The 71655-nt window shown below is 40.5% G+C and overlaps 4 protein-coding genes, 1 long non-coding RNA gene and 1 pseudogene across 18 annotated transcripts; 2 read left to right on the top strand and 4 right to left on the bottom strand.

Moving 5' to 3' along the window:
- Positions 1-4327: 4327 nt before the first annotated feature.
- LOC133252413 (disintegrin and metalloproteinase domain-containing protein 20-like) lies at positions 4328-12062 on the bottom strand. The gene is made up of 2 exons (XM_061424988.1): positions 11726-12062; positions 4328-7031 (listed from the first exon to the last, which is right to left on the bottom strand). Exon 2 carries the CDS (start codon positions 6935-6937, stop codon positions 4619-4621), a length of 2319 nt encoding a protein of 772 aa, XP_061280972.1. The 5' UTR covers positions 6938-7031; positions 11726-12062; the 3' UTR covers positions 4328-4618.
- A 10511-nt stretch (positions 12063-22573) lies between these two features.
- LOC133252412 (uncharacterized) lies at positions 22574-42957 on the top strand. The gene is made up of 3 exons (XR_009737918.1): positions 22574-23007; positions 38622-38787; positions 41944-42957. It is a non-coding gene; the product is annotated as an uncharacterized LOC133252412 (long non-coding RNA).
- Positions 28321-35839, bottom strand: LOC133252411 (disintegrin and metalloproteinase domain-containing protein 20-like). Its single transcript, XM_061424987.1, has 2 exons — positions 35665-35839; positions 28321-30985 (listed from the first exon to the last, which is right to left on the bottom strand). Exon 2 carries the CDS (start codon positions 30889-30891, stop codon positions 28603-28605), a length of 2289 nt encoding a protein of 762 aa, XP_061280971.1. The 5' UTR covers positions 30892-30985; positions 35665-35839; the 3' UTR covers positions 28321-28602.
- Positions 42958-43147: 190 nt separating the features above from the next.
- LOC133253566 (U2 spliceosomal RNA) lies at positions 43148-43270 on the top strand (annotated as a pseudogene).
- A 2097-nt stretch (positions 43271-45367) lies between these two features.
- On the bottom strand, positions 45368-52096 carry LOC133252409 (disintegrin and metalloproteinase domain-containing protein 20-like). 7 transcript variants are annotated; one of them, XM_061424976.1, is made up of 3 exons: positions 51924-52096; positions 49308-49377; positions 45368-48042 (listed from the first exon to the last, which is right to left on the bottom strand). In XM_061424976.1, the coding sequence occupies exon 3, from the start codon at positions 47915-47917 to the stop codon at positions 45650-45652; it is 2268 nt and encodes a 755-aa protein (XP_061280960.1). In that variant the 5' UTR covers positions 47918-48042; positions 49308-49377; positions 51924-52096; the 3' UTR covers positions 45368-45649. The 7 variants fall into 7 exon arrangements, with proteins under 7 accessions (XP_061280960.1, XP_061280963.1, XP_061280962.1 ...); XM_061424979.1 differs by having other exon boundaries at positions 45368-48011; XM_061424978.1 differs by lacking the exon at positions 51924-52096 and adding an exon at positions 50615-50863.
- Positions 52097-60417: 8321 nt separating this feature from the next.
- On the bottom strand, positions 60418-67129 carry LOC133252408 (disintegrin and metalloproteinase domain-containing protein 20-like). 8 transcript variants are annotated; one of them, XM_061424972.1, is made up of 3 exons: positions 66969-67129; positions 64357-64426; positions 60418-63092 (listed from the first exon to the last, which is right to left on the bottom strand). In XM_061424972.1, the coding sequence occupies exon 3, from the start codon at positions 62965-62967 to the stop codon at positions 60700-60702; it is 2268 nt and encodes a 755-aa protein (XP_061280956.1). In that variant the 5' UTR covers positions 62968-63092; positions 64357-64426; positions 66969-67129; the 3' UTR covers positions 60418-60699. The 8 variants fall into 8 exon arrangements, with proteins under 8 accessions (XP_061280956.1, XP_061280951.1, XP_061280953.1 ...); XM_061424967.1 differs by having other exon boundaries at positions 60418-63061; XM_061424969.1 differs by lacking the exon at positions 66969-67129 and adding an exon at positions 65664-65942 and having other exon boundaries at positions 60418-63061.
- Between the last annotated feature and the right edge of the window lie 4526 nt (positions 67130-71655).

Raw genomic sequence — 71655 nt, 5'->3', positions numbered from 1 at the left:
TCATTTTGGAGCCCCCCAAAATAAACCTGACACAGTCTCCACTGTTTCCCCATCTATTTGCCATGAAGTGATGGGACCAGATGCCGTGGTCTTGGTTTTCTGAATGTTGAGCATTGTGCCCACATTTTCCCTCTCCACTTTCACTTTCACAAGAGGCTTTTTAGTGCCTCTTCACTTTCTGCCATAAAGGTGGTTTCATCTGCATATCTGAGGTTATTGATATTTCTCCTGACAATCTTGATTCCAGCTTGTGCTTCCTCCAGCCCAGCGTTTCTCATGATGTTCTCTGCATAGAAGTTAAATAAGCAGGATGACAATATACAGCCTTGATGTACTCCTTTTCCTATTTGGAACCAGTCTGCTATTCCATGTCCAGTTCTAACTGTTGCTTCATGACCTGCGTATAGGTTTCTCAAGAGGCAGGTCAGGTGGTCTGGTATTCCCATCTCTTGAAGAATTTTCCACAGTTTATTGTGATCCACACAGTAAAAGGCTTTGGCATAGTCAAGAAAGCAGAAATCAATGTTTTTCTGGAACTCTCTTGCTTTTTTGATGATCCAGTGGATGTTGGCAATTTGGTCTCTGGTTCCTATGCCTTTTCTAAAACATCTGGAACATGAACATCTGGAAGTTCACGGTTCAAGTAGTGCTGAAGCCTGGCTTGGAGAATTTTGAGCATTACTTTACTAGCGTGTGAGATGAGTGCTATTATGCGATAGTTTGAGCATTCTTTGGCATTTCCTTTCTTTGGGACTGGAATGAAAACTGACCTCTTCCAGTCCTGTTGCCACTGCTGCATTTTCCAAATTTGCTGGCATATTGTGTGCAACACTTTCACAGCATCATCTTTCAGGATTTGAAATAGCTCAACTGGAATGCCATCACCTCCACTAGCTTTGTTCCTAATGATGCTTTCTAAGGCCCACTTGACTTCACATTCCAGGATGTCTGGCTCTAGGTGAGTGATCACACCACCTTGGTTATCTGCATCTTAAAGTCTTTTTTGTACAGTTCTTCTGTGTATTCTTGTCACCTCTTCTTAATATCTTCTGCTTCTGTTAGGTCCATAGCGCTTCTGTCCTTTATCGAGCCCATCTTTGCATGAAATGTTCCCTTGGTATCTCGAATTTCCTTGAAGAGCTCTCTAGTCTTTCCCATTCTGTTGTTTTCCTCTGTTTCTTTGCATTGATCACTGAGGAAGGCTTTCTTATGTCTCCTTGCTATTCTTTGGAACTCTGCATTCAGATGCTTATATCTTTCCTTTGCTCCTTTGCTTTTCACTTCTCTTCTTTTCACAGCTATTTGTAAGGCGTCCTCAGACAGTCATTTTGCCTTTTTGCATTTCTTTTCCATGGGGATGGTCTAGATCTCTGTCTCCCGTACAATCACGAACCTCCATCCATCATTCATCAGGCACTCTGTCTATCAGATCTAGTCCCTTAAAACTATTTCTCACTTCCACTGTATAATCATAAGGGATTTGATTTAGGTCATACCTCAATGGTCTAGTGGCTTTCCCTACTTTCTTGAATTTAAGTCTGAATTTGGCAATAAGGAGCTCATGATCTGAACCACAGTCAGCTCCCAGTCTTGTTTTTGCTGACTGTATAGAGCTTCTGCATCTTTGGCTGCAAAGAATATAGTCAATGTGATTTCGGTGTTGATCATCTGGTGATGTCCATGTGTAGAGTCTTCTCTTGTGTTGTTGGAAGAGTGTGTTTGCTATGACCAGTGCAGTCTCTTGGCAAAACTCTATGAGCCTTTTCCCTGCTTCATTCCGTACTCCAGGGCCAAATTTGCCTGGTACTCCCGGTGTTTCTTGACTTCCTACTTTTGCATTCCAGTCCCGTATAATGAAAAGGACATCTTTTTTGGGTGTTAGTTATAAAAGGTCTTGTAGGTCTTCATAGATTCGTTCAACTCAGTAGGAATAATTCCTTTAAAAATGATGAAATTATTTCAACTTATCAGAAAATGTATACATCTCCTATGTTTCCAGTAAAGGTTTACATTTTACCACATTGTTTGTTTCTCTACTCACTGATTTTTAATATATATGACAATTGTTATTTGTATTGACTTGTAAGAATCCTTTACTTATTGTTTAAAATATTTTGTACTTTGTAAACTTTCTTCTTAGCTTTTAGAATTTTTATAGTAGGATTTTATATGTAGAAATTCCTGTAAGCTACATTTAATGGCAGTTTTTATGTTTATTTTTCAGTTCCATAGTTTTTGATTCTCAATCTAATTGTTCTGGGTCCTGAGATAAAAAGTTAATATAAATAGTGACGTTCACTTTGCTGTGCAGCTGAAACTAATAGATTGTAAATCACCTGTACTCAATAAGAATGTAAAAGTTAATGTAAGTGGTGACAAAGAAGAACACTAATTTATTCCCAGTTTCACTGGGAACTTCATTTTAAAGAATGTTCAATGATTAATTTTCAATGATATTTATTATTAGGTTAGGAAAGCTTGCCTTTATTCCTACCTGGCTATGAAGTACTTTTCACTGTCAATAGAGTTTAAATGTTATTTAAGGCTTTTTCTGTATGTGCTGCGATGAGCATATGTTTTATGTTTTTAATATCCAGTAAGAAATTATATAAACTATGCTTGCCTTTAAATAAATAAATCCTACTTTGTGAAAATGTTATTTTCTTCCTTCTGCTGAACATGTTATTTCCTCATTTTTGCTGAATTTGATATACTTGTTATTTGTGATTTTTGTTCAATCTCTGTACATGAAGTCAGTATTTCTTTCTTGTATTGTTTTTGTGCAGAGTTTTACTGGATGCATAATATTAGTTAAATACTTTATCCTTTAGTTTTATCCTGTAAAGTAATTTCTGCCTGTGAATAACTGAGGTCTGTTCCTTAAGGTTTAACACTCAGCAGCTTACCTTTGAGGACTGCTGTCTGTGGGTAAAATGTAGGGAAAACAATCCATTTGTTATTAATTTCATCGTGTTAATCAGATGTTTACTTTTTATAAACTGATACTATTCATTTATAGTTTTACTTAAAATGACACATCCCACGTAAGTTTCTTAGTAATCTTTTCATATGTTTACATATCTGCTATGGTGGCTCAGAGGGTAAAGAATCTGCCTGCAATGCAGGAAATCCAGGTTCGATCCCTGGGTCAGGAAGATCCCCTGAAGTAAATGGCTACCCACTCCAGTATTCTTGCCTGGGAAACCCCATGGACAGAGTAGTGTGGCAGGCTACAGTCCATGGGGTCCCAAAGAGTCGGACATGACTGAGCAACTGACACTGGCAGCTTTCTTTCATTGTTTCAAATAGTGGAGGTTTTGGTGTCCAGCATTTGCAAGTGGACTGCCAGCTTTATGAATCTAATAGCAACAAACATAATGGCAGTTCCCCAGCAGTGTAACAACGGGACCAAAGAAGGGCACAGCTAAGAAAATTCCTCCTGGGACCCGAGTCGTCAGCGTGTGTCTAGAAGGCTATGCACATGTGCTAAGGAGTAACTACCCACTTAGAACAAGGAGAGTATGGTATGGGCAGACTTGAAACACTTCCAGGCCACAGGGAAATTTATTACAAAAGGGCAAAACTCTCATTGGCTACTGGGAGTCAAGCACATTTTGACCAATACTAGCTGGAGAAAAGGCCACTCTGAATATCAGTGAAGGCATAGAATAAAAATGAGTATTTCAGACCAAATGGAGAATCTTAAACTGAAGTAGAATAGCCAAAATGAAACATAAAATTAAATGCCCCTTTAAAATCAAAGGGAAGAGGTAGTGTTCTTGGAATCATTGCAGTAGGTCCTGTGGCTCTAGTATGTGATCCCCGAGGAAAGGGTTAGCCCACCTGGTATGGGAAACTCAGGGATTTGGTGAACATTTAGACCTGGGACTCAAAACTGGGAGGCTACAATGCTTGGTAGCAGTGCCAGTATGGCTGAGACTTATAGTCTTGTTGGTTCTGAGTGTAACCAAATATGTATATAGCAGAAATTATGGTTGCTGCTAAGGCGAAAGCTGTTAATGAGACAATTCTGACATGAACACAAATCAAATTTTCCCCGGGTTTCAACTCTTTCTCTAGTTCCTGCCATTGGCAGAAAGGAACAGGAGAGGATTGGCATATAAGACATGTAATCTGTAGGTTACCAGTCCTTGTGTGACAAGGCCAGAGTACAAGGAGGAAGGGCATGTGGGATAGAGGAACAGTAAATCAGACACACACACGAACACCATCCACAGACTGTCTCTGCTCCAGACACACACAGAGAATAATTCCATAAAAATTGACCACTTAAAATCGCTTAAAATAATGGAAAGTAGAAATAGGCTAGGGATTAGTAAATTTTGTTTACTGGTTGTTTATGGTCCCAAATGATTAGGAAAAGTTGGAATTTTCTGCCAATGATCTAGGACAAATGATATAACATTGTTACTTCCAGGAGATTACAGTCTAATCCTTGGGAAAGATCACTAGGCTTTGGCAGTCTCTTGAAATAGGAGCTATTGGTTTTTCCTTGTTTGTTGTTTTTTCAGTAGGCACATTCTGTGTTTCTTCCTTAGGTAAAGTTAGAATATTCTGTGCTTACATCCTAAGTGAAGCTGTAACATATGTCTAGTTTTTAGCCAGAGTTTGATGAAACAGACACCTCTTCTGTATCATCTTTCTTTTTTGGTCTCATGAACAGCAAAAACAAAAGCAACAGACATAGTATTAGAAACAAAAGAAGAATCAGGAAATATGGTAGCAGGTTCCTCTTTCCCACCCTTTCTTCTGTTTGGGGCCCAGGGGTTTCTTCTGTTTCGGGCCCAGGGGTTTCTTCTGTTTCGGGCTCAAAGGTGTCTTCTGTTGGGGACTCAGGAGGTGGGCCACTGTCCACACTGCCTCCTCGGCCTCTTTTCTTGCAAATGGGAGGATTCCACCCGGACCTGCAGTGGCAGTGCTGTCTGTTGTTGCAGACTCCCCTCAAAGAGCAGAGCTGAGGTGAGCAGTTAGGTGCTACAGTGGACAAAGAGACACACCTCCTTCTGATGCACATGTTTTCGGGACCACACTTTGTACCATCTTTCACTGCACCAATATCAGCTATTCTTATCCCGAGGTGGTAGTCTGTACCCCAGCAAGTGTTATTATCGAATTTAGTCCAATGCAGAGTAGTATGACTGCTCATTAGAGGAATTTCTTGGATGTTCTCACACTGAACCCTCCCACACAGGCTGTCTGCCATGCTGCATCTTATGTATGAGGTTTCTGTGATACCACAGTTACCAAAACGGTCACCTCGGGTATTCACTGCCCTGTAGCAACTCACATTTGCATTCTTGGCCCTTATGCCAAAGATTTGCCTACACTGTTCATGGGGGCGATTGCATCTCTTTTTATAGCAGTACCCACCACCTGTGCAGAAGGTCCCATCCTGCTTGTACACATCTTCTGGACACTGATTGGTTGTCCCATTGCACCACTCTGGAAGATCACATTCATTTGCTACTTGCCTACACACGGTGCCTGATTGGCTGAACGTGCAGTTATGGCAACAAAGCCCAAAAGCACAGTTGACACCAGCTGTCATAGTGCAGTTTAACTGACAACAGGGATCAGTGTTACACGTCTTTAAGGATCCACAGTCACACTCTTCTCCTGCTTCAACCACACTGTTTCCACAGCGTGTCTCCCTCATGACTGTCTGTGACATTGGTGTATTGTACAAACAGGATTTTCTACGACCAATGTTCCAATAATCAGCATAGCTGCAGTTGCTGAATTTAGTTGTTAATGCTACAACTGGATACAATATGCAACTTGATGCTCCACATTTACATGTTTTGGGTTCATCATGTTTCATACCCAAAAGATGACCCATCTCATGAGTCACAATATATGATAAAGTAAAAATTGGTTGATTGAGGAAACTCTCAATTCCACAGTTAAATTGACGTTGACACACTGTCCCAACAAAGGCTAAGCCACGAGTTTTACCAAAATCCTTTTTTATAAAAAGTTGTACCACATCGTGGGGCACACGTTTATCGAAGCCCTTTTGCTTCCATTTGCAAAAGTTGTCCAAGGAATGTCCAATTTTTCCTATTGTAATAAGGGTTTTTTCAGTCCATATCTCCATTCCCTTGAAAAATACCTCAAGACCCAGTGCTTTCATAAGGCCATTTATTCCATTTAAAACAAGGAACACTTCTTTCTCCACAAGCGAAGCATTACTTTGATGATGAAGATATCGACTGTAATCTATGACCACTGCCACTTCAAGAAAATAGTGGTGGGTCCACCAGCCTGTATAGGCACTTTGCATCAAAGTGGAATTAATGCTTTCTTGAATCTTCAATTGTCCTGCTATTTTCTCATCTGTTAACCCACATTGAAAGTATGAAAAATTTGTGTCCTTATTGTCTAGCTTATATATTAGATGCTCAAATGCAGTAGAAAACCTTTTGGGTTCAATTTCATAAACAATGTCATTTGTCTGTAACATTCCTTGAAAGCCCCCGAAGCAGTTACTGAGGGAAACCAGAGACTCTGGGTCCCCCTCCACGTAACCACTGTAATAACAGTCATCCTGGACAAAAGGTTGGTCTTGCAGGAGAACACCCTTGTCTGCGTAGGTGAACACCGGGAAGTTTTTGGACAAAAAATTCTTCTTGACCTTTATATGAACAACATGTCTCTGGCCCCCAAAATGCAGTTTGTAAGAGAACCAGCCTTGAAGCTTCATGCCTCTGCCAGTGGGTGTTACCCTCCGGGGAATCACCACTTCTGGGGGGCCAAGTCTTTGGGAGTGTCCAAGCTGGGGCCATCCAGGAAGGAAGAGGAATACTTTCAGCCAGACAAGCAGGAGAGTAACCTTCATACACACCAGGAACTCACCAACACCTATCGCGGAGACATCATATCTAGCCATTGGTGGAAAAAGAGGGCAGGACAGCATACATCAGTGTTCAGTCTCCTCCGTTTGAGTTGATGTATTCAATGTTAACCTTTAGTTTGTTGTCTGGCAAAGTCATGCAGTCAAAGCAGCAGCACTAAAAGAAAAACAAATAAGTAGAACAGGAACTGGGTGGGAGTGATGAGCAAACCAAGATAGAGGAAAAAGGAAGGGTACAGGTTAGGATGAATGAGAGTTTGGCTTAAGACATGTCTGACGGGCTCTTAAGTAATGGTGAGGCAGAGTGAGACTGTATGAGTACACACGGATGGTGACTGGCCTACGATGACACTTGTTGAATCTAGAGGAAGGGCACATAGTGATTCGTGATACAGTTCTTTATGTCTATTAATATGTGCAAACATTTCCACAATATATAACACAAAAGAGTCTTACTGGAAAGGTGAATGAATATCATCTTCTGATAAAGGAGTCTTGTGTTACACATTTGGATGTTATGATCATAAACTATAGGTCCTCCTTTTACTTACAAGTGAGAATTCTTTAATCATAATATTCAGGAGAGATATAAGTATTATTCGCAGATATTATATTTTCTCATTGTCCATATAATGTATTTCCATGTAACAAGTCATTATTTGTCCTACGTCCTCTGCGTTTCTCTTTATCTAAATCTATGAAATTGCAGGCGTCCAGCACTGCTAGCTTTCACAGCTTTGAGGATCTACTGTAATGCTACCTAATGCAATGACTGGTAGACCCAGGTGGCCGTGGGAGGGGGAATATGTTGGGTTGTTGATGGATGTTACTCAAATGTATTTACATTCTATCATACTGTTAAGAAGAACAGCATTTAAAAACCTGTACCCTTATAAAATGGAAGGAAATCAGGGTAGCTGGGAGGGTAGCAATTGAAAATTGTAATGTACTGAGTGCAAAATAACCTTCAGAAGTAAAAAGGAAATCAGTGGCTCCTTGAAGGAGGAAAGCTTGGAGTAAGGAAATATTGTCTTAGAGTGGCAAAGACATCAAAGTCTCCACATTATCGGACTTTAAGGTAATCAGTTCCCGAGTGCAACCTCACAATGTATTACTTCATAATAAAAACAGATAATACATATGCCATATGAAAATACCGTCTACAGTTATCTCCATCATACAAATGTGTTATCATATATTTGTTAGCATGAAATCTGACAACATGCCTGGCTGGCAATACTGATGTTCTGCCTTCTTCTTTGACCAAAGCATTTAAAAAACATGTAATGTTCATACATGATGGTATACACTTAGAAAACATAAATGAACACACAGATCAAGATTATTAACCGGTCTAGAGCTCTAATTTGAACAGAGGTTTTAGGGGAAACAGCACATTTGGAACTTTTAAAAGTGCTTTCAATACTTTATATTTGAAATGCTTGCTTTATTCCTCTGGAATCATTCTCATGTCATTTATGTAATTTTCATTTCATAAAAAGATGAAACAATGTGCTGTGAGCTCACACTTCTTCACAGAAAGCCTCTTATTCCTAGTTAATTCTGCTAACCCTTTAAATCAAAAGGATAAGGTGACAATGTGTAGCCCAGCAGAGAAGATTTCCATTCTCAGAAATGGAAATACATGTGCCATACAGACTAGACATTTGTTAGTAATGTCCTTTGATGATCAAACATACTTCCAGACCTCTAAACAGCTAGCCATCTCACTAAGCTGTGCTGTGCTTGGTCGTTTAGTTGTGTCTGACTCTTTGTGACCCCATGGACTGTAGCCCACCTGGCCCTCTGTCCATGGAATTCTCCAGACAAGAATACTGGAGTCGGTTGCCAGGCTCTCCCTTCAGGGGATCTTTCGAACCCAGGGATTGAACCCAGGTCTCCCGCATTGCAGGCAAATTCTTTACTGTCTGAACCACCAGGAAAGCCCCTCATTAAGCTACCATTTACAATACATTCTTACTCTTAAACCAGTTCTCAAATCAGTCCTACATAAGCCTCAAAGAACTGGGCATCTGATTTACTAATGTATTATCCACCAATATTTTGATTTATCTTCTTGGTACCAAGTGAGTGCATGTCTAGCTTAATTTCATAGCTCATTTTCAAAAATGATTAGACATTGACTTAAGGACATGGTCTGTATCTTAATATCACCTTGACTGCTCTAACTTCTACACATTATGAAACTGTTAACCACAACCTTACTCCTAATAAAAATTCACCCCTCAGATTTATAAATGATGAAGATAACTTTTCATCATATCTCCCCTTTTCAGTGCCCTTTATTTTACGTTTTACTACTGTAGTCTCTGATATTCAATATGCTATCTAGGTTGGTCATAACTTTTCTTCCAAGGAGTAAGCGTCTTTTAATTTCATGGCTGCAGTCACCATCTGCAGTGATTTTGGAGCCCCCAAAAATAAAGTCTGACACTGTTTCCACTGTTTCCTTATCTATTTCCCATGAATTGAAGGGACCAGATGCCATGAACTTCGTTTTCTGAATGTTGAGCTTTAAGCCCACTTTTTCACTCTCCTCTTTCACTTTCATCAAGAGGATTTATAGTTCCTCTTCACTTTCTACAATAAGGGTGATGCCATCTGCATATCTGAGGTTATTGATATTTCTCCTGGCAATCCTGATTCCAGCTTGTGTTTCTTCTAGTCCAGCATTTCTCATGATGTACTCTGCATATAAGTTAAATAAGCATGGTGACAATATACAGTCTTGACGTACACCTTTCAGACTTGATTTTTTTGGGCTCCAAAATCACTGCAGAAGGTGACTGCAGCCATGAAATTAAAAGACACATACTCTTTGAAAGAAAAGTTATGACCAACCTAGATAGCATATTGAAAAGCAGAGACATTACTTTGCCAACAAAGGTCCATCTAGTCAAGGCTCTGGTTTTTCCAGTGGTCAGGTATGGTTGAGATAGTTGGAATATGAAGAAAGCTGAGTGCCAAAGAATTGATGCTTTTGAACTGTGGTGTTGGAGAAGACTCTTGAGAGTCCCTTGGACTGCAAGGAGATCCAACCAGTCCATTCTAAAGGAGAGTAGCCCTGAGAGTTCTTTGGAAGGAATGATGCTAAAGCTGAAACTCCAGTACTTTGGCCACCTCATGTGAAGAGTTGACTCATTGGAAAAGACTCTGATGCTGGGAGGGATAGGGGGCATGAGGAGAAGGGGACGACAGAGGATGAGATGGCTGGATGGCATCACCGACTCAATGGACATGAGTTTGAGTGAACTCTGGGAGATGGTGATGAACAGGGAGGCCTGGCGTGCTGGGATTCATGGGGTCGCAAGGAGTTGGACATGACTGAGCGACTGAGCTGAACTGAATTGTAGTCTTGTTTTAGATCCTGTCAATTCAACCACTGTGGACTAAAATCCTCAACCCAAACTAGTGCAGATTTTTTCACTTGCTTTCACACTCTTAACAAAAACTGCAGAACTGCTCAGGAAGGAAATTACAGAGTATGTTTGTGGTAATTAATGAGTAAAAGGCAGGCTAAAATTGGCACGAGGTACCTGGTGCGTGTGCTGAGTCATGTCCAGCTCTTTGCCATTCTGTGGACTATAGCCCACCAGGCTTCTCTGTCCATGGGATTTCCCAGGCAAGAATACTGGAGTGGGTTGCCATTGTCTAGTCCAGGGCATCTTCCTGAACAGGGATTGAACCTGTATCCTCTTTCATCTCCTGCATTAGTAGGTGGATTCTTTACCCCTGAGCCACCTGGGAAGCCTGAGATGCCTGATACTTCGGTCAAAATGATGAAATAATGAACTGATACTTTCTTCAACACTTTGTTTTTAATACATTGAGCTTTTTTGCCTGCATATAGTAATATTGTTTAACTTGCTAGTTTTCTAAATTTTCTTTTCTGCCTGGATATAGTAATGTTGTTTCTTAACATGCTAGTTTTCTAAATTTTCTCTTCAGCACCTAGGACCCTCAGCTTAGCGATCTACTGTCTTTATCTCCACAAGTAGTTATTATTGAATTGAAAGGATGGTACTTTAAACCATAAAGCCACAAAATTTTTGTTTTGTGTATGTTTAATGCAGAATTTGATACCTCTGTCCTTTATTGTTGCAGCGAGTTGGTGGGGGACTTAACTTTTTAGATTGAGTATTTTTTTTTTTTTTCACCATTTAAGTAACCTGAGATCCTGGGGTATTAGGGTACTTTTCTTGTAGAAAGAGGAGCATATTTAACAAAATATCAAGGCTCCATAATGAAGGAAGATCCTTAAATGGAATCCTTAAATGGGATCTATTTTAGGACACCAACCTCTAAATTGTGAGTAGAATCCTTGCAATTTTCACCTCTACATTCTACGTATGGGAATACGTGGGATAAGAATGATGATAGTCATTATATAGTCCTGGTCAGGGACTCTAGGGACACTGTTCACGAGGGAATATAACACTTTCACTAGTAATGTGGTACAGTACCATATACTAGCACACACACTTCAACCTAGACTGCTACATGTTATCTCGTAGATTCCTTTTTTCATCTTTTCCACAGCTTCATCAAATTCAGTCATCTCGGTATCATAATTATCACAGCCTCCTCCCTTTCATTTACAGCCCAATTCAGTATTTTCCAAATTGCAAAAATGCATTTTTATACTATTTTTAAACTCTTAATCAAGTGGAATAGAGCAGAATGGGACATAATATAGGTCATAGATACCCCTCTAGTTTTGAAAAATTCACAAGGAATCATGTTGTGTTTGTAAGGATATGTGTTTCTGAATTCACATGTGCACAAATTCTAGCACTTTTCCCTTCACAGTTAAATTCTTGAAACACTTACCACAGGTAGAATTAACGGTTACCATGGTATTTTCTAGTTATGACTTTGTGATACTTTGTGCCACCAAGGTCTGTGAACAAATATTTAAATGGAAACATCACATGACAAAGAACAATAAAAATCTCTCCTCTTTCATCTCTTCCTTCTTTATGTTCCAGATTGAAGTGCTTAGCAACAAGGCTCCTTGAGTTCTAAAGACCATGGCAATTGGATAAAGGTCTTCCACATTCTGGCTTTGCCTTCTCCATCATACTCTAATTACTCCTCAATATGAATAAACCTGAGTATAGTCCTTATTCCCATCCCATGTATTCTCTCCCTTAGTATAAGTGTTTAGTGTTTTTTATTCATACTTTAGTGCTTTATTCATACTGTGTCCCGCATCTCAGATTATTTTCTCAGCACAAAACCTTATAATGAAACAGTTGAATTGCTTCAAGTTCCAGAAATAAGTTTGATCTGGTTTAAACCATTGTTCAAGGATTGAGGCTTCAGTAACCATCTATGACTTTCACTCTAAGGTCAAGGATAACTTAGAGACATTTCGCATGTGTAAATAAGTGTGCCTCATCCATTACAAGAACTGTTGTCAGTAAAGAAGTGGCACAAAGAGATTACAAAGAAGAGCGAGATGAAGAAAGTAGAGTGTGGGTGGTGATGCTAGCATCGTAGTGGCATAAGTTGTTCCTATTTTCTCTCCGCTTCATTTTACAGTTAATTTACCACCCTTGTATTAGCAAGACTGTTGATGCCAGGAGGGAGTTTGGGAAACAGTCATCATTTGTGCATCAGAAAATAAACAAGAGCTTGTTAAGGCCTTGAATTCCTTGGAATTGGATTAATAGTACCCACGGGGCTTCCCAGGAAGCTCAGTGGTAAAGAACCCGTCTGCCAATGCAGGAGATTTGGGTTCGATCCCAGGGTCAGAAGATACACTGGAGGGGGAAATGGCAACCCATGCCAGTATTCTTGCTGGAAAATCCTGTGGACAGAGGACAGTGGCGGGCTACTGTACATGGGCTCACAAAGAGTCAGACATGACTAAACAACTGAGCACACACACATGGTCTTTTCTAGCTGTAGCCCTGCCATTGGAGAAGGCACTGGCGACCCACTCCAGTGCTCTTGCCTGGACAATCCCATGGACGGGGGAGCCTGGAAGGCTGCAGTCCATGGGGTCGCTAAGAGTTGGACACGACTGAGCGACTTGACTTTCACTTTTCACTTTCATGCATTGGAGAAGGAAATGGCAACCGACTCCAGTGTTGTTGCCTGGAGAATCCCAGGGATGGGGGAGCCTGGTGGGCTGCTGTCTATGGGGTCAGACACGACTGAAGTGACTTAGCATAGCATAGCATGTATGTGAACGCTAAGTTGCTTTAGGGTCTGACTCTCTGTGACCCTATGGACTGTAGCCGGCCATCGAGTCCCTCTGTCCATGGATTCTTCAGGCAAGAATATTGGAGTGGTTGCCATACCCTCCTCCAGAGGATCTTCCCCTGTCTCTTATGTCTCCTGAATTGGTAGGTGGGTTCTTTACTGCTAGCACCACCTGGGTAGACCAAAGCTAGAGGTAGTAACAGAATTCCAGCAGAGTTATTTACAATCATGAAAGATGATGCTATTAAAGTGCTGCACTCAATATGTCAGCAACTTAGGAAAACTCAGCAGTGGCCACAGGACGGGAAATGGTCAGTTTTCAGTCCAGTCTTAAAGAAGGGCAATGCCAAAGAATGTTCAAACTACGGTACAGTTGCCCTCATTTCACATCTGAGGCAAGGTAGTTCTCACATCCTGCTGTGTCCTGCAGGGCTTCAGAGCCCTCACCAAAGTCACCCACTAGCCTCAGCCCAGGCCTTGGGGCAGCAGTGAACCTCTCTCCCATTCTGCTCTCTGCAACCTAATAGCAGTGGCAGTGTGCTGGGTCGCAGTCTGTAGGACCTAGTGTCCCACTTTGGGTGGCCTGAGGAGCCTGAGAGCCAGCTGGGTTGGGCGCCTGGCTTCTTTAGAGATGACAGCTGGGTGGAGCCTGGGGACCCGGCCCTGAGGGAGCTGCCAACTGAGCTCTGTCTCCTCTTAGCCAGGACCAGGACCTTGGAGGGTGAAAGTTGTACCTTGGCACCTTGCCCTTTCTTGTCAAGTCAGAGAACATCATTCATTTGGTAGAGATTTACAGAAACATCGTCACCTGACCATGACCTGACCTCAAGAACAAAGGATCTAAACCAGGAGATTTGCAACAACTAACCTCATCCCTCCCTCACCTTTTTTGCTTTTCAAAGGGCTTTGATGAGAGCTTTCAGTAATTTGGGGGTTCTTAGAGCGTGAGCCACTCATCTGTTTACATGGCCCTGCAATAAACCTTTCTGTCTTCCAAACTGCAGTGTTTTAGCATAGTTTGGCCTCACTGTGTGTCGGACACTTGACTTGCGTTGTTCAGTAACACAGGGAGAAGTATGCAATGAAGTTAATTCTACTGTTTCATCCGGCAGAAAGTGGCTTTTTAAAAAGTTCTGAGCGAGTCACCCCATCATGTAGAGGTCCTGGCCAAAAGAGACATCAGCTGAGGGCAAAGAGAACAAGAAATGGAAACAAGGAATTTCTGTCATCCAAATACACATACATAACATCTATTTTATATATCCTTGTATATATTATAAATTAAGCAGCATTATCATTTTTTCCTCCTTGCTTTTCTCTCTTACCTTGAGATATGGCAAATGGGTGTTGGTGAACTTTATAATTTGGTACTTAGAAAACAGACTATCAAGGTGAGATTATTAGTGACTTAGAAAAGGAATGGAGGGAGGAGCCAAGTTGGAGGAGGAGTAGGATGGGGAGAACACTTCCTCCCCCACAAATTCATCAAAAGAGCATTTAAAAGCCGAGTAAATTCCACAAAACAACTTCTGAATGCCGGCAGAGGACATCAGGCACCCAGAAAAGCAACCCAAGTCTTCGAATGGAGGTAGGAAAAAATATAAAAGACAAAAAAAGAGACAAAATAGGGAGGGATGGAGTTCCATCCTGGGAAGGGAGTCTTAAAAAGAGAGAAGTTTCCAAACAACAGGAAACCTTCTCACTGCCGAATCTGTGCCAAGCTTTGGAAGCACAGAGGGCAACATAACAGGGAGAAAAAATAAATAAACAATTAAAACTCTCAGATTGCGAGCCCTACGGTAACTCCCCCAGTGGAGAAGCAGCGCAGACGCCTGCACACGCCATTAGCAAGCGGGGCCTGGGCAGGGAGGCGCAGTGCGGGCTGCATCACTTAGAGTAAGGACCTGGCCTGAATACCCTGAGCGCTATCTGAGCGAAATAATCTGGGCTAGCAAACCAGACTGTGGGATATCTATCACGGGAAAAGCCAGCCCTAACCTAAGACACCACCAGGCCCGTGCACGGAACAAAGGAATGACCAGAGAGAGCCAGCTGCAGACCTTCCCCCTCCGGTGACACGCAGCCAGAGCCGGAAGGGGGCAATCGCAGCCCCAGAGAAACATTATCTATAAAACTGTAAGCAGGCTTCTTTGCTAACTAAAACTTCCTGGGGGTCTGGATGGTCAACATCTCCTTGAGAAGGTGCGCCAGTTGTACACCTAGATAACCGAGCGGCGGGGAGGCGATAAGTTGCAGCAATCCCGATCGCTAAACACCTCATCACCTGAGCTGCTCAGACCTGGGAAGGGCACAAAATGCAGGCCCAACCAAGTCTGCGTCTCTGAAGACTACCCGAGTGCCTGAACCTGAGCAGCTTAGACCTGGGAGGTGCAGGCAGCCCAGGGCCGGCCACGGATGGTTCTCGGCAGAACAACCTAGAGCCTGAGCAGTGTGGGCGGGGAAGCTACATGCGCTGTGAGCGGGGGCAGACCCAGTGTGGCTGAGGCACTGCGAGCACATGCCAGTGTTACTTGTTTGCAGCATCCCCCCCTCCCTCCTCACAGCGTGACTGAACAAGTGAGCCTAAAAAGAAAAAAAAAAAAAAAAAAAGTGTCCTCCACCATCCCCTTTGTGTCAGGGTGGAAACCAGACACTGAAGAGTCCAGCAAACAGAAGAAGCTATAACAGAGAACCGCCTTGGAAGCTACAGGCAATAGATTAAAACCCTGTGGTTACTACCGACTACATAGGAAGGGGCCTATAGATCTTGAGAAATAAAAGTCGGACCAAGGAACTAGGCAAAAATGAGCTGAACCCACAATACTCACAACAAAACCAGAGAAAGTCCTCGATATATTTTTACTATTTTTACAATCATTCTTTCTCTTTTTTTTAATTAAAAAAATTAAGTCCTCTATTATTCCTTTAATTTTCACTTTTATAACCTATTACTTTGCAAAAAAAAAAGACCCTATTTTTTTTCTTCAGCAAACTTCATATATATATATTTTTTATAATTTTTTGACCTTTTTTTTTTTCTTCTTTTCTTTAACATTGTATTTTTGAAATTCCAAACTCTACTCTAGATTTTTAATTTATGCTTTTTGGTATTTGATATCAATTTTGTACCTGTATTTTCTTTATAATTTTTGCAACATTGTTTGTTTTTGTTTGTTCGTTTTTTTTTCTTTCTTTTTCTTCTTTTTTTTTTAACACTGTATTTTTGAAATTCCAAACTATACTCTAGATTTTTAACTTTTGCTTTTTGGTATTCGTTCTCAATTTTGTACCTATATTTTCTTTATAATTTTCGCTACCTTGTTTGTTTTTGTTTGTTCGTTTTTTCTCTCTTTCTTTTCTTTAACATCGTATTTTTAAAATTCCAAACTCTACTCTAGATTTTTAATTTTTGCTTTTATGTATTTGTTACCAATTTTGTACCTTTAAGAACCCAATCTTCAGTACCCATTTTTCACTAGGGAACGAGATTACTGGCTTAACTGCTCTCTCTCCCTTTGGACTCTCCTTTTTCTCCACCAAGTCGCCTGTGTCTCCTCCCTAACCCCTCTCTACTCTACCCAACTCTGTGAATTTCTGTGTGTTCCAGATGGTGGAGAACACTTAGGGAACTGATTACTGGCTGGATCTGTCTCCCTCCTTTTCATTCCCCCCTTTTATCCCTCTGGCCACTTCTGTCTCCTTCCTCCGTCTTCTCTTCTCTGTATAACTCCATGAACATCTCTGAGTGGTCCAGTTGTGGAGTGCACATAAGGAAGTGATTATTGGCTAGCCCACTCTCTCCACTATTGATTCCACCTCATCTCATTCGGGTCACCTCTAACTCCCTCCTCCCTCTTCTCTTCTCCATGTAACGCTGTGAACCTCTCTGGGTGACCCTCACGGTAGAGAAAATTTTCATCTTTAATGTAGATGTTTTATCAATGGTGCTGTATAGAAGGAGAAGTTTTGAAACTACTGTAAAAATAAGACCAATAACTGGAAGCAGGAGGCTTAAATCCAAACCCTGACTCCAGGAACTCCTGACTCCAAGGAACATTAATTGACAGGAGCTCATCAAACGCCTCCATACCAACAATGAAACCAAGCACCACACAAGGGCCAACAAGTTCCAGGGCAAGACATACCAAGCAAATTCTCCAGCAACAAAGGAACACAGCCCTGAGCTTCAAGATACAGGCTGCCCAAAGTCACCCCAAAACCATAGACATCTCATAACTCATTACTGGACGTTTCATTGCACTCCAGAGAGAAGAAATACAGCTCCACCCACCAGAACACCAACACAAGCTTCCCTAAACAGGAAACCTTGACAAGCCACCTGTACAAACCCACACACAGCGAGGAAATGCCACAATAAAGAGAACTCCACAAACTGCCAGAATACAGAAAGGACACCCCAAAATCAGCAATTTAAACAAGATGAAGAGACAGAGGAATACCCAGCAGATAAAGGAACAAGATAAATGCCCACCAAACCAAACAAAAGAGGAAGAGATAGGGAATCTACCTGATAAAGAATTCCGAATAATGATAGTGAAATTGATCCAAAATCTTGAAATCAAAATGGAATCACAGATAAATAGCCTGGAGACAAGGATTGAGAAGATGCAAGAAAGGTTTAAAAAGGACCTAGAAGAAATAAAAAAGAGTCAGTATAATAAATAATGCAATAAATGGAATTAAAAACACTCTGGAGGCAACAAATAGTAGAATAACAGAGGCAGAAGATAGGATTAGTGAATTAGAAGATAGAATGGCAGAAATAAACGAATCAGAGAGGATAAAAGAAAAACGAATTAAAAGAAATGAGGACAATCTCAGAGACCTCCAGGACAATATTAAACGCTACAACATTCGAATCATAGGGGTCCCAGAAGAAGAAGACAAAAAGAAAGACCATGAGAAAATACTTGAGGAGATAATAGTTGAAAACTTCCCTAAAATGGGGAAGGAAATAATCACCCAAGTCCAAGAAACCCAGAGAGTCCCAAACAGGATAAACCCAAGGCGAAACACCCCAAGACACATATTAATCAAATTAACAAAGATCAAACCCAAAGAACAAATATTAAAAGCAGCAAGGGAAAAACAACAAATAACACACAAGGGAATTCCCGTAAGGATAACAGCTGATCTTTCAATAGAAACTCTTCAAGCCAGGAGGGAATGGCAAGACATACTTAAAATGATGAAAGAAAATAACCTACAGCCCAGATTATTGTACCCAGCAAGGATTTCATTCAAGTATGAAGGAGAAATCAAAAGCTTTTCAGACAAGCAAAAGCTGAGAGAATTCAGCACCACCAAACCAGCTCTCCAACAAATACTAAAGGATATTCTCTAGACAGGAAACACAAAAACGGTGTATAAATTCAAACCCAAAACAATAAAGTAAATGGCAACGGGATCATACTTATCAGTAATTACCTTAAACGTAAATGGGTTGAATGCCCCAACCAAAAGACAAAGACTGGCTGAATGGATACAAAAACAAGACCCCTACATATGTTGTCTACAAGAGACCCACCTCAAAACAGGGAACACATACAGACTGAAAGTGAAGGGCTGGAAAAAGATTTTCCGTGCAAATAGGGACCAAAAGAAAGCAGGAGTAGCAATACTCATATCAGATAAAATAGACTTTAAAACAAAGGCTGTGAAAAGAGACAAAGATGGTCACTACATAATGATCAAAGGATCAATCCAAGAAGAAGATATAACAATTATAAATATATATACACCCAACACGGGAGCACCACAGTATGTAAGACAAATGCTAACAAGTATGAAAGAAGAAATTAACAATAACACAATAATAGTGGGAGACTTTAATACCCCACTCACACCTATGGGTAGATCAACCAAACAGAAAATTAACAAGGAAACACAAACTTTAAATGATACAATAGACTAGTTAGACCTAATTGATATCTATAGGACATTTCATCCCAAAACAATGAATTTCACCTTTTTCTCAGGCGCACATGGAACCTTCTCCAGAATAGATCACATCCTGGGCCATAAATCTAGCCTTGGTAAATTAAAAAAAATAGAAATTATTCCAAGCATCTTTTCTGACCACAATGCAGTAAGATTAGATCTCAATTACAGGAGAAAAACGATTATAAATTCCAACATATGGAGGCTGAACAACATGCTGCTGAATAACCAACAAATCACAGAAGAAATCAAAAAAGAAATAAAAATTTGCATAGAAATGAATGAAAATGAAAACACAACAACCCAAAACCTGTGGGACACTGTAAAAGCAGTCCTAAGGGGAAAGTTCATAGCAATACAGGCATACCTCAAGAAACAAGAAAAAAGTTAAATAAATAACCTAACTCTACACCTAAAGCAACTAGAAAAGGAAGAAATGAAGAACCCCAGGGTTAGTAGAAGGAAAGAAATCTTAAAAATTAGGGCAGAAATAAATGCAAAAGAAACAAAAGAGACCATAGCAAAAATCAACAAAGCCAAAAGCTGGTTCTTTGAAAGGATAAATAAAATTGACAAACCATTAGCCAGACTTATCAAGAAACAAAGGGAGAAAAATCAAATCAATAAAATTAGAAACGAAAATGGAGAGATCACAACAGACAACACAGAAATACAAAGGATCATAAGAGACTACTATCAGAAATTATATGCCAATAAAATGGACAACGTGGAAGAAATGGACAAATTCTTAGAAAAGTACGACTTTCCAAAACTGGACCAGGAAGAAATAGAAAATCTTAACAGACCCATCACAAGCATGGAAATTGAAACTGTAATCAAAAATCTTCCAGCAAACAAAAGCCCAGGTCCAGACGGCTTCACAGCTGAATTCTACCAAAAATTTAGAGAAGAGCTAACACCTATCCTACTCAAACTCTTCCAGAAAATTGCAGAGGAAGGTAAACTTCCAAACTCATTCTATGAGGCCACCATCACCCTAATACCAAAACCTGACAAAGATGCCACAAAAAAAAGAAAACTACAGGCCAATATCACTGATGAACATAGATACAAAAATCCTTAACAAAATTCTAGCAATCAGAATCCAACAACACATTAAAAAGATCATACACCATGACCAAGTGGGCTTTATCCCAGGGATGCAAGGATTCTTCAATATCCGCAAATCAATCAATGTAATACACCACATTAACAAATTGAAAAATAAAAACCATATGATTATCTCAATAGATGCAGAGAAAGCCTTTGACAAAATTCAACATCCATTTTTGATCAAAACTCTCCAGAAAGCAGGAATAGAAGGAACATACCTCAACATAATAAAAGCTATATATGACAAACCCACAGCAAACATTATCCTCAATGGTGAAAAATTGAAAGCATTCCCTCTAAAGTCAGGAACAAGACAAGGGTGCCCACTTTCACCATTACTATTCAACATAGTTTTGGAAGTTTTGGCCACAGCAATCAGAGCAGAAAAAGAAATAAAAGGAATCCAAATTGGAAAAGAAGAAGTAAAACTCTCACTATTTGCAGATGACATGATCCTCTACATAGAAAACCCGAAAGACTCCACCAGAAAATTACTGGAACTAATTAATGATTATAGTACAGTTGCAGGATATAAAATCAACACATAGAAATCCCTTGCATTCCTATACACTAATAATGAGAAAACAGAAAGAGAAATTAAGGAAACAATTCCATTCACCATTGCAATGGAAAGAATAAAATACTTAGGAATATATCTACCTAGAGAAACTAAAGACCTATATATAGAAAACTATAAAACACTGGTGAAAGAAATCAAAGAGGACACTAATAGATGGAGAAATATACCGTGTTCATGGATTGGAAGAATCAATATAGTGAAAATGAGTATACTACCCAAAGCAATTTATAGATTCAATGCAATCCCTATCAAGCTACCAACGGTATTCTTCACAGAGCTAGAACAAATAATTTCACAATTTGTATGGAAATACAAAAAACCTCGAATAGCCAAAGCTATCTTGAGAAAGAAGAACGGAACTGGAGGAATCAACCTACCTGACTTCAGGCTCTACTACAAAGCCACAGTTATCAAGACAGTATGGTACTGGCACAAAGACAGAAATATAGATCAATGGAACAAAATAGAAAGCCCAGAGATAAATCCATGCACATATGGACACCTTATTTTTGACAAAGGAGGCAAGAATATACAATGAATTAAAGACAATCTCTTTAACAAGTGGTGCTGGGAAATCTGGTCAACCACTCGTAGAAGAATGAAACTAGAACATTTTCTAACACCATACACAAAAATAAACTCAAAATGGATTAAAGATCTCAAAGTAAGACCAGAAACTATAAAACTCCTAGAGGAGAACATAGGCAAAACACTCTCTGACATACATCACAGCAGGATCCTCTATGACCCACCTCCCAGAATATTGGAAATAAAAGCAAAAATAAACAAATGGGACCTAATTAAATTTAAAAGCTTCTGCACATCAAAGGAAACTATTAGCAAGGTGAAAAGACAGCCTTCAGAATGGGAGAAAATAATAGCAAATGAAGCAACTGACAAACAACTAATCTCAAAAATATACAAGCAACTGCTACAGCTCAACTCCAGAAAAATAAATGACCCAATCAAAAAATGGGCCAAAGAACTAAATAGACATTTCTCCAAAGAAGACATACAGATGGCTAACAAACACATGAAAAGATGCTCAACATCACTCATTATCAGAGAAATGCAAATCAAAACCACTGTGAGGTACCATTTCACGCCAGTCAGAATGGCTGCGATCCAAAAGTCTACAAGCAATAAATGCTGGAGAAGGTGTGGAGAAAAGGGAACCCTCTTACACTGTTGGTGGGAATGCAAACTAGTACAGCCAGTATGGAGAACAGTGTGGAGATTCCTTAAAAAACTGGAAATAGAACTGCCTTATGATCCAGCAATCCCACTGCTGTGCATACACACTGAGGAAACCAGAGGGAAAGAGACACGTGTACCCCAATGTTCATCGCAGCACTGTTTATAATAGCCAGGACATGGAAGCAACCTAGATGTCCATCAGCAGATGAATGGATAAAGAAAGCTGTGGTACATATACACAATGGAGTATTACTCAGCCATTAAAAAGAATTCATTTGAATCAGTTCTAATGAGGTGGATGAAACTGGAGCCTATTATACAGAGGGAAGTAAGCCAGAAAGAAAAACACCAATACAGTATACTAACGCATATATATGGAATTTAGAAAGATGCTAACAATAACCCTGTGTACGAGACAGCAAAAGAGACACTGATGTATAGAACAGTCTTATGGACTCTGTTGCAGAGGAAGAGGGTGGGAAGATTTGGGAGAATGGCATTGAAACATGTATAATATCATGTAAGAAACGAGTTGCCAGTCCAGGTTCGAAGCATAATACTGGATGCTTGGGGCTAGTGCACTGGGACGACTCAGAGGGATGGTATGGGGAGGGAGGAGGGAGGAGGGTTCAGGATGGGGAACACCTGTATACCTGTGGCGGATTCATTTTGATATTTGGCAAAACTAATACAATTTGTAAAGTTTAAAAATAAAATAAAATAAAAAAAAGGAATGAACAGTACTCAAAGATAGAGCCAACAGGCAGATGGGATATTTGATATTTCTTTTTGAAGCCACCTTCCTTCCTCTTGGAACTGCCAGGTGGGTTCCCAACTGGAAGTGACCCCTGTCTACAGCTCTTCCACTTACTTTTTGGTTTTCCAGTTTGCTGACTACAGATTTTGGGGCCTCTCATCTCCATACTCTGGTGACCAATTCTGAGCTCTGTCATCAAGGAACGCGAGAAATGGAGAGCAGGAAGTGTAACTACCTGAGGGAAACCGGTGGGCCAAGTTCTGAGGAGAGCTGCTGTTTCACTTCACTCTGAAGGTAGGCCTAGCTCAAAAATAAAAAAAAGTTCAGGTATTCCAGTATTTGTCTCTGTCTCAAGAGTACCATTCATTTCTTTTCTGGTTCACTCATATTTGTATCACCTCTTGGTTCTGTGTCTCAGGAGGACCCAGCTTTATGATTATGGTCTAGAGTCCTTTCAGACTCAAGCTTAGAGTTTCTTTCTCTACCCTTAGTATGAACTTTGTACTCAACCAATTCCCGGTGTTAAATCTTCCTTTTTAATGTAGTGGAGGAGTTTTCCTAGTTTGCAGTGGAAGCCAGGCTGATGCAAATAAATTATTTTAATATCACTCCAAATTATAATTACTTCTTTGTGATTGTTTCCAGGAAACATAATTTTATGTTTTTTATTACCCTGCTCAAATAATTACTGGAAATCTCAGTAGGAATGAGTTCAGTTCAGTTCCGTTGCTCAGTCATGTCTGACTCTTTGTGACCCCATGAATCATAGCAGGCCAGGACTTTCAGCCATGACCAACTCCCAGAGTTGACTCAAACTCATGTCCATCGAGTCGGTGATGCCATCCAGCCATCTCATCCTCTGTTGTCCCCTTCTCCTCCTGCCTCCAATCCCTCTGAGCATCAGGGTCTTTTTCAATGAGTCAACACTTCGCATGAGGTGGCCAAAGTATTGGAGGTTCAGCTTCAGCATCAGTCCTTCCAAAGAACACCCAGGACTGATCTCCTTCAGATCGGACTGGTTGGATCTCCTTGCAGTCCAAGGGACTCTCAAGAGTCTTCTCCAACGCCACAGTTCAAAAGCATCAACTCTTCGTCGCTTAGCATTCTTCACAGTCCAACTCTCACATCCATACATGACCATTGGAAAAACCATAGCCTTGACTAGATGGACCATTGTTGGCAAAGTAATGTCTCTGCTTTTCAATATGCTATCTAGGTTGGTCATAACTTTCCTTCCAAGGAGTAAGCGTCTTTTAATTTCATGGCTGCAGTCAACATCCGCAGTGGTTTGGAGCCCCCCAAAATAAAGCCTGACACTGTCTCCACTGTTTCCCCATCTATTTGCCATGAAGTGATGGGACCAGATGCCATGATCTTCGTTTTCTGAATGTTGAGCTTTGAGCCCACTTTTTCACTCTCCTCTTTCACTTTCATCAAGAGGCTTTTTAGTGCCTCTTCACTTTCTGCCATAAGGGTGGTGTCATCTGCATATCTGAGGTTATTGATATTTCTCAAGCAATCTTGATTCCAGCTTGTGCTTCTTCCAGCCCAGCGATTCTCATGATGTTCTCTGCATAGAAGTTAAATAAGCAGGTGACAGTATACAGCCTTGACGTACTCCTTTTCCTATTTGGAACCAGTTTGTTGTTTCATGTCCAGTCCTAACTGTTGCTTCCTGACCTGCATATAGGTTTCTCAAGAGGCAGGTCAGGTGGTCTGGTATTCCCATCTCTTGAAGAATTTTCCACAGTTTATTGTGGTCCACACCATCAAAGGCTTTGAAATAGTCAAAAAAGCAGAAATCGATGTTTTTCTGGAACTCTTTTGCTTTTTCCATGATCCAGCAGATGTTGGCAATTTGATCTCTGGTTCCTCTGCCTTTTCTAAAACATCTGCAACATGAACATCTGGAAGTTCATGGTTCAAGTATTGCTGAAGCCTGGCTTGGAGAATTTTGAGCATTACTTTACTAGCGTGTGAGATGAGTGCTATTGTGCGGTGGTTTGAGCATTCTTTGGCATTTCCTTTCTTTGGGACTGGAATGAAAACTGACCTTTCCCCGTCCTGTTGGCACTGCTGCATTTTCCAAATTTTCTGGCATATTGTGTGCAACACTTTCACAGCATCATTTTTCAGGATTTGAAATAGCTCAACTGGAATGCCATCACCTCCACTAGCTTTGTTCCTAGTGATGCTTTCCAAGGCCCACTTGACTTCACATTCCAGAATGTCTGGCTCTAGGTGAGTGATCACACCATCTTGATTATCTGCATCTTAAAGTCTTTTTTGTACAGTTCTTCTGTGTATTCTTGCCACCTGTTCTTAATATCTTCTGCTTCTGTTAGGTCCATAGCGCTTCTGTCCTTTATCGAGCCCATCTTTGCATAAAATGTTCCCTTGGTATCTCGAATTTCCTTGAAGAGCTCTCTAGTCTTTTCCATTCTGTTGCTTTCCTCTGTTTCTTTGCATTGATCACTGAGGAAGGCTTTCTTATGTCTCCTTGCTATTCTTTGGAACTCTGCATTCAGATGCTTATGTCTTTCCTTTGCTCCTTTGCTTTTCACTTCTCTTCTTTTCACAGCTATTTGTAAGGCGTCCTCAGACAGTCATTTTGCTTTTTTGCATTTCTTTTCCATGGGGATTGTCTTGATCTCTCTCCCGTACAATCACGAACCTCCATCCGTCGTTCATTAGGCACTCTGTCTATCAGATCTAGTCCCTTAAAACTATTTCTCACTTCCACTGTATAATCATAAGGGATTTGATTTAGGTCATACCTCAATGGTCTAGTGGCTTTCCCTACTTTCTTGAATTTAAGTCTGAATTTGGCAATAAGGAGTTCATGATCTGAGCCACAGGCAGTTCCCGGTCTTGTTTTTGCTGACTGTATAGAGATTCGGCATCTTTCGCTGCAAAGAATATAGTCAATGTGATTTCGGTGTTGATCATCTGGTGATGCCCATGTGTAGAGTCTTCTCCTGTGTTGTTGGAAGAGTGTGTTTGCTATGACCAGTGCATTCTCTTGGCAAAACTCTATGAGCCTTTGCCTTGCTTCATTCCGTACTCCAGGGCCAAATTTGCCTGGTACTCCCGGTGTTTCTTGACTTCCTACTTTTGCATTCCAGTCCCGTATAATGAAAAGGACATCTTTTTTGGGTGTTAGTTCTAAAAGGTCTTGTAGGTCTTCATAGATTCGTTCAACTCAGTAGGAGTAATTCCTTTAAAAATGATGAAATTATTTCAACTTATCAGAAAATGTATACATCTCCTATGTTTCCAGTAAAGGTTTACATTTTACCACATTGTTCGTTTCTCTACTCACTGATTTTTAATATATATGACAATTGTTATTTGTATTGACTTGTAAGAATCCTTTACTTATTGTTTAAAATATTTTGTACTTTGTAAACTTTCTTCTTAGCTTTTAGAATTTTTATAGTAGGATTTTATATGTAGAAATTCCTGTAAGCTACATTTAATGGCAGTTTTTATGTTTATTTTTCAGTTCCATAGTTTTTGATTCTCAATCTAATTGTTCTGGGTCCTGAGATAAAAAGTTAATATAAATAGTGAGATTCACTTTGCTGTGCAGCTGAAACTAATAGATTGTAAATCAACTATACTCAATAAGAATGTAAAAGTTAATGTAAGTGGTGACAAAGAAGAACACTGATTTATTCCCAGTTTCACTGGGAACTTCATTTTAAAGAATGTTCAATGATTAATTTTCAATGATATTTATTATTAGGTTAGGAAAGCTTGCTTTTATTCCTACCTGGCTATGAAGTACTTTTCATTGTCAAAAGAGTTTAAATGTTATTTAAGGCTTTTTCTGTATGTGCTGCGATGAGCATATGTTTTATGTTTTTAATATCCAGTAGGAGTTATATAAACTATGCTTGCCTTTAAATAAATAAATCCTACTTTGTGAAAATGTTATTTTCTTCCTTCTGCTGAAGATGTTATTTCCTCATTTTTGCTGAATTTGATATACTTGTTATTTGTGATTTTTGTTCGATCTCTGTACATGAAGTCGGTATTTCTTTCTTGTATTGTTTTTGTCCAGAGTTTTACTGGATGCATAATATTAGTTAAATACTTTATCCTTTAGTTTTATCCTGTAAAGTAATTTCTGCTTGTGAATAACTGAGGTCTGTTCCTTAAGGTTTAATACTCAGCAGCTTACCTTTGAGGACTGCTGTCTGTGGGTAAAATGTAGGGAAAACAATCCATTTGTTATGAATTTCATCATGTTAATCAGATGTTTACTTTTTATAAATTGATACTATTCATTTATAGTTTTACTTAAAATGACACATCCCACGTAAGTTTCTTAATAATTTTTTCATATGTTTAAATATCTGCTATGGTGGCTCAGAGGGTAAAGAATCTGCCTGCAATGCAGGAAATCCAGGTTTGATTCCTGGGTCAGGAAGATCCCCTGAGGTAAATGGCTACCCACTCCAGTATTCTTGCCTGGGAAACCCCATGGACAGAGTAGTGTGGCAGGCTACAGTCCATGGAGTCCCAAAGAGTCAGACATGACTGAGCAACTGACACTGGCAGCTTTCTTTCATTGTTTCAAATAGTGAAGGTTTTGGTGTCCAGCATTTGCAAGTGGACTGCCAGCTTTATGAATCTAATAGCAACAAACATAATGGCAGTTCCCCAGCAGTGTAACAACGGGACCAAAGAAGGGCACAGCTAAGAAAATTCCTCCTGGGACCCGAGTCGTCAGCGTGTGTCTAGAAGGCTATGCACATGTGCTAAGGAGTAACTACCCACTTAGAACAAGGAGAGTATGGTATGGGCAGACTTGAAACACTTCCAGGCCACAGGGAAATTTATTACAAAAGGGCAAAACTCTCATTGGCTACTGGGAGTCAAGCACATTTTGACCAATACTAGCTGGAGAAAAGGCCACCCTGAATATCAGTGAAGGCATAGAATAAAACTGAGTATTTCAGACCAAATGGAGAATCTTAAACTGAAGTAGAATAGCCAAAATGAAACATAAAATTAAATGCCCCCTTAAAATCAAAGGGAAGAGGTAGGGTTCTTGGAATCTTTGCAGTAGGTCCTGTGGGTCTAGTATGTGATCCCCGAGGAAAGGGTTAGCCCACCTGGTATGGGAAACTCAGGGATTTGGAGAACATTTAGACCTGGGACTCAAAACTGGGAGGCTACAATGCTTGGTAGCAGTGCCAGTATGGCTGAGACTTATAGTCTTGTTGGTTCTGAGTGTAACCAAATATGTATATAGCAGAAATTATGGTTGCTGCTAAGGCGAAAGCTGTTAATGAGACAATTCTGACATGAACACAAATCAAATTTTCCCCGGGTTTCAACTCTTTCTCTAGTTCCTGCCATTGGCAGAAAGGAACAGGAGAGGATTGGCATATAAGACATGTAATCTGTAGGTTACCAGTCCTTGTGTGACAAGGCCAGAGTACAAGGAGGAAGGGCATGTGGGATAGAGGAACAGTAAATCAGACACACACACGAACACCATCCACAGACTGTCTCTGCTCCAGACACACACAGAGAATAATTCCATAAAAATTGACCACTTAAAATCGCTTAAAATAATGGAAAGTAGAAATAGGCTAGGGATTAGTAAATTTTGTTTACTGGTTGTTTATGGTCCCAAATGATTAGAAAAAGTTGGAATTTTCTGCCAATGATCTAGGACACATGTTATAACATTGTTACTTCCAGGAGATTACAATCTAATCCTTGGGAAAGATCACTAGGCTTTGGCAGTCTCTGGAAATAGGAGCTATTGGTTTTTCCTTGTTTGTTGTTTTTTCAGTAGGCACATTCTGTGTTTCTTCCTTAGGTAAAGTTAGAATATTCTGTGCTTACATCCTAAGTGAAGCCGTAACATGTCTAGTTTTTAGGTAGGTTTTGGGTAGTTTTCTCAGATTTTGGTGGAACAGAGGCTGTTGGTGGAACAGCCTCTTCTTTTTCATTTTTCTTTTTTGGTCTCATGAACAGCAAAAGCAAAAGCAACAGACATGGTATTAGAAACAAAAGAGGAATCAGGAAATATGTTAGCAGGTTCCTCTTTTCCACCCTTTCTTCTGTTTGGGGCTCAGGGGCTGGGCCACTGTCCACACTGCCTCCTCTGCCTTTTTCCTGGCAGACGGGAGGGTCCCACCCGTAGTTGCAGTGGCAGTGCTGTCTGTTGTTGCAGACTCCCCTCAAAGAGCAGAGCTGAGGTGAGCAGTTACGTGGAACAGTGGAATAAGAGACACACCTCCTTCTGATGCAGATGTTTTCGGGACCACACTTTGTACCATCGTTCACTGCACCAATATCAACTATTCTTATCCCGAGGTGGTAGTCTGTACCCCAGCAAGTGTTATCATTGAATTTAGTCCAATGCAGAGTAGTATGATCACTCATTAGAGGAATTTCTTTGACGTTCTCACACTGAATCCTCCCACACAGGCTGTCTGCCATGTTGCATCTTATGTATGAGGTTTCTGTGATACCACAGTTACCAAAACGGTCACCTCGGGTATTCACTGCCGTGTAGCAACTCATGTCTGCATTTTTGGCCTCTTTGCCAAAGATTTGCCTACACTGTTCATCACGCTGATTGCATCTCCTTCCATAGCAGTAACCACCGCCTGTGCAGGAGGCCCCATTCTGCACGTACACATCATCTGGACACTGATTGGATGTCCCATTGCACCACTCTGGAAGATCACATTCATTTGCTACTTTCCTACACACGGTGCCTGATTGGCTGAACATGCAGTTATGGCAACAAAGCCCAAAAGCACAGTTGACACCAGCTGTCATAGTGCAGTTTAACTGACAACAGGGATCAGTGTTACACATCTCTAAGGATCCACAGTCACACTCTTCTCCTTCTTCAACCACCCTGTTTCCACAGCGTGTCTCCCTGATAACTGTATGTGGATTTGGTGAAGTGTACAAACAGCGTCTTCTATGACCAAGGTTGCAATAATCAGCATAGCTGCAGTTGCTGAATTTAGTTGTTAATGCTACAGATGGAAACAATATGCACTCTGATGCTCCACATTTACATATTTTGGGATTATCATGATCCATACCCAAATTATGACCCATCTCATGAGTCACAATATATGATAAAATAAAAATTCGTTGATCGTGGAAAGTCTCAATTCCACAACTAAATTGACGTTGACACACTGTCCCAACAAAGGCTAAGCCAAGAGTTTCACCATAATTCTTTTTTACAAAAATATGTACCACATCGTGGGGCACACGTTTATCGAAGCCCTTTTGCTTCCATTTGCAAAAGTTGTCCAAGGTCTTTCCAGCACCTCCTATTGCAATAAGGCTTTTTTGAGTCCATATCTCCATTCCCTTGAAAAATACCTCAAGATCCAGTGGTTTCATAAGGTCACTTACTCCATTTAAAACAAGGAACACTTCTTTCTGCACAAGCGAAGCATTACTTTGATGATGAAGATATCGACTGTAATCTATGACCACTGCCACTTCAAGAAAATAGTGGTGGGTCCACCAGCCTGTATAGGCACTTTGCATCAAAGTGGAATTAATGCTTTCTTGAATCTTCAATTGTCCTGCTATTTTCTCATCTGTTAACCCACATCGAAAGTATGAAAAATTTGTGTCCTTATTGTCTAGCTTATATATTAGATGCTCAAATGCAGTAGAAAACCTTTTGGGTTCAATTTCATAAACAATGTCATTTGTCTGTAACATTCCTTGAAAGCCCCCGAAGCAGTTACTGAGGGAAACCAGAGAGTCTGGGTCCCCCTCCACATAACCACGGTAATAACAGTCATCCTGGACAAACGGTTGGTCTTGCAGGAGAACACCCTTGTCTGCGTAGGTGAACACTGGGAAGTTTTTGGACAAAAAATTCTTCTTGACCTTTATATGAACAACATGTCTCTGGCCCCCAAAATGCAGTTTGTAAGAGAACCAGCCTTGAAGCTTCATGCCTCTGCCAGTGGGTGTTACTCTCCAGGGAATCACCACTTCTGGGGGGCCAAGTCTTTGGGCGTGCCCAAGCTGGGGCCATCCAGGAAGGAAGAGGAATACTTTCAGCCAGACAAGCAGGAGAGTAACCTTCATATACACCAGGAACTCACCAACACCTATCGCGGAGACATCATATCTAGCCATTGGTGGAAAAAGAGGGCAGGACAGCATACATCAGTGTTCAGTCTCCTCCGTCTGAGCTGATGTATTCAATGTTAACCTTTAGTTTGTTGTCTGGCAAAGTCATGCAGTCAAAGCAGCAGCACTAAAAGAAAAACAAATAAGAGGAACAGGAACTGGGTGGGAGTGATGAGCAAACCAAGATAGAGGAAAAAGGAAGGGTACAGGTTAGGATGAATGAGAGTTTGGCTTAAGACATGTCTGACGGGCTCTTAAGTAATGGTGAGGCAGAGTGAGACTGTGTGAGTACACACGAATGGTGACTGGCCTACGATGACACTTGTTGAATCTAGAGGAAGGGCACATAGTGATTCGTGATACAGTTCTTTATGTCTATTAATATGTGCAAACATTTCCACAATATATAACACAAAAGAGTCTTACTGGAAAGGTGAATGAATATCATCTTCTGATAAAGGAGTCTTGTGTTACACATTTGGATGTTATGATAATAAACTATAGGTCCTCCTTTTACTTACAAGTGAGAATTCTTTAATCATAATACTCAGGAGAGATATAAATATTCGCAGATATTATATTTTCTCATTGTCCATATGATGTATTTCCATGTAACAAGTCATTATTTGTCCTACGTCCTCTGCATTTCTCTTCATCTAAATCTATGAAATTGCAGGCGTCCAGCACTGCTAGCTTTCACAGCTTTGAGGATCTACTGTAATGCTACCTAATGCAATGACTGGTAGACCCAGGTGGCTGTGGGAGGGGGAATATGTTGGGTTGTTGATGGATGTTACTCAAATGTATTTACATTCTATCATACTGTTAAGAAGAACAGCATTTAAAAACCTGTACCCTTATAAAATGGAAGGAAATCAGGGTAGCTGGGAGGGTAGCAATTGAAAATTGTTATGTACTGAATGCAAAATAACCTTCAGAAGTAAAAAGGAAATCAGTGGCTCCTTGAAGGAGGAAAGCTTGGAGTAAGGAAATATTGTCTTAGAGTGGCAAAGACATCAAAGTCTCCACATTATAGGACTTTAAGGTAATCAGTTCCCGAGTGCAACCTCACAATGTATTACTTCATAATAAAAACAGATAATACATATGCCATATGAAAATACCATCTACAGTTATCTCCATCATACAAATGTGTTATCATATATTTGTTAGCATGAAATCTGACAACATGCCTGGCTGGCAATACTGATGTTCTGCCTTCTTCTTTGACCAAAGCATTTAAAAAACATGTAACGTTCATACATGATGGTATACACTTAGAAAACATAAATGAACACACAGATCAAGATTATTAACCAGTCTAGAGCTCTAATTTGAACAGAGGTTTTAGGGGAAACAGCACATTTGGGATTTTTAAAAGTGCTTTCAATACTGTATATTTAAAATGCTTGCTTTATTCCTCTTGAATCATTCTCATGTCATTTATGGAATTTTCATTTCATAAAAAGAAGAAACAACATCCTGTGAGCTCACACTTCTTCACAGAAAGCCTCTTATTCCTAGTTAATTCTGCTAACCCTTTAAATCAAAAGGATAAGGTGACAATGTGTAGCCCAGCAGAGAAGATTTCCATTCTCAGAAATGGAAATACATGTGCCATACAGACTAGACATTTGTTAGTAATGTCCTTTGATGATCAAACATACTTCCAGACCTCTAAACAGCTAGCCATCTCACTAAGCTGTGCTGTGCTTGGTCGTTTAGTTGTGTCTGACTCTTTGTGACCCCATGGACTGTAGCCCACCTGGCCCTCTGTCCATGGAATTCTCCAGACAAGAATACTAGAGTGGGTTGCCAGGTTCTCCCTTCAGGGGATCTTTCGAACCCAGGGATTGAACCCAGGTCTCCCGCATTGCAGGCAAATTCTTTACTGTCTGAACCACCAGGAAAGCCCCTCATTAAGCTACCATTTACAATACATTCTTACTCTTAAACCAGTTCTCAAATCAGTCCTACATAAGCCTCAAAGAACTGGGCATCTGATTTACTAATGTATTATCCACCAATATTTTGATTTATCTTCTTGGTACCAAGTGAGTGCATGTCTAGCTTAATTTCATAGCTCATTTTCAAAAATGATTAGACATTGACTTAAGGACATGGTCTGTATCTTAATATCACCTTGACTGCTCTAACTTCTACACATTATGAAACTGTTAACCACAACCTTACTCCTAATAAAAATTCACCCCTCAGATTTATAAATGATGAAGATAACTTTTCATCATATCTCCCCTTTTCAGTGCCCTTTATTTTACGTTTTACTACTGTAGTCTCTGATATTCAATATGCTATCTAGGTTGGTCATAACTTTTCTTCCAAGGAGTAAGCGTCTTTTAATTTCATGGCTGCAGTCACCATCTGCAGTGATTTTGGAGCCCCCAAAAATAAAGTCTGACACTGTTTCCACTGTTTCCTTATCTATTTCCCATGAATTGAAGGGACCAGATGCCATGAACTTCGTTTTCTGAATGTTGAGCTTTAAGCCCACTTTTTCACTCTCCTCTTTCACTTTCATCAAGAGGATTTATAGTTCCTCTTCACTTTCTACAATAAGGGTGATGCCATCTGCATATCTGAGGTTATTGATATTTCTCCTGGCAATCCTGATTCCAGCTTGTGTTTCTTCTAGTCCAGCATTTCTCATGATGTACTCTGCATATAAGTTAAATAAGCATGGTGACAATATACAGTCTTGACGTACACCTTTCAGACTTGATTTTTTTGGGCTCCAAAATCACTGCAGAAGGTGACTGCAGCCATGAAATTAAAAGACACATACTCTTTGAAAGAAAAGTTATGACCAACCTAGATATCATATTGAAAAGCAGAGATATTACTTTGCCAACAAAGGTCCATCTAGTCAAGGCTCTGGTTTTTCCAGTGGTCAGGTATGGTTGAGATAGTTGGAATATGAAGAAAGCTGAGTGCCAAAGAATTGATGCTTTTGAACTGTGGTGTTGGAGAAGACTCTTGAGAGTCCCTTGGACTGCAAGGAGATCCAACCAGTCCATTCTAAAGGAGAGTAGCCCTGAGAGTTCTTTGGAAGGAATGATGCTAAAGCTGAAACTCCAGTACTTTGGCCACCTCATGTGAAGAGTTGACTCATTGGAAAAGACTCTGATGCTGGGAGGGATAGGGGGCATGAGGAGAAGGGGACGACAGAGGATGAGATGGCTGGATGGCATCACCGACTCAATGGACATGAGTTTGAGTGAACTCTGGGAGATGGTGATGAACAGGGAGGCCTGGCGTGCTGGGATTCATGGGGTCGCAAGGAGTTGGACACGACTGAGCGACTGAGCTGAACTGAATTGTAGTCTTGTTTTAGATCCTGTCAATTCAACCACTGTTGACTAAAATCCTCAACCCAAACTAGTGCAGATTTTTTCACTTGCTTTCACACTCTTAACAAAAACTGTAGAACTGCTCAGGAAGGAAATTACAGAGTATGTTTGTGGTAATTAATGAGTAAAAGGCAGGCTAAAATTGGCACGAGGTACCTGGTGTGTGTGCTGTATGCTGAGTCATGTCCAGCTCTTTGCCATTCTGTGGACTGTAGCCCACCAGGCTTCTCTGTCCATGGGATTTCCCAGGCAAGAATACTGGAGTGGGTTGCCATTGTCTAGTCCAGGGCATCTTCCTGAACAGGGATTGAACCTGTATCCTCTTTCATCTCCTGCATTAGTAGGTGGATTCTTTACCCCTGAGCCACCTGGGAAGCCTGAGATGCCTGATACTTCGGTCAAAATGATGAAATAATGAACTGATACTTTCTTCAACACTTTGTTTTTAATACATTGAGCTTTTTTGCCTGCATATAGTAATATTGTTTAACTTGCTAGTTTTCTAAATTTTCTTTTCTGCCTGGATATAGTAATGTTGTTTCTTAACATGCTAGTTTTCTAAATTTTCTCTTCAGCACCTAGGACCCTCAGCTTAGCGATCTACTGTCTTTATCTCCACAAGTAGTTATTATTGAATTGAAAGGATGGTACTTTAAACCATAAAGCCACAAAATTTTTGTTTTGTGTATGTTTAATGCAGAATTTGATACCTCTGTCCTTTATTGTTGCAGCGAGTTGGTGGGGGACTTAACTTTTTAGATTGAGTATTTTTTTTTTTTTTTCACCATTTAAGTAACCTGAGATCCTGGGGTATTAGGGTACTTTTCTTGTAGAAAGAGGAGCATATTTAACAAAATATCAAGGCTCCATAATGAAGGAAGATCCTTAAATGGAATCCTTAAATGGGATCTATTGTGAGGAGAATCCTTGTAATTTTCATCTCTACATTCTATGTATGGGAATACATGGGATGAGAAAAGGACGATAGTCATTATATAGTCCTGGTCAGGGACTCTAGGGACACTGCTCATGAGGGAATATAACACTTTCACTAGTAATGTGGTACAGTACCATATACTAGCACACACACTTCAACCTAGACTGCTACATGTTATCTCGTAGATTCCTTTTTTCATCTTTTCCACAGCTTCATCAAATTCAGTCATCTCAGTATCATAATTATCACAGCCTCCTTCCTTTCATTTACAGCCCAATTCAGTATTTTCCAAATTGCAAAAATGCATTTTTATACTATTTTTAAACTCTTAATCAAGTGGAATAGAGCAGAATGGGACATAATATAGGTCATAGATACCCCTCTAGTTTTGAAAAATTCACAAGGAATCATGTTGTGGTTGTAAGGATGTGTGTTTCTGAATTCACGTGTGCACAAATTCTAGCACTTTTCCCTTCACAGTTAAATTCTTGAAACACTTACCACAGGTAGAATTAATGGTACCATGGTATTTTCTAGTTATGACTTTGTGATACTTTGTGCCACCAAGGTCTGTGAACAAATATTTAAATGGAAACATCACATGACAAAGAACAATGAAAATCTCTCCCCTTTCATCTCTTCCTTATGTTCCAGATTGAAGTGCTTAGCAACAAGTCTCCTCAAGTTCTAAAGACCATCGCAATTGGATAAAGGTCTTCCACATTCTGGCTTTGCCTTGTCCATCATACTGTAATTACTCCTCAATATGAATAAACCTGAGTATAGTCCTTATTCCCATCCCATGTATTCCCTGCCCGTAGTATAAGTGTTTAGTGTTTTTTATTCATACTTTAGTGCTTTATTCATACTGTGTCCCGCATCTCAGATTATTTCCTAAGCACAAAACCTCATAATGAAACAGTTGAATTGCTTCAAGTTCCAGAAATAAGTTTGATCTGGTTTAAACCATTGTTCAAGGATTGAGGCTTCAGTAACCATCTATGACTTTCACTCTAAGGTCAAGGATAACTTAGAGACATTTCGCATGTGTAAATAAGTGTGCCTCATCCATTACAAGAACTGTTGTCAGTAAAGAAGTGGCACAAAGAGATTACAAAGAAGAGCGAGATGAAGAAAGTAGAGTGTGGGTGGTGATGCTAGCATCGTAGTGGCATAAGTTGTTCCTATTTTCTCTCCGCTTCATTTTACAGTTAATTTACCACCCTTGTATTAGCAAGACTGTTGATGCCAGGAGGGAGTTTGGGAAACAGTCATCATTTGTGCATCAGAAAATAAACAAGAGCTTGTTAAGGCCTTGAATTCCTTGGAATTGGATTAATAGTACCCACGGGGCTTCCCAGGAAGCTCAGTGGTAAAGAACCCGTCTGCCAATGCAGGAGATTTGGGTTCGATCCCAGGGTCAGAAGATACACTGGAGGGGGAAATGGCAACCCATGCCAGTATTCTTGCTGGAAAATCCTGTGGACAGAGGACAGTGGCGGGCTACTGTACATGGGCTCACAAAGAGTCAGACATGACTAAACAACTGAGCACACACACATGGTCTTTTCTAGCTGTAGCCCTGCCATTGGAGAAGGCACTGGCGACCCACTCTAGTGCTCTTGCCTGGACAATCCCATGGACGGAGGAGCCTGGAAGGCTGCAGTCCATGGGGTCACTAAGAGTTGGACACGACTGAGCGACTTGACTTTCACTTTTCACTTTCATGCATTGGAGAAGGAAATGGCAACCGACTCCAGTGTTGTTGCCTGGAGAATCCCAGGGATGGGGGAGCCTGGTGGGCTGCCGTCTATGGGGTCACACAGAGTCGGACACAACTGAAGTGACTAGGCATAGCATAGCATGTATGTGAACGCTAAGTTGCTTTAGGGTCTGACTCTCTGTGACCCTATGGACTGTAGCCAGCCATCAAGTCCCTCTGTCCATGGATTCTTCAGGCAAGAATATTGGAGTGGTTGCCATACCCTCCTCCAGAGGATCTTCCCCTGTCTCTTATGTCTCCTGAATTGGTAGGTGGGTTCTTTACTGCTAGCACCACCTGGGTAGACCAAAGCTAGAGGTAGTAACAGAATTCCAGCAGAGTTATTTACAATCATGAAAGATGATGCTATTAAAGTGCTGCACTCAATATGTCAGCAACTTAGGAAAACTCAGCAGTGGCCACAGGATGGGAAAAGGTCAGTTTTCAGCTCAGTCTTAAAGAAGGGCAATGCCAAAGAATGTTCAAACTACAGTACAGTTGCCCTCATTTCACATCCGAGGCAAGGTAATTCTCAAATCCTGCTGTGTCCTGCAGGGCTTCAGAGCCCTCACCAAAGTCACCCACTAGCCTCAGCCCAGGCCTTGGGGCAGCAGTGAACCTCTCTCCCATTCTGCTCTCTGCAACCTAATAGCAGTGGCAGTGTGCTGGGTCGCAGTGTGTGGGACCTAGTGTCCCACTTTGGGTGGCCTGAGGAGCCTGAGAGCCAGCTGGGTTGGGCGCCTGGCTTCTTTAGAGATGACAGCTGGGTGGAGCCTGGGGACCCGGCCCTGAGGGAGCTGCCAACTGAGTTCTGTCTCCTCTTAGCCAGGACCAGGACTTTGGAGGGTAAAAGTTGTACCTTGGCACCTTGCCCTTTCTTGTCAAGTCGGAGAACAACATTCATTTAGTAGAGATTTACAGAAACATCGTCACCTGACCATGACCTGACCTCAAGAACAAAGGATCTAAACCAGGAGATTTGCAACAACTAACCTCATCCCTCCCTCACCTTTTTTGCTTTTCAAAGGGCTTTGATGAGAGCTTTCAGTAATTTGGGGGTTCTTAGAGCGTGAGCCACTCATCTGTTTACATGGCCCTGCAATAAACCTTTCTGTCTTCCAAACTGCAGTGTTTTAGCATAGTTTGGCCTCACTGTGTGTTGACACTTGGACTTGCATTGTTCAGTAACACAGGGAGAAGCATGCAATGAAGTTAATTCTACTGTTTCATCCGGCAGAAAGTGGCTTTTTAAAAAGTTCTGAGCGAATCACCCCATCATGTAGAGGTCCTGGCCAAAAGAGACATCGGCTGAGGGCAAAGAGAACAAGAAATGGAAACAAGGAATTTCTGTCATCTGAATACACATACACAGGATCTAATTTATATATCCTTGTATATATTATAAATTAAGCAGCATTATCATTTTTTCCTCCTTGCTTTTCTCTCTTACCTTGAGATATGGCAAATGGGTGTTGGTGACCTTTATGATTTGATACTACGAAACAGACTATCAAAGTGAGATTATAAGTGACTTAGAAAAGGAATGAACAGTACTCAAAGATAGAGCCAACAGGCAGATGGGATATTTGATATTTCTTTTTGAAGCCACCTTCCTTCCTCTTGGAACTGCCAGGTGGGTTCCCAACTGGAAGTGACCCCTGTCTACAGCTCTTCCACTTACTTTTTGGTTTTCCAGTTTGCTGACTACAGATTTTGGGGCCTCTCAGCCTCCATATTCCGGTGACCAATTCTGAGCTCTATCATCAAGGAACGTATGAAATGGAGAGCAGGGAGTGTAACTTCCTGTGGGAAACCGGTGGGCCAAGTTCTGAGGAGAGCTGCTGTTTCACTTCACTCTGAAGGTAGGCCTACCTCAAAAATAAAAGAAAGTTCAGGTATTCCGTTACTGTCTTTGTCTCAAGAGTACCAATTATTTCTTTTCTGGTTCACTCATATTTGTATCACCTCTTGGTTCTGTGTCTCAGGAGGACCCAGCTTCATGATTATGGTCTAGAGTCCTTTCAGACTCAAGCTTAGAGTCTCTTTCTCTAGCCCTTAGTGTGAACTTTGTACTCAACCAATTCCCGGTGTTAAATCTTCCTTTTTAATGTAGTGGAGGAGTTTTCCTAGTTTGCAGTGGAAGCCAGGCTGATGCAAATAAATTATTTTAACATCACTCCAAATTATAATTACTTCTTTGTGATTGTTTCCAGGAAACATGATTTTATATTGTTTATTACCCTGGTCAAATAATTACTGGAAATCTCAGTAGAAATGAGTTCAGTTCAGTTCTGTCGCTCAGTCGTGTCTGACTCTTTGCCACCCCATGAATCACAGCAGGCCAGGACTCCCAGTCATCACCAACTCCCAGAGTTGACTCAAACTCATGTCCATCGAGTCGGTGATGCCATCCAGCCATCTCATCCTCTGTTGTCCCCTTCTCCTCCTGCCCCCAATCCCTCCAGCATCAGGGTCTTTTCCAATGAGTCAACTCTTCACATGAGGTGGCCAAAGTATTGGAGTTTCAGCTTCAGCATCGGTCCTTCCAAAGAACACCCAGGACTGATCTCCTTTAGAATGCACTGGTTGGATCTCCTTGCAGTACAAGGGACTCTCAAGAGTCGTCTCCAACACCACAGTTCAAAAGCATCAACTCTTCAGCGCTTAGCATTCTTCACAGTCCAACTCTCACATCCATACATGACCACTGGAAAAACCATAGCCTTGACTAGATGGACCTTTTTTGGCAAAGTAATATATCTGCTTTTCAATATGCTACCTAGGTTGGTCATAACTTTCCTTCCAAGGAGTAATAGTCTTTTATTTCATGGCTGCAGTCACCATCTGCAGTGATTTTGGAGCCCCCCAAAATAAAGCCTGACACTGTCTCCACTGTTTCCCCATCTATTTGCCATGAAATGATGGGACCAGATGCCATGATCTTTGTTTTGTAAATGTTGAGCTTTGAGCCCACTTTTTCACTCTCCTCTTTCACTTTCATCAAGAGGCTTTTTAGTGCCTCTTCACTTTCTGCCATAAGGGTGGTGTCATCTGCATATCTGTGGTTATTGATATTTCTCAAAGCAATCTTGATTCCAGCTTGTGCTTCTTCCAGCCCAGCGATTCTCATGATGTTCTCTGCATAGAAGTTAAATAAGCAGGTGACAGTATACAGCCTTGATGTACTCCTTTTCCTATTTGGAACCAGTCTGTTGTTCCATGTTCCGTTTTAACTGTTGCTTCCTGACCTGCATATAGGTTTCTCAAGAGGCAGGTCAGGTGGTCTGGTATTCCCATCTCTTGAAGAATTTTCCACAGTTTATTGTGGTCCACACAGTCAATGGCTTTGGCATAGTCAAGAAAGCAGAAATCAATGTTTTTCTGGAACTCTCTTGCTTTTTCCGTGATCCAGCAGATGTTGGCAATTTGATCTCTGGTTCCTCTGCCTTTTCTAAAACATTTGCAACATGAACATCTGGAAGTTCACGGTTCAAGTAGTGCTGAAGCCTGGCTTGGAGAATTTTGAGCATTACTTTACTAGCGTGTGAGATGAGTGCTATTGTGCGGTGGTTTGAGCATTCTTTGGCATTTCCTTTCTTTGGGACTGGAATGAAAACTGACCTCTCCCAGTCCTGTTGGCACTGCTGCATTTTCCAAATTTTCTGGCATATTGTGTGCAACACTTTCACAGCATCATTTTTCAGGATTTGAAATAGCTCAACTGGAATGCCATCACCTCCACTAGCTTTGTTCCTAGTGATGCTTTCCAAGGCCCACTTGACTTCACATTCCAGGATGTCTGGCTCTAGGTGTGTGATCACACCATCTTGATTATCTGCATCTTAAAGTCTTTTTTGTACAGTTCTTCTGTGTATTCTTGCCACCTCTTCTTAATATCTTCTGCTTCTGTTAGGTCCATAGCGCTTCTGTCCTTTATCGAGCCCATCTTTGCATGAAATGTTCCCTTGGTATCTCAAATTTCCTTGAAGAGCTCTCTAGTCTTTTCCATTCTGTTGCTTTCCTCTGTTTCTTTGCATTGATCACTGAGGAAGGCTTTCTTATGTCTCCTTGCTATTCTTTGGAACTCTGCATTCAGTTGCTTATATCTTTCCTTTGCTCCTTTGCTTTTCACTTCTCTTCTTTTCACAGCTATTTGTAAGGCGTCCTCAGACAGTCATTTTGCTTCTTTGCATTTCTTTTCCATGGGGATGGTCTTGATCTCTGTGTGCCGTACAATCACGAACCTCCATTCGTCATTCATCAGGCACTCTGTCTATCAGATCTAGTCCCTTAAAACTATTTCTCACTTCCACTGTATAATCATAAGGGATTTGATTTAGGTCATACCTCAATGGTCTAGTGGTTTTCCCTACTTTCTTCAATTTAAGTCTGAATTTGGCAATAAGGAGTTCATGATCTGAGCCACAGGCAGTTCCCGGTCTTGTTTTTGCTGACTGTATAGAGCTTCGGCATCTTTCGCTGCAAAGAATATAGTCAATGTGATTTCGGTGTTGATCATCTGGTGATGCCCATGTGTAGAGTCTTCTCCTGTGTTGTTGGAAGAGTGTGTTTGCTACGACCAGTGCATTCTCTTGGCAAAACTCTATGAGCCTTTGCCTTGCTTCATTCCATACTCCAGGGCCAAATTTGCCTGGTACTCCCGGTGTTTCTTGACTTCCTACTTTTGCATTCCAGTCCCGTATAATGAGAAGGACATCTTTTTTGGGTGTTAGTTCTAAAAGGTCTTGTAGGTCTTCATAGATTCATTCAATTCAGTAGGAATAATTCCTTTAAAAATGATGAAATTATTTCAACTTATCAGAAAATGTATACATCTCCTATGTTTCCAGTAAAGGTTTACATTTTACCACATTGTTCGTTTCTCTACTCACTGATTTTTAATATATATGACAATTGTTATTTGTATTGACTTGTAAGAATCCTTTACTTATTGTTTAAAATATTTTGTATTTTGTAAACCTTCTTCTTAGCTTTTAGAATTTTTTTTTTTTTTTTAGACAAGATACGGGACACCTTGGACTTCCCTGGTGACTCAGATGGTAAAGAATCTGCCTGCAACATGGGAGATCTTGGTTCAATCCCTGGATTGGAAAGATTCCCAGGAGAAGGAAATGGCGACCTACTCCAGTATTGTTGCCTGGAGAATTCCATGGACATAGGAGCCTGGAGAGCTATAGTCCATCGGGTCACAAAGAGTCAGACACAGCTGGGTGACTAACACACACACACACACACACACACACACACACACAGGGGACACCTTAGGGCTTCCCAGGGGGCTCGTAAAGAACCTGCCCATCAATGCACAAGACACAAAAGGCTTGGGTTTGATCTCTGGGTCGGGAAGATCTCCTGCAGGAGGAAATGGCAACCCCCTCCACAATTCTTGTCTGGAAAATTTCACAGACAGAGGAGTCTGGTAGGCTACAGTCCATGGGGTCCCAAAGAGTCACACACAACTGAGCACACACGCACATGGGACACCTTGGCTCTTCTTTCTTTCTTTTTTTTTTTTTTCATTTCTTTTCTTTTCTTTTTCTTTCTGTTTTTCTTTTTTTATATTTTATTTCTTTAATAGAAAATTATTTAATTAGTATACATGTGTTCCCCATCCTGAACCCTCCTCCCTCCTCCCGCCCCACACCATCCCTCTGGGTCGTCCCAGTGCACCAGCCCCAAGCATCCAGCATCGTGCATTGAAACTGGACTGGCATCTCGTTTCATACATGACGTTTCACATGTTTCAATGCCATTCTCCCAAATCTTCCCACCCTCTCCCTCTCCCACAGAGTCCATAATACTGTTCTATACATCAGTGTCTCTTTTGCTGTCTCGTATACAGGGTTATCGTTACCATCTTTCTAAATTCCATATACATGCGTTAGTATACTGTATTGGTGTTTTTCCTTCTGGCTTACTTCACTCTGTATAATAGGCTCCAGTTTCATCCACCTCATTAGAACTGATTCAAATGTATTCTTTTTAATGGCTGAGTAATACTCCATTGTGTATATGTACCACAGCTTTCTTATCCATTCATCTGCTGATGGACATCTAGGTTGCTTCCATGTCCTGGCTATTATAAACAGTGCTGTGATGAACATTGGGGTACACATGTCTCTTTCCCTTCTGGTTTCCTCAGTGTGTATGCCCAGCAGTGGGATTGCTGGATCATAAGGCAGTTCTATTTCCAGTTTTTTAATCGCTTCTCGGCCTTTTGGCTAAGATCAAGTGTAGCTTTTAGAATTTTTATAGTAGGATTTTATATGTAGAAATTCCTGTAAGCTACATTTAATGGCAGTTTTTATGTTTGTTTTTCAGTTCTATAGTTTTTGACTCTCAATCTAATTGTTCTGGGTCCTGAGATAAAAAGTTAATATACATAGTGAGATTCACTTTGCTGTGCAGCTGAAACTAATAGATTGTAAAAAACTATACTCAATAAGAATGTAAAAGTTAATGTAAGTGGTGACAAAGAAGAACACTGATTTATTCCCAGTTTCACTGGGAACTTCATTTTAAAGAATGTTCAATGATTAATTTTCAATGATATTTATTATTAGGTTAGGAAAGCTTGCTTTTATTCCTACCTGGCTATGAAGTACTTTTCATTGTCAAAAGAGTTTAAATGTTATTTAAGGCTTTTTCTGTATGTGCTGCGATGAGCATATGTTTTATGTTTTTAATATCCAGTAAGAAATTATATAAACGACGCTTGCCTTTACAGAAATAAACCCTACTTTGTGAAAATGTTATTTTCTTCCTTCTGCTGAAGATGTTATTTTCTCATTTTTGCTGAATTTGATATACTTGTTATTTGTGATTTTTGTTCGATCTCTGTACATGAAGTCGGTATTTCTTTCTTGTATTGTTTTTGTCCAGAGTTTTACTGGATGCATAATATTAGTTAAATACCTTATCCTTTAGTTTTATCCTGTAAAGTAATTTCTGCTTGTGAATAACTGAGGTCTGTTCCTTAAGGTTTAACACTCAGCAGCTTACCTTTGAGGACTGCTGTCTGTGGGTAAAATGTAGGGAAAACAATCCATTTGTTATTAATTTCGTTGTGTTAATCAGATGTTTACTTTTTATAAACTGATACTATTCATTTATAGTTTTACTTAAAATGACACATCCCACGTAAGTTTCTTAGTAATTTTTTCATGTTTAAATATCTGCTATGGTGGCTCAGAGGGTAAAAAATCTGCCTGCAATGCAGGAAATCCAGGTTCGATCCCTGGGTCAGGAAGATCCCCTGAAGTAAATGGCTACCCACTCCAGTATTCTTGCCTGGGAAACCCCATGGACAGAGTAGTGTGGCAGGCTACAGTCCATGGAGTCCCAAAGAGTCAGACATGACTGAGCAACTGGCACTGGCAGCTTTCTTTCATTGTTTCAAATAGTGGAGGTTTTGGTGTCCAGCATTTGCAAGTGGACTGCCAGCTTTATGAATCTAATAGCAACAAACATAATGGCAGTTCCCCAGCAGTGTAACAACGGGACCAAAGAAGGGCACAGCTAAGAAAATTCCTCCTGGGACCCGAGTCGTCAGCGTGTGTCTAGAAGGCTATGCACATGTGCTAAGGAGTAACTACCCACTTAGAACAAGGAGAGTATGGTATGGGCAGACTTGAAACACTTCCAGGCCACAGGGAAATTTATTACAAAAGGGCAAAACTCTCATTGGCTACTGGGAGTCAAGCACATTTTGACCAATACTAGCTGGAGAAAAGGCCACCCTGAATATCAGTGAAGGCATAGAATAAAACTGAGTATTTCAGACCAAATGGAGAATCTTAAACTGAAGTAGAATAGCCAAAATGAAACATAAAATTAAATGCCCCTTTAAAATCAAAGGGAAGAGGTAGTGTTCTTGGAATCATTGCAGAAGGTCCTGTGGCTCTAGTATGTGATCCCCGAGGAAAGGGTTAGCCCACCTGGTATGGGAAACTCAGGGATTTGGAGAACATTTAGACCTGGGACTCAAAACTGGGAGGCTACAATGCTTGGTAGCAGTGCCAGTATGGCTGAGACTTATAGTCTTGTTGGTTCTGAGTGTAACCAAATATGTATATAGCAGAAATTATGGTTGCTGCTAAGGCGAAAGCTGTTAATGAGACAATTCTGACATGAACACAAATCAAATTTTCCCTGGGTTTCAACTCTTTCTCTAGTTCCTGCCATTGGCAGAAAGGAACAGGAGAGGATTGGCATATAAGACATGTAATCTGTAGGTTACCAGTCCTTATGTGACAAGGCCAGAGTACAAGGAGGAAGGGCATGTGGGATAGAGGAACAGTAAATCAGACACACACACGAACACCATCCACAGACTGTCTCTGCTCCAGACACACACAGAGAATAATTCCATAAAAATTGACCACTTAAAATCGCTTAAAATAATGGAAAGTAGAAATAGGCTAGGGATTAGTAAATTTTGTTTACTGGTTGTTTATGGTCCCAAATGATTAGAAAAAGTTGGAATTTTCTGCCAATGATCTAGGACATATGTTATAACATTGTTACTTCCAGGAGATTACAATCTAATCCTTGGGAAAGATCACTAGGCTTTGGCAGTCTCTTGAAATAGGAGCTATTGGTTTTTCCTTGTTTGTTGTTTTTTCAGTAGGCACATTCTGTGTTTCTTCCTTAGGTAAAGTTAGAATATTCTGTGCTTACATCCTAAGTGAAGCCGTAACATGTCTAGTTTTTAGGTAGGTTTTGGGTAGTTTTCTCAGATTTTGGTGGAACAGCCTGTTCTTTTTCATCTTTCTTTTTTGGTCTCGTGAACAGCCAAAGCAAAAGCAACAGACATATTATTAGAAACAAAAGAAAAATCAGCAAATATGGTAGCAGGTTCCTCTTGTTCCCCCTTTCTTCTGTTTGGCGCTCAGGGGCTGGGCCACTGTCCACACTGCCTCCTCTGCCTTTTTCCTGGCAGACGGGAGGGCCCCACCCGTAGTTGCAGTGGCAGTGCTGTCTGTTGTTGCAGACTCCCCTCAAAGAGCAGAGCTGAGGTGAGCAGTTACGTGGAACAGTGGAATAAGAGACACACCTCCTTCTGATGCAGATGTTTTCGGGACCACACTTTGTACCATCGTTCACTGCACCAATATCAGCTATTCTTATCCCGAGGTGGTAGTCTGTACCCCAGCAAGTGTTATTTTCGAATTTAGTCCAATGCAGAGTAATATGATCGCTCATTACAGGAATTTCTTTGACGTTCTCACACTGAATCCTCCCACACAGGCTGTCTGCCATGTTGCATCTTATGTATGAGGTTTCTGTGATACCACAGTTACCAAAACGGTCACCTCGGGTATTTATTGCCCTGTAGCAATTCATGTCTGCATTTTTGGCCTCTTTGCCAAAGATTTGCCTACACTGTTCATCACGCTGATTGCATCTCCTTCCATAGCAGTAACCACCGCCTGTGCAGGAGGCCCCATTCTGCACGTACACATCATCTGGACACTGATTGGTTGTCCCATTGCACCACTCTGGAAGATCACATTCATTTGCTACTTTCCTACACAAGGTGCCTGGTTGGCTGAACATGCAGTTATGGCAACAAAGCCCAAAAGCGCAGTTGACACCAGCTGTCATAGTGCAGTTTAACTGACAACAGGGATCAGTGTTACATGTCTCTAAGGATCCACAGTCACACTCTTCTCCTTCATCAACCACACTGTTTCCACAGCGTGGCACCCTGATGACTGTCTGTGGCTTTGGTGTATTGTACAAACAGGATCTTCTACGACCAATGTTCCAATAATCAGCATAGCTGCAGTTGCTGAATTTAGTTGATACTTCTACTTTTGTAGACATTACGCACCTTGGTGCTCCACACTGACATGTTTTGGTATCATGATGTATACCCAAATTATGACCCACGTCATGAGCCACAATATATGAGTAAAAAGGAATCCCTTCATCATGGAAAGTCTCAATTGAACAGCTAAAACGAATTATACACGCTTGTGTATCATAAGCTAGGCCAAATGCTTTACCAAATTTCTTTTTTAGAAAAAAATGTGCAATATCATGGGGCAAACGATTTTGTAAGCCCCTTCGCTTCCATTTGCAAAAGTTCTTCAAGGTAACTAAATGGTTTTCTATTGTAATAAGGCTTCTTTTAGTCCATACCTCCATTCCCTTGAAACGTAACTCAAGATCCATTGGTTTAAACATGTCACTTACTCCATTTAAAACAAGGTATGCTTCTTTCTGAACCATCGAAAGATTACCGTCATGATGAAGATATCGACTGTAATCTATGACCACTGCCACTTCAAGAAAATAGTGGTGGGTCCACCAGCCTGTATAGTCACTTTGCATCAAAGTGGAATTAATACTTTCTTGAATCTTCAATTGTCCTGCTATTTTTTCATCTGTTAACCCACATTGAAAGTATGAAAAATTTGTCTCCTCATTGTCTAGCTTATATATTAGATGCTCAAATGCAGTAGAAAACCTTTTGGGTTCAATTTCATAAACAATGTCATTTGTCTGTAACATTCCTTGAAAGCCCCCGAAGCAGTTACTGAGGGAAACCAGAGACTCTGGGTCCCCCTCCACGTAACCACTGTAATAACAGTCATCCTGGACAAAAGGTTGGTCTTCCAGGAGAACACCCTTGTCTGCGTAGGTGAACACTGGGAAGTTTTTGGACAAAAAATTCTTCTTGACCTTTATATGAACAACATGTCTCTGGCCCCCAAAATGCAGTTTGTAAGAGAACCAGCCTTGAAGCTTCATGCCTCTGCCAGTAGGTGTTACCCTCCGGGGAATCACCACTTCTGGGGGGCCAAGTCTTTGGGCGTGCCCAAGCTGGGGCCATCCAGGAAGGAAGAGGAATACTTTCAGCCAGACAAGCAGGAGAGTAACCTTCATACACACCAGGAACTCACCAACACCTATCGCGGAGACATCATATCTAGCCATTGGTGGAAAAAGAGGGCAGGACAGCATACATCAGTGTTCAGTCTCCTCCGTCTGAGCTGATGTATTCAATGTTAACCTTTAGTTTGTTGTCTGGCAAAGTCATGCAGTCAAAGCAGCAGCACTAAAAGAAAAACAAATAAGTAGAACAGGGACTGGGTGGGAGTGATGAGCAAACCAAGATAGAGGAAAAAGGAAGGGTACAGGTTAGGATGAATGAGAGTTTGGCTTAAGACATGTCTGACGGGCTCTTAAGTAATGGTGAGGCAGAGTGAGACTGTGTGAGTACACACGAATGGTGACTGGCCTACGATGACACTTGTTGAATCTAGAGGAAGGGCACATAGTGATTCGTGATACAGTTCTTTATGTCTATTAATATGTGCAAACATTTCCACAATATATAACACAAAAGAGTCTTACTGGAAAGGTGAATGAATATCATCTTCTGATAAAGGAGTCTTGTGTTACACATTTGGATGTTATGATAATAAACTATAGGTCCTCCTTTTACTTACAAGTGAGAATTCTTTAATCATAATACTCAGGAGAGATATAAATATTCGCAGATATTATATTTTCTCATTGTCCATATGATGTATTTCCATGTAACAAGTCATTATTTGTCCTACGTCCTCTGCATTTCTCTTCATCTAAATCTATGAAATTGCAGGCGTCCAGCACTGCTAGCTTTCACAGCTTTGAGGATCTACTGTAATGCTACCTAATGCAATGACTGGTAGACCCAGGTGGCTGTGGGAGGGGGAATATGTTGGGTTGTTGATGGATGTTACTCAAATGTATTTACATTCTATAATACTGTTAAGAAGAACAGCATTTAAAAACCTGTACCCTTATAAAATGGAAGGAAATCAGGGTAGCTGGGAGGGTAGCAATTGAAAATTGTTATGTACTGAATGCAAAATAATCTTCAGAAGTAAAAAGGAAATCAGTGGCTCCTTGAAGGAGGAAAGCTTGGAGTAAGGAAATATTGTCTTAGAGTGGCAAAGACATCAAAGTCTCCACATTATAGGACTTTAAGGTAATCAGTTCCCGAGTGCAACCTCACAATGTATTACTTCATAATAAAAACAGGTAATACATATACCGTATGAAAATACCATCTACAGTTATCTCCATCATACAAATGTGTTATCATATATTTGTTAGCATGAAATATGACAACATGCCTGGCTGGCAATACTGATATTCTGCCTTCTTCTTTGACCAAAGCATTTAAAAAACATGTAATGTTCATACATGATGGTATACACTTAGAAAACATAAATGAACACACAGATCAAGATTATTAACCGGTCTAGAGCTCTAATTTGAACAGAGGTTTTAGGGGAAACAGCACATTGGGGATTTTTAAAAGTGCTTTCAATACTTTATATTTAAAATGCTTGCTTTAACTTACCTAGTGAAATATCCACTGTCTTTATCAGATCATGAAAATAATTCTGTTGTGTACAGTCAGAAGCCTTGGCCTAGTTGAAAAAGACACAGAAAAGCTAGCTCTGAGGATGCTAATTCAGGTTGATCCAGTCTACTTCCCACACTGGGTATAAAAATGAAGATGCGTGATTAAGGAAGGACCTACCATCTACTAGATCCTGTAGTCATTTCTGCTTAATTAGAAAATATTTTGTGTCTATGTTCCTTGACTTCCTTTCTCTGGAATCGTTTTTCTGTCATTTATGGAATTTTCATTACATAAAAGGAAGAAACAATGTCCTGTGTGCTCACACTTCTTCACAGAAAACCTGTTATTCCTAGTTAATTCTGCTAACTCTTTAAATCAAAAGGATAAGGTGACAATGTGTAGCCCAGCAGAGAAGATTTCCATTCTCAGAATCTCCATGTGCCATACAGACTAGACATTTGTTAGTAATTTGCTTTGATGATCAAACATACTTCCAGACCTCTAAACAGCTAGCCATCTCACTAAGCTGTGCTGTGCTTGGTCGTTTAGTTATGTCTGACTCTTTGTGACACCATGGACTGTAGCCCACCTGGCCCTCTGTCCATGGGATTCTCCAGACAAGAATACTGGAGTGGGTTGCCAGGCTCTCCCTTCAGGGGATCTTTCCAACCCAGGGATTGAACCCAGGTCTCCCACATTGCAGGCAAATTCTTTACTGTCTGAACCACCAGGGAAGCCCCTCATTAAGCTACCATTTACAATACATTCTTACTCTTAAACCAATTCTCAAATCAGTCCTACACAAACTTCAAAGAACTGGGCATCTGATTTACTAAGGTATTATCCACCAATAATTTCACTTACCTTCTGGGTACCAAGTGAGGGACCGTCTAGGTTAATTTCATAGCTCATTTTCAAAAATGATTAGACGTTGACTTAAGGACATGGCCTGTATCTTAATATCACCATAACTGCCCTAACTCCTACATAGTATGAAACTGTTAGCCACAACCTCACTCCTAATGAAAATTCACTCCTCAGATTTATAAAGGATGAAGATAACTTGTCATCATTTTCCCCCTTTTCAGGGCCCTTTATTTGACGTTTTACTACTGTAGTCTTGTTTTAGATCCCGTCAATTCAACCACTGTGGACTAAAATCCTCAACCCAAACTAGTGCAGATTTTTTCACTTGCTTTCACACTCTTAACAAAAACTGCAGAACTGCTCAGGAAGGAAATTACAGAGTATGTTTGTGGTAATTAATGAGTAAAAGGCAGGCTAAAATTGGCACGAGGTACCTGGTGTGTGTGCTGTGTGCTGAGTCATGTCCAGCTCTTTGCCATTCTGTGGACTGTAGCCCACCAGGCTTCTCTGTCCATGGGATTTCCCAGGCAAGAATACTGGAGTGGGTTGCCATTGTCTAGTCCAGGGCATCTTCCTGAACAGGGATTGAACCTGTATCCTCTTTCATCTCCTGCATTAGTAGGTGGATTCTTTACCCCTGAGCCACCTGGGAAGCCTGAGATGCCTGATACTTCGGTCAAAATGATGAAATAATGAACTGATACTTTCTTCAACACTTTGTTTTTAATACATTGAGCTTTTTTGCCTGCATATAGTGATATTGTTTAACTTGCTAGTTTTCTAAATTTTCTTTTCTGCCTGGATATAGTAATGTTGTTTCTTAACATGCTAGTTTTCTAAATTTTCTCTTCAGCACCTAGGACCCTCAGCTTAGCGATCTACTGTCTTTATCTCCACAAGTAGTTATTATTGAATTGAAAGGATGGTACTTTAAACCATAAAGCCACAAAATTTTTGTTTTGTGTATGTTTAATGCAGAATTTGATACCTCTGTCCTTTATTGTTGCAGCGAGTTGGTGGGGCACTTAACTTTTTAGATTGACTATTTATTTATTTATTTTTTCACTATTTAAGTAACCTGAGATCCTGGGGTATTAGGGTACTTTTCTTGTAGAAAGAGGAGCATATTTGACAAAATATCAAGGCTCCATAATGAAGGAAGATCCTTAAATGGAATCCTTAAATGGGATCTATTTTAGGACACCAACCTCTTAATTGTGAGTAGAATACTTGCAATTTTCACCTCTACATTCTACGTATGGGAATACATGGGATGAGAATAAGGATGATAGTCATTATATAGTCCTGGTCAGGGACTCTAGGGACACTGCTCACGAGGGAGTATAACCCTTTCACTAGTAATGTGGTACAGTGCCATATACTAGCACACACACTTCAACCTAGACTGCTACATGTTATCTCGTAGATTCCTTTTTTCATCTTTTCCACAGCTTCATCAAATTCAGTCATCTCGATATCATAATTAACACCTGCAGCCTCCCTTTCATTTACAGCCCAATTCAGTATTTTCCAAATTGCAAAAATGCATTTTTATACTATTTTTAAACTCTCAGTCAAGTAGAATAGAGCAGAATAGGACATAAAATAGGTCATAGACACCCCTCTAGTTTTGAAAAATTCACAAGAAATCATGTTGTGGTTGTAAGGTTGTATGTTTGTGAATTCATGTGTGCCCAAATTCTAGCACTTTTCCCTTCACAGTTAAATTCTTGAAACACTTACCACAGGTAGAATTAACGGTTACCATGGTATTTTCTAGTTATGACTTTGTGATAGTTTGTGCCACCAAGGTCTGTGAACAAAGATTTTAATGGAAACATCATATGACAAAGAATAAAAATATCTCCCCTTTCATCTCTTCCTTCTTTATGTTCCAGATTGAAGTGCTTAGCAACAAGGCTCCTTGAGTTCTAAAGACCATGGCAATTGGATAAAGGCCTTCCACATTCTGGCTTTGCCTTCTCCATCATCCTCTAATTACTCCTCAATATGAATAATCCTGAGTATAGTCCTTATTCCCATCCCATGTATTCCGGGCACGTAGTACACGTGTTTAGTGTTTTTTATTCATACTTTAGTGCTTTATTCATACTGTGTCCCTCATCTCAGATTATTTTCTCAGCACAAAACCTCATAATGAAACAGTTGAATTGCTTCAAGTTCCAGAAATAAGTTTGATCTGGTTTAAACCATTGTTCAAGGATTGAGGCTTCAGTAACCATCTATGACTTTCACTCTAAGGTCAAGGATAACTTAGAGACATTTCACATGTGTAAATAAGTGTGCCTCATCTATTACAAGAACTGTTGTCAGTAAAGAAGTGGCACAAAGAGATTACAAAGAAGAGCGAGATGAAGAAAGAGTGTGGGTGGTGATGCTAGCATCGTAGTGGCATAAGTTGTTCCTATTTTCTCTCCGCTTCATTTTACAGTTAATTTACCACCCTTGTATTAGCAAGACTGTTGATGCCAGGAGGGAGTTTGGGAAACAGTCATCATTTGTGCATCAGAAAATAAACAAGAGCTTGTTAAGGCCTTGAATTCCTTGGAATTGGATTAATAGTACCCATGGGGCTTCCCAGGAAGCTCAGTGGTAAAGAACCCGTCTGCCAATGCAGGAGATTTGGGTTCGATCCCAGGGTCAGAAGATACACTGGAGGGGGAAATGGCAACCCATGCCAGTATTCTTGCTGGAAAATCCTGTGGACAGAGGACAGTGGTGGGCTACTGTACATGGGCTCACAAAGAGTCAGACATGACTAAACAACTGAGCACACACACATGGTCTTTTCTAGCTGTAGCCCTGCCATTGGAGAAGGCACTGGCGACCCACTCTAGTGCTCTTGCCTGGACAATCCCATGGACGGAGGAGCCTGGAAGGCTGCAGTCCATGGGGTCGCTAAGAGTTGGGCATGACTGAGCGACTTGACTTTCACTTTTCACTTTCATGCATTGGAGAAGGAAATGGCAACCGACTCCAGTGTTGTTGCCTGGAGAATCCCAGGGACGGGGGAGCCTGGTGGGCTGCCGTCTATGGGGTCACACAGAGTCGGACACAACTGAAGTGACTAGGCATAGCATAGCATGTATGTGAACGCTAAGTTGCTTTAGGGTCTGACTCTCTGTGACCCTATGGACTGTAGCCGGCCATCGAGTCCCTCTGTCCATGGATTCTTCAGGCAAGAATATTGGAGTGGTTGCCATACCCTCCTCCAGAGGATCTTCCCCTGTCTCTTATGTCTCCTGAATTGGTAGGTGGGTTCTTACTGCTAGCACCACCTGGGTAGACCAAAGCTAGAGGTAGTAACAGAATTCCAGCAGAGTTATTTACAATCATAAAAGACGATGCTATTAAAGTGCTGCACTCAATATGTCAGCAACTTAGGAAAACTCAGCAGTGGCCACAGGACGGGAAAAGGTCAGTTTTCAGTCCAGTCTTAAAGAAGGGCAATGCCAAAGAATGTTCAAACTACAGTACAGTTGCCCTCATTTCACATCTGAGGCAAGGTAATTCTCACATCCTGCTGTGTACTGCAGGGCTTCAGAGCCCTCACCAAAGTCACCCACTAGCCTCAGCCCAGGCCTTGGGGCAGCAGTGAACCTCTCTCCCATTCTGCTCTCTGCAACCTAATAGCAGTGGCAGTGTGCTGGGTCGCAGTGTGTGGGACCTAGTGTCCCACTTTGGGTGGCCTGAGGAGCCTGAGAGCCAGCTGGGTTGGGCGCCTGGCTTCTTTAGAGATGACAGCTGGGTGGAGCCTGGGGACCCGGCCCTGAGGGAGCTGCCAACTGAGCTCTGTCTCCTCTTAGCCAGGACCAGGACCTTGGAGGGTGAAAGTTGTACCTTGGCACCTTGCCCTTTCTTGTCAAGTCGGAGAACAACATTCATTTAGTAGAGATTTACAGAAACATCGTCACCTGACCATGACCTGACCTCAAGAACAAAGGATCTAAACCAGGAGATTTGCAACAACTAACCTCATCCCTCCCTCACCTTTTTTGCTTTTCAAAGGGCTTTGATGAGAGCTTTCAGTAATTTGGGGGTTCTTAGAGCGTGAGCCACTCATCTGTTTACATGGCCCTGCAATAAACCTTTCTGTCTTCCAAACTGCAGTGTTTTAGCATAGTTTGGCCTCACTGTGTGTTGACACTTGGACTTGCGTTGTTCAGTAACACAGGGAGAAGCATGCAATGAAGTTAATTCTACTGTTTCATCCGGCAGAAAGTGGCTTTTTAAAAAGTTCTGAGCGAATCACCCCATCATGTAGAGGTCCTGGCCAAAAGAGACATCGGCTGAGGGCAAAGAGAACAAGAAATGGAAACAAGGAATTTCTGTCATCCGAATACACATACACAGGATCTAATTTATATATCCTTGTATATATTATAAATTAAGCAGCATTATCATTTTTTCCTCCTTGCTTTTCTCTCTTACCTTGAGATATGGCAAATGGGTGTTGGTGAACTTTATAATTTGGTACTTAGAACACAGACTATCAAAGTGAGATTATAAGTGACTTAGAAAAGGAATGAACAGTACTCAAAGATAGAGCCAACAGGCAGATGGGATATTTGATATTTCTTTTTGAAGCCACCTTCCTTCCTCTTGGAACTGCCAGGTGGGTTCCCAACTGGAAGTGACCCCTGTCTACAGCTCTTCCACTTACTTTTTGGTTTTCCAGTTTGCTGACTACAGATTTTGGGGCCTCTCATCTCCATACTCTGGTGACCAATTCTGAGCTCTGTCATCAAGGGATGTGTGAAATGGAGAGCAGGAAGTGTAACTTCCTGTGGGAAACCAGTGAGCTAAGTTCTGAGGAGAGCTGCTGTTTCACTTCACTCTGAAGGTAGGCCTACCTCAAAAATAAAAGAAAGTTCAGGTATTCCACTTACTGGCTCTGTGTCAAGAGTACCATTCATTTCTTTTCTGGTTCACTCATATTTGTATCACCTCTTGGTTCTGTGTCTCAGGGGGACCCAGCTTTATGATTATGGTCTAGAGTCCTTTCAGACTCAAGCTTAGAGTCTCTTTCTCTAGCCCTTAGTGTGAACTTTGTACTCAACCAATTCCCGGTGTTAAATCTTCCTTTTTAATGTAGTGGAGGAGTTTTCCTAGTTTGCAGTGGAAGCCAGGCTGATGCAAATAAATTATTTTAATATCACTCCAAATTATAATTACTTCTTTGTGATTGTTTCCAGGAAACATAATTTTATGTTGTTTATTACCCTAGTCAAATAATTACTGGAAATCTCAGTAGGAATCAGTTCAGTTCTGTCGCTCAGTCGTGTCTGACTGCTTGCAACTCCGTGAATCAACCACACCAGACTCCCAGTCATCACCAACTCCCAGAGTTGACTTAAAGTAATGTCCATCGAGTCGGTGATGCCATCCAGCCATCTCATCCTCTGTCGTCCCCTTCTCCTCATGCCCCCAATACCTCCCAGCGTCAGAGTCTTTTCCAATGAGTCAGCTCTCGCATGAGGTGGCCAAAGTATTGGAAGTTCAGCTCTAGCATCAGTCCTTCCAAAGAACACCCAGGACTGCTCTCCTTCAGAACGGACTGGTTGGATCTCCTTGCAGTCCAAGGGACTCTCAAGAGTCTTCTCCAACACCACAGTTCAAAAGCATCAACTCTTCGGCGCTTAGCATTCTTCACAGTCCAAACCTCACATCCATACATGACCACTGGAAAAACCATAGCCTTGACTAGATGGACCTTTGTTGACAAAGTAATATCTCTGCTTTTCAATATACTGTCTAGGTTGGTCATAACTTTCCTTCCAAGGAGTAATAGTCTTTTAATTTCATGGCTGCAGTCACCATCCGCAGTGATTTTGGAGCCCCCAAAATAAAGCCTGACACTGTCTCCACTGTTTCCCCATCTATTTGCCATGAAGTGATGGGACCAGATGCCATGATCTTCGTTTTCTGAATGTTGAGCTTTGAACCCACTTTCTCACTCTCCTCTTTCACTTTCATCAAGAGGCTTTTTAGTGCCTCTTCACTTTCTGCTATAAGGGTGGTGTCATCTGCATATCTGAGGTTATTTCTCCTGGCAATCTTGAATCCAGCTTGTGCTTCCTTCCAGTCCAGCATTTCTCATGAGGTACTCTGCATACACGTTAAATAAACAGGGTGACAATATACAGCCTTGATGTACTCCTTTTCCTATTTGGAACCAGTCTGTTGTTCCATGTCCAGTTCTAACTGTTGCTTCCTGACCTGCATATAGGTTTCTCAAGAGGCAGGTCAGGTGGTCTGGTATTCCCATCTCTTGAAGAATTTTCCACAGTTTATTGTGATCCACACAATCAAAGGCTTTGGCATAGTCAAGAAAGCAGAAATCGATGTTTTTCTGGAACTCTTTTGCTTTTTCCATGATCCAGCAGATGTTGGCAATTTGATCTCTGATTCCTCTGCCTTTTCTAAAACATCTGCAACATGAACATCTGGAAGTTCACAGTTCAAGTATTGCTGAAGCCTGGCTTGGAGAATTTTGAGCATTACTTTACTAGCGTGTGAGATGAGTGCTATTGTGCGGTGGTTTGAGCATTTTTTGGCATTTCCTTTCTTTGGGACTGGAATGAAAACTGACCTCTCCCAGTCCTTTGGCCACTGCTGCATTTTCCAAATTTGCTGGCATATTGTGTGCAACACTTTCACAGCATCATCTTTCAGGATTTGAAATAGCTCAACTGGAATGCCATCACCTCCACTAGCTTTGTTCCTAGTGATGCTTTCCAAGGCCCACTTGACTTCACATTCCAGGATGTCTGGCTCTAGGTGAGTGATCACACCATCTTGGTTATCTGCATCTTAAAGTCTTTTTTGTACAGTTCTTCTGTGTATTCTTGCCACCTCTTCTTAATATCTTCTGCTTCTGTTAGGTCCATAGCGCTTCTGTCCTTTATCGAGCCCATCTTTGCATGAAATGTTCCCTTGGTATCTCGAATTTCCTTGAAGAGCTCTCTAGTCTTTCCCATTCTGTTGTTTTCCTCTGTTTCTTTGCATTGATCACTGAGGAAGGCTTTCTTATGTCTCCTTGCTATTCTTTGGAACTCTGCATTCAGATGCTTATATCTTTCCTTTGCTCCTTTGCTTTTCACTTCTCTTCTTTTCACAGCTATTTGTAAGGCGTCCTCAGACAGTCATTTTGCTTCTTTGCATTTCTTTTCCATGGGGATGGTCTTGATCTCTGTCTCCCGTACAATCACGAACCTCCGTCCATCGTTCATCAGGCACTCTGTCTATCAGATCTAGTCCCTTAAAACTATTTCTCACTTCCACTGTATAATCATAAGGGATTTGATTTAGGTCATACCTCAATGGTCTAGTGGTTTTCCCTACTTTCTTGAATTTAAGTCTGAATTTGGCAATAAGGAGCTCATGATCTGAACCACAGTCAGCTCCCGGTCTTGTTTTTGCTGACTGTATAGAGCTTTGGCATCTTTGGCTGCAAAGAATATAGTCAATGTGATTTCGGTGTTGATCATCTGGTGATGTCCATGTGTAGAGTCTTCTCTTGTGTTGTTGGAAGAGTGTGTTTGCTATGACCAGTGCATTCTCTTGGCAAAACTCTATGGGCTTTGCCCTGCTTCATTCCGTACTCCAGGGCCAAATTTGCCTGGTACTCCTGGTGTTTCTTGACTTCCTACTTTTGCATTCCAGTCCCGTATAATGAGAAGGACATCTTTTTTGGGTGTTAGTTCTAAAAGGTCTTGTAGGTCTTCATAGATTCGTTCAACTCAGTAGGAATAATTCCTTAAAAAATGATGAAATTATTTCAACTTATCAGAAAATGTATACATCTCCTATGTTTCCAGTAAACGTTTACATTTTACCACATTGTTTGTTTCTCTACTCACTGATTTTTAATATATATGACAATTGTTATTTGTATTGACTTGTAAGAATCCTTTACTTATTGTTTAAAATATTTTGTATTTTGTAAACCTTCTTCTTAGCTTTTAGAATTTTTATAGTAGGATTTTATATGTAGAAATTCCTGTAAGCTACATTTAATGGCAGCTTTTATGTTTATTTTTCAGTTCCATAGTTTTTGACTCTCAATCTAATTGTTCTGGGTCCTGAGATAAAAAGTTAATATAAATAGTGAGATTCACTGTGCTGTGCAGCTGAAACTAATAGATTGTAAATCAACTATACTCAATAAGAATGTAAAAGTTAATGTAAGTGGTGACAAAGAAGAACACTGATTTATTCCCAGTTTCACTGGGAACTTCATTTTAAAGAATGTTCAATGATTAATTTTCAATGATATTTATTATTAGGTTAGGAAAGCTTGCTTTTATTCCTACCTGGCTATGAAGTACTTTTCATTGTCAAAAGAGTTTAAATGTTATTAGGAAAGCTTGCTTTTATTCCTACCTGGCTATGAAGTACTTTTCATTGTCAAAAGAGTTTAAATGTTATTTAAGGCTTTTTCTGTATGTGCTGCGATGAGCATATGTTTTATGTTTTTAACATCCAGTAAGAAATTATATAAACGACGCTTGCCTTTACAGAAATAAACCCTACTTTGTGAAAATGTTATTTTCTTCCTTCTGCTGAAGATGTTATTTCCTCATATTTGCTGAATTTGATATACTTGTTATTTGTGATTTTTGTTCGATCTCTGTACATGAAGTCGGTATTTCTTTCTTGTATTGTTTTTGTCCAGAGTTTTACTGGATGCATAATATTAGTTAAATACCTTATCCTTTAGTTTTATCCTGTAAAGTAATTTCTGCTTGTGAATAACTGAGGTCTGTTCCTTAAGGTTTAACACTCAGCAGCTTACCTTTGAGGACTGCTGTCTGTGGGTAAAATGTAGGGAAAACAATCCATTTGTTATTAATTTCGTTGTGTTAATCAGATGTTTACTTTTTATAAACTGATACTATTCATTTATAGTTTTACTTAAAATGACACATCCCACGTAAGTTTCTTAGTAATTTTTTCATGTTTAAATATCTGCTATGGTGGCTCAGAGGGTAAAAAATCTGCCTGCAATGCAGGAAATCCAGGTTCGATCCCTGGGTCAGGAAGATCCCCTGAAGTAAATGGCTACCCACTCCAGTATTCTTGCCTGGGAAACCCCATGGACAGAGTAGTGTGGCAGGCTACAGTCCATGGGGTCCCAAAGAGTCAGACATGACTGAGCAACTGGCACTGGCAGCTTTCTTTCATTGTTTCAAATAGTGGAGGTTTTGGTGTCCAGCATTTGCAAGTGGACTGCCAGCTTTATGAATCTAATAGCAACAAACATAATGGCAGTTCCCCAGCAGTGTAACAACGGGACCAAAGAAGGGCACAGCTAAGAAAATTCCTCCTGGGACCCGAGTCGTCAGCGTGTGTCTAGAAGGCTATGCACATGTGCTAAGGAGTAACTACCCACTTAGAACAAGGAGAGTATGGTATGGGCAGACTTGAAACACTTCCAGGCCACAGGGAAATTTATTACAAAAGGGCAAAACTCTCATTGGCTACTGGGAGTCAAGCACATTTTGACCAATACTAGCTGGAGAAAAGGCCACCCTGAATATCAGTGAAGGCATAGAATAAAACTGAGTATTTCAGACCAAATGGAGAATCTTAAACTGAAGTAGAATAGCCAAAATGAAACATAAAATTAAATGCCCCTTTAAAATCAAAGGGAAGAGGTAGTGTTCTTGGAATCATTGCAGAAGGTCCTGTGGCTCTAGTATGTGATCCCCGAGGAAAGGGTTAGCCCACCTGGTATGGGAAACTCAGGGATTTGGAGAACATTTAGACCTGGGACTCAAAACTGGGAGGCTACAATGCTTGGTAGCAGTGCCAGTATGGCTGAGACTTATAGTCTTGTTGGTTCTGAGTGTAACCAAATATGTATATAGCAGAAATTATGGTTGCTGCTAAGGCGAAAGCTGTTAATGAGACAATTCTGACATGAACACAAATCAAATTTTCCCTGGGTTTCAACTCTTTCTCTAGTTCCTGCCATTGGCAGAAAGGAACAGGAGAGGATTGGCATATAAGACATGTAATCTGTAGGTTACCAGTCCTTGTGTGACAAGGCCAGAGTACAAGGAGGAAGGGCATGTGGGATAGAGGAACAGTAAATCAGACACACACACGAACACCATCCACAGACTGTCTCTGCTCCAGACACACACAGAGAATAATTCCATAAAAATTGACCACTTAAAATCGCTTAAAATAATGGAAAGTAGAAATAGGCTAGGGATTAGTAAATTTTGTTTACTGGTTGTTTATGGTCCCAAATGATTAGGAAAAGTTGGAATTTTCTGCCAATGATCTAGGACACATGTTATAACATTGTTACTTCCAGGAGATTACAGTCTAATCCTTGGGAAAGATCACTAGGCTTTGGCAGTCTCTTGAAATAGGAGCTATTGGTTTTTCCTTGTTTGTTGTTTTTTCAGTAGGCACATTCTGTGTTTCTTCCTTAGGTAAAGTTAGAATATTCTGTGCTTACATCCTAAGTGAAGCCGTAACATGTCTACTTTTTAGGTAGTTTTTGGGTAGTTTTCTCAGATTTTGGTGGAACAGCCTGTTCTTTTTCATCTTTCTTTTTTGGTCTCGTGAACAGCCAAAGCCAAAGCAAAAGACACAGTAGTAGAAACAAAAAAGGAATCAGGAAATATGTTAGCAGGTTCTTCCTGTCCATCCTTTCTTCTGTTTGGCGCTCAGGGGCTGGGCCACTGTCCACACTGCCTCCTCTGCCTTTTTCCTGGCAGACGGGAGGGCCCCACCCGTAGTTGCAGTGGCAGTGCTGTCTGTTGTTGCAGACTCCCCTCAAAGAGCAGAGCTGAGGTGAGCAGTTACGTGGAACAGTGGAATAAGAGACACACCTCCTTCTGATGCAGATGTTTTCGGGACCACACTTTGTACCATCTTTCACTGCACCAATATCAGCTATTCTTATCCCGAGGTGGTAGTCTGTACCCCAGCAAGTGTTATTATCGAAATTAGTCGAATGCAGAGTAGTATGATCACTCATTAGAGGAATTTCTTTGACGTTCTCACACTGAATCCTCCCACACAGGCTGTCTGCCATGCTGCATCTTATGTATGAGGTTTCTGTGATACCACAGTTACCAAAACGGTCACCTCGGGTATTTACTGCCGTGTAGCAACTCATGTCTGCATCCTTGGCCTCTTTGCCAAAGATTTGCCTACAGTGTTCATCGCGCTCATTGCATCTCTTTCCATAGCAGTAACCACCGCCTGTGCAGGAGGCCCCATCCTGCACGTACACATCATCTGGACACTGATTGGATGTCCCATTGCACCACTCTGGAAGATCACATTCATTTTTTTCTTTCCTACACAAGGTGCCTGGTTTCCTGAACATGCAGTTATCACAACAAAGCCCAAAAGCACAGTTGATACCAGCTGTCACAGTGCAGTTTAACTGACAACAGGGATCAGTGTTACACGTCTTTAAGGATCCACAGTCACACTCTTCTCCTTCATCAACCACACTGTTTCCACAGCGTATCTCTGTCACGAGTGTGTGTGGATTTGGTGTATTGTACAAACAGGATCTTCTACGACCAACGTTCCAATAATCAGCATAGCTGCAGTTGCTGAATTTAGTTGTTGCTTCTACTGCTTCAAACATTATGCACTTTGGTGCTCCACACTGACATGTTTCGGTATCATGATGCATACCCAAATTATGACCCACGTCATGAGCCACAACATATGAGTAAAAAAAAGTCCCTTCATCGTGGAAAGTCTCAACTGAACAGCTATAACGAACTGCACACGCTTGTGCATCATAAGCTAGGCCAAATTCATTACCAAAATTCTTTTTTACAAAAAAATGTGCCACATCGTGGGGCACACGATTATGGAAGCCCTTTTGCTTCCATCTGCAAAAGTTCATCAAGGTATGTGTAATGTCTACTACTGAAATAAGGCTTTGTTTAGTCCATATCTCCATTCCCTTGAAAAATACCTCAAGACCCAGTGCTTTCATAAGGTCACTTACTCCATTTAAAACAAGGAACACTTCTTTCTGCACAAGCGAAGCATTACTACTATGATGAAGATATCGACTGTGATCTACGACTACTGCCACTTCAACAAAATAGTGGTGGGTCCACCAGCCTGTATAGTCACTTTGCATCAAAGTGGAATTAATGCTTTCTTGAATCTTTAATTGTCCTGCTATTTTTTCATCTGTTAACCCACATTGAAAGTATGAAAAATTCATCTCCTCATTGTCTAGCTTATATATTAGATGCTCAAATGCAGTAGAAAACCTTTTGGGTTCAATTTCATAAACAACGTCATTTGTCTGTAACATTCCTTGAAAACCCCCGAAGCAGTTACTGAGGGAAACCAGAGACTCTGGGTCCCCCTCCACGTAACCACGGTAATAACAGTCATCCTGGACAAACGGTTGGTCTTGCAGGAGAACACCCTTGTCTGCGTAGGTGAACACTGGGAAGTTTTTGGACAAAAAATTCTTCTTGACCTTTATATGAACAACATGTCTCTGGCCCCCAAAATGCAGTTTGTAAGAGAACCAGCCTTGAAGCTTCATGCCTCTGCCAGTGGGTGTTACTCTCCAGGGAATCACCACTTCTGGGGGGCCAAGTCTTTGGGCGTGCCCAAGCTGGGGCCATCCAGGAAGGAAGAGGAATACTTTCAGCCAGACAAGCAGGAGAGTAACCTTCATACACACCAGGAACTCACCAACACCTATCGCGGAGACATCATATCTAGCCATTGGTGGAAAAAGAGGGCAGGACAGCATACATCAGTGTTCAGTCTCCTCCGTCTGAGCTGATGTATTCAATGTTAACCTTTAGTTTGTTGTCTGGCAAAGTCATGCAGTCAAAGCAGCAGCACTAAAAGAAAAACAAATAAGTAGAACAGGGACTGGGTGGGAGTGATGAGCAAACCAAGATAGAGGAAAAAGGAAGGGTACAGGTTAGGATGAATGAGAGTTTGGCTTAAGACATGTCTGACGGGCTCTTAAGTAATGGTGAGGCAGAGTGAGACTGTGTGAGTACACACGAATGGTGACTGGCCTACGATGACACTTGTTGAATCTAGAGAAAGGGCACATAGTGATTCGTGATACAGTTCTTTATGTCTATTAATATGTGCAAACATTTCCACAATATATAACACAAAAGAGTCTTACTGGAAAGGTGAATGAATATCATCTTCTGATAAAGGAGTCTTGTGTTACACATTTGGATGTTATGATAATAAACTATAGGTCCTCCTTTTACTTACAAGTGAGAATTCTTTAATCATAATACTCAGGAGAGATATATTATTCGCAGATATTATATTTTCTCATTGTCCATATGATGTATTTCCATGTAACAAGTCATTATTTGTCCTACGTCCTCTGCATTTCTCTTCATCTAAATCTATGAAATTGCAGGCGTCCAGCACTGCTAGCTTTCACAGCTTTGAGGATCTACTGTAATGCTACCTAATGCAATGACTGGTAGACCCAGGTGGCCGTGGGAGGGGGAATATGTTGGGTTGTTGATGGATGTTACTCAAATGTATTTACATTCTATCATACTGTTAAGAAGAACAGCATTTAAAAACCTGTACCCTTATAAAATGGAAGGAAATCAGGGTAGCTGGGAGGGTAGCAATTGAAAATTGTAATGTACTGAATGCAAAATAACCTTCAGAAGTAAAAAGGAAATCAGTGGCTCCTTGAAGGAGGAAAGCTTGGAGTAAGGAAATATTGTCTTAGAGTGGCAAAGACATCAAAGTCTCCACATTATCGGACTTTAAGGTAATCAGTTCCCGAGTGCAACCTCACAATGTATTACTTCATAATAAAAACAGATAATACATATGCCATATGAAAATACCATCTACAGTTATCTCCATCATACAAATGTGTTATCATATATTTGTTAGCATGAAATCTGACAACATGCCTGGCTGGCAATACTGATGTTCTGCTTTCTTCTTTGACCAAAGCATTTAAAAAACATGTAATGTTCATACATGATGGTATACACTTAGAAAACATAAATGAACACACAGATCAAGATTATTAACCGGTCTAGAGCTCTAATTTGAACAGAGGTTTTAGGGGAAACAGCACATTTGGGATTTTTAAAAGTGCTTTCAATACTTTATATTTAAAATGCTTGCTTTAACTTACCTAGTGAAATATCCACTGTCTTTATCAGATCATGAAAATAATTCTGTTGTGTACAGTCAGAAGCCTTGGCCTAGTTGAAAAAGACACAGAAAAGCTAGCTCTGAGGATGCTAATTCAGGTTGATCCAGTCTACTTCCCACACTGGGTATAAAAATGAAGATGCGTGATTAAGGAAGGACCTACCATCTACTAGATCCTGTAGTCATTTCTGCTTAATTAGAAAATATTTTGTGTCTATGTTCCTTGACTTCCTTTCTCTGGAATCGTTTTTCTGTCATTTATGGAATTTTCATTTCATAAAAGGAAGAAACAATGTCCTGTGTGCTCACACTTCTTCACAGAAAACCTGTTATTCCTAGTTAATTCTGCTAACTCTTTAAATCAAAAGGATAAGGTGACAATGTGTAGCCCAGCAGAGAAGATTTCCATTCTCAGAATCTCCATGTGCCATACAGACTAGACATTTGTTAGTAATTTGCTTTGATGATCAAACATACTTCCAGACCTCTAAACAGCTAGCCATCTCACTAAGCTGTGCTGTGCTTGGTCGTTTAGTTATGTCTGACTCTTTGTGACACCATGGACTGTAGCCCACCTGGCCCTCTGTCCATGGGATTCTCCAGACAAGAATACTGGAGTGGGTTGCCAGGCTCTCCCTTCAGGGGATCTTTCCAACCCAGGGATTGAACCCAGGTCTCCCACATTGCAGGCAAATTCTTTACTGTCTGAACCACCAGGGAAGCCCCTCATTAAGCTACCATTTACAATACATTCTTACTCTTAAACCAATTCTCAAATCAGTCCTACACAAACTTCAAAGAACTGGGCATCTGATTTACTAAGGTATTATCCACCAATAATTTCACTTACCTTCTGGGTACCAAGTGAGGGACCGTCTAGGTTAATTTCATAGCTCATTTTCAAAAATGATTAGACGTTGACTTAAGGACATGGCCTGTATCTTAATATCACCATAACTGCCCTAACTCCTACATAGTATGAAACTGTTAGCCACAACCTCACTCCTAATGAAAATTCACTCCTCAGATTTATAAAGGATGAAGATAACTTGTCATCATTTTCCCCCTTTTCAGGGCCCTTTATTTGACGTTTTACTACTGTAGTCTTGTTTTAGATCCCGTCAATTCAACCACTGTGGACTAAAATCCTCAACCCAAACTAGTGCAGATTTTTTCACTTGCTTTCACACTTTTAACAAAAACTGCAGAACTGCTCAGGAAGGAAATTACAGAGTATGTTTGTGGTAATTAATGAGTAAAAGGCAGGCTAAAATTGGCACGAGGTACCTGGTGTGTGTGCTGTGTGCTGAGTCATGTCCAGCTCTTTGCCATTCTGTGGACTGTAGCCCACCAGGCTTCTCTGTCCATGGGATTTCCCAGGCAAGAATACTGGAGTGGGTTGCCATTGTCTAGTCCAGGGCATCTTCCTGAACAGGGATTGAACCTGTATCCTCTTTCATCTCCTGCATTAGTAGGTGGATTCTTTACCCCTGAGCCACCTGGGAAGCCTGAGATGCCTGATACTTCGGTCAAAATGATGAAATAATGAACTGATACTTTCTTCAACACTTTGTTTTTAATACATTGAGCTTTTTTGCCTGCATATAGTGATATTGTTTAACTTGCTAGTTTTCTAAATTTTCTTTTCTGCCTGGATATAGTAATGTTGTTTCTTAACATGCTAGTTTTCTAAATTTTCTCTTCAGCACCTAGGACCCTCAGCTTAGCGATCTACTGTCTTTATCTCCACAAGTAGTTATTATTGAATTGAAAGGATGGTACTTTAAACCATAAAGCCACAAAATTTTTGTTTTGTGTATGTTTAATGCAGAATTTGATACCTCTGTCCTTTATTGTTGCAGCGAGTTGGTGGGGGACTTAACTTTTTAGATTGAGTATTTTTTTTTTTTTTCCACTATTTAAGTAACCTGAGATCCTGGGGTATTAGGGTATTTTTCTTGTAGGAAGAGGAGCATATTTGACAAAATATCAAGGCTCCATAATGAAGGAAGATCCTTAAATGGAATCCTTAAATGGGATCTATTTTAGGACGCTAACCTCTTAATTGTGAGTAGAATACTTGCAATTTTCACCTCTACATTCTACGTATGGGAATACATGGGATGAGAATAAGGACGATAGTCATTATATAGTCCTAGTCAGGGACTCTAGGGACACTGCTCACGAGGGAGTATAACCCTTTCACTAGTAATGTGGTACAGTGCCATATACTAGCACACACACTTCAACCTAGACTGCTACATGTTATCCCGTAGATTCCTTTTTTCATCTTTTCCACAGCTTCATCAAATTCAGTCATCTCGGTATCATAATTATCACAGCCTCCTTCCTTTCATTTACAGCCCAATTCAGTATTTTCCAAATTGCAAAAATGCATTTTTATACTATTTTTAAACTCTTAATCAAGTGGAATAGAGCAGAATGGGACATAATATAGGTCACAGATACCCCTCTAGCTTTGACAAATTCACAAGGAATCATGTTGTGTTTGTAAGGATATGTGTTTCTGAATTCACATGTGCACAAATTCTAGCACTTTTCCCTTCACAGTTAAATTCTTGAAACACTTACCACAGGTAGAATTAATGGTTACCATGGTATTTTCTAGTTATGACTTTGTGATACTTTGTGCCACCAAGGTCTGTGAACAAAGATTTAAATGGAAACATCACATGACAAAGAACAATAAAAATCTCTCCCCTTTCATCTCTTCCTTCTTTATGTTCCAGATTGAAGTGCTTAGCAATAAGGCTCCTTGAGTTCTAAAGACCATGGCAATTGGATAAAGGCCTTCCACATTCTGGCTTTGCCTTCTCCATCATACTCTAATTACTCCTCAATATGAATAAACCTGAGTATAGTCCTTATTCCCATCCCATGTATTCCCTCCCTTAGTATAAGTGTTTAGTGTTTTTTATTCATACTTTAGTGCTTTAATTCATACTGTGTTCCTCATCTCAGATTATTTCCTAAGCACAAAACCTCATAATGAAACAGTTGAATTGCTTCAAGTTCCAGAAATAAGTTTGATTTGGTTTAAACCATTGTTCAAGGATTGAGGCTTCAGTAACCATCTATGACTTTCACTCTAAGGTCAAGGATAACTTAGAGACATTTCACATGTGTAAATAAGTGTGCCTCATCCATTACAAGAACTGTTGTCAGTAAAAAAGTGTCACAAGAGATTACAAAGAAGAGCGAGATGAAGAAAGTAGAGTGTGGGTGGTGATGCTAGCATCGTAGTGGCATAAGTTGTTCCTATTTTCTCTCTGCTTCATTTTACAGTTAATTTGACACCCTTGTATTAGCAAGACTGCTTGATACCAGGAGGGATTTTGGGAAACAGTCATCATTTGTGCATCAGAAAATAAACAAGAGCTTGTTAAGGCCTTGAATTCCTTGGAATTGGATTAATAGTACCCACGGGGCTTCCCAGGAAGCTCAGTGGTAAAGAACCCGTCTGCCAATGCAGGAGATTTGGGTTCGATCCCAGGGTCAGAAGATACACTGGAGGGGGAAATGGCAACCCATGCCAGTATTCTTGCTGGAAAATCCTGTGGACAGAGGACAGTGGCGGGCTACTGTACATGGGCTCACAAAGAGTCAGACATGACTAAACAACTGAGCACACACACATGGTCTTTTCTAGCTGTAGCCCTGCCATTGGAGAAGGCACTGGCGACCCACTCCAGTGCTCTTGCCTGGACAATCCCATGGACGGGGGAGCCTGGAAGGCTGCAGTCCATGGGGTCGCTAAGAGTTGGACACGACTGAGCGACTTGACTTTCACTTTTCACTTTCATGCATTGGAGAAGGAAATGGCAACCCACTCCAGTGTTGTTGCCTGGAGAATCCCAGGGATGGGGGAGCCTGGTGGGCTGCCGTCTATGGGGTCGCACACAGTCGGACACGACAGAAGCAGCTTAGGAGCAGCCGCCCTATTATAGGGAGTAACATACTGATCGCTGAGCAAAGATTTTTATTTGACATCTTGCATGACAAAAGAAAATAAAAGGCACATTTTTAAATTTGATTACTTTCTAGGTTTAACTGCTGAATTTAAAACTGTACCAATTTTATATCCATAGCAACTGAGTAATGGTCCTCCTCATTCTGGACCTGGGAAGAGCCTTGTGAATATTGCACTGGGACATGAACAGCTAAGGCCTCGGAAAGGCTGCATATGTTCTTCTGGGTGTAGCTGATAGAACAAGGGACTTAATAAATAAATAAAGGAACTGTGCCATCATCAACAATGTCAATAAATCTCTGACAACTGATCCCAGAGCCATGAATCCTGAAACAGAGGTGCTTAATAATTGAAAATAGGTATACTGAGGAAAGTCAGTGAACTATAAGAAATCCTAGAAAGGCAGTTCAATTAGATTAGGAAAATATAAATGAACTGAATGAGTTCTTTACCAAAACCAAAACTAAACTAAAAACAACGAAAATGAGAAAGGTTAACAAAGAACAGAACAAATTCTGGAGCTGAAGAACATGATGAGTGAGATGAAGAATATAATATAGATATTATAGATATAGAAAAAAAGGAAGACAGAATAAATGACTTAGAGGATAGGAATTTTGAAATAAGTTACAAAGAAACAAAGAGTGAGAAATTAAAATGAATGAAAAAAGCCTACATTATCTATGGGCCTCCATTGAAATGGTGCATATCTAAATAATTGTGTGATGGTAAAGAGAGAAAGTGAGTTGATAGAAAATTTAGTTAAATTAGTAATAGCAGAAATCTTCCCACAACTGCACATACTAGGAGATCTTAGTTCAAGAAACTAATATTTCACACTATTATCTCAATGCAAAAGATATTCTTTGAGACAGGTTATACTGAAACTATCACAATCAGGTAATTCTGATTGCAGTCCAGGTAAGGAGGGGATATGCAGATTGTAATTTACAAATTAGCTCTATTAAGCTTTCAGTGGATTTCACAGTGGAAACCCTACTGGTCAGGAGAAACTACAGTGGCAAATTTAAAGGATTAAAAGATTGCCTGTTAAGAATACTCTATCATTCAAAGTTATTATTCATATTGGAAGGATAAACACTTTCCCCAACAAACAAAAACTAAGGGAGTTTATCACCAGTAGACCTGCCTTGCAGGGAATATTGAAAGGAGTTCTTCAAGCTAACATGAAAGAAACTAATCAGCTATATGGAACCCTAAGGTACACAATGCCCTAATAAATGTGAAAAATTAGTTAGATTTAGAAATTTCTAATTGTATAACAGAATGGAGTATTAACTACTTAACAATAGTGTAGAGGTTGAAGAAAAATTATGAAAAATTACTATAACTACTATCATTTGTTAATAAATACACATCATTAAAAGCGATAGTAATTGTGACATCAAACATATAAAGAGTGACCTATAGGCAAATGAAGATAATTTGTTATCATTATAAGATGGACAGTTTCATCTATGAGATATTTTCAGTAATCCTCGGGGTAATTACAAAGCAAAAATCTGGAGTATAGTCTAGAAACAGAAAAAAGAAAATAGGGCATACCTGTGGAAAGTTATCAATTTATAAAGATAGGCAGAAACAGAGGAATAAAGAAACTGGAAATATAAAACATGGAAAACGTTTACATGTCAATAAGCACTCTGATAGATGAAAGTCTTCTCAAGAAAGTGTTAGGAAATGAATTCAGGAACACAATAAAATGTTCATACACCGTGACCAATTGGCATTTTAGCTGGATGCAAAGATGTTTCTATGTACACAAATCAATATATGGGACACATTAATAGAATGAACAAAAAGCCACATGGTCATCTCAATAGATGCATAAAATCATTTGATAAAATACAACATCTTTTCATGATAAATATCCTCCACAGAATAGTTATAGAAGAAACACACCTCACATAGGAAAGGTCTTATATGACAACCCCGCAACCACCATTATTCTCAGTTGTTCAAAATTGAAATCTTTTTGTCAAGATCAAGAAGAAGACGAGGATGTCCCCTCTTAGCACTCTTATTTAATATAGTACTGGAAGTTTTAGCTGGAGCAGTTAGGCATGATAACGAAATAAAAGGCATGTGAATGACAAGAAGATCGTAAATTTGTCTTTATTTGTACATGACATAATTTTGCATGTGTATATATGTGTGTGTATGTATGTGTGCGCTAAGTTGCTTTAGAGTCTGACTCTCTGTGACCCTATGGACTGTAGCTGGCCAGGCCCCTCTGTCCATGGATTCTTCAGGCAAGAATATTGGAGTGGTTGCTATACCCTCCTCCAGAGGATCTTCCCAACCCAAGGATCAAACCCGTGTCTCTTATGTCTCCTGCATTGGCAGGGGGGTTTTTTACTGCTAGCACCACCTGGGTAGCTGAAAGCTAGAGGTAGTAACAGAATTCCAGCTGAGTTATTTAAAATCATAAAAGACGATGCTATTAAAGTGCTGCACTTAATATGTCAGCAACTTAGGAAAACTCAGCAGTAGCCACAGGACAGGAAAAGGTCATTTTTCATTTCAGTCTTAAAGAAGGGCAATGCCAAAGAATGTTCAAACTATGGTACAGTTGCACTCATTTCACATCCTAGGCAAGGTAATTCTCAAAATCCTTCAATCTAGGCTTCAGCAGTACATGAACCAAGAACTTCCAGATGTACAAGCTGGGTTTCTGAGAGGCAGAGGAACCAGTGATCAAATTGCCAACATTCGTAGAATCATAGATAAAGCAAGGGAGTTCCAGAAAAACAACTACTTCTACTTCATTAACTTCACTAAAGTCTTTGACTTTGTGAACCACAACAAACTGTGGAAAATGCTTAAAGAAATGAGATCCAAAATCAAAATCACTCCAAAATCACTGCACACCAGACCACCTCACCTCTCTCTTGAGAAACCTGTATGTGTGTCAAGAAGCAACAGTTAGAACTGGACATGGAACAATAGACAGTTCAAAATTTGGAAAGGAGTATGACAAGACTGTGTATTGTCACCCTGCTTATTTAACTTTCATGCAGAGTACATCATGTTAATTGCCAGGCTGGATGAATCACAAGCTGGAATCAAGATTGTCAGGGGAGATATCAATAACCTCAGATATGCAAATGATACCACTATAATGGCAGAAGGTGAAGAGGAACTAAAGAGGCTCTTGATGAGGATGAAAGAGGAAAGTGCAAAAGTTTGCTTGAAGCTGAACATTAAAAAAAAACTAAGATCATGGTAGCTGGTCCCATCACTTCATGGCAAATAGAAGAGGACCAA

Source organism: Bos javanicus, chromosome 8, assembly GCF_032452875.1.
Source record: "Bos javanicus breed banteng chromosome 8, ARS-OSU_banteng_1.0, whole genome shotgun sequence".
NCBI classification, from domain to species: domain Eukaryota; kingdom Metazoa; phylum Chordata; class Mammalia; order Artiodactyla; family Bovidae; genus Bos; species Bos javanicus.
This window is presented reverse-complemented; position numbering and strand designations above follow the sequence as displayed.

Bases quoted from the DNA above. Each gene is read 5' to 3' on its own strand.
- LOC133252409 (XM_061424976.1), bottom strand. From the start codon at position 47,917: ATGCTGTCCTGCCCTCTTTTTCCACCAATGGCTAGATATGATGTCTCC.
- LOC133252408 (XM_061424972.1), bottom strand. From the start codon at position 62,967: ATGCTGTCCTGCCCTCTTTTTCCACCAATGGCTAGATATGATGTCTCC.
- LOC133252411 (XM_061424987.1), bottom strand. From the start codon at position 30,891: ATGCTGTCCTGCCCTCTTTTTCCACCAATGGCTAGATATGATGTCTCC.
- LOC133252413 (XM_061424988.1), bottom strand. From the start codon at position 6,937: ATGCTGTCCTGCCCTCTTTTTCCACCAATGGCTAGATATGATGTCTCC.